The 70,854-nt window shown below is 36.9% G+C and overlaps 6 protein-coding genes and 1 long non-coding RNA gene across 16 annotated transcripts; 2 read left to right on the top strand and 5 right to left on the bottom strand.

Annotated features, from left to right (window-relative positions):
* Positions 1 to 19,073: 19,073 nt before the first annotated feature.
* Positions 19,074 to 20,945, bottom strand: LOC149649088 (uncharacterized). Of its 2 annotated transcripts, XR_016371666.1 has the most exons (5): positions 20,332 to 20,945; positions 20,124 to 20,225; positions 19,903 to 20,046; positions 19,521 to 19,829; positions 19,074 to 19,446 (listed from the first exon to the last, which is right to left on the bottom strand). It is a non-coding gene; the product is annotated as an uncharacterized LOC149649088 (long non-coding RNA). The 2 variants fall into 2 exon arrangements; XR_016371665.1 differs by having other exon boundaries at positions 19,903 to 20,225.
* Positions 20,946 to 34,345: 13,400 nt separating this feature from the next.
* LOC149649087 (steroid 17-alpha-hydroxylase/17,20 lyase-like) lies at positions 34,346 to 36,289 on the bottom strand. The gene is made up of 4 exons (XM_089849432.1): positions 36,286 to 36,289; positions 34,919 to 34,968; positions 34,665 to 34,854; positions 34,346 to 34,600 (listed from the first exon to the last, which is right to left on the bottom strand). The coding sequence occupies exons 1-4, from the start codon at positions 36,287 to 36,289 to the stop codon at positions 34,503 to 34,505; spliced, it is 342 nt and encodes a 113-aa protein (XP_089705558.1). The 3' UTR covers positions 34,346 to 34,502.
* A 912-nt stretch (positions 36,290 to 37,201) lies between these two features.
* Positions 37,202 to 38,532, bottom strand: LOC149649086 (steroid 17-alpha-hydroxylase/17,20 lyase-like). Its single transcript, XM_089849516.1, has 2 exons — positions 38,405 to 38,532; positions 37,202 to 37,818 (listed from the first exon to the last, which is right to left on the bottom strand). The coding sequence occupies exons 1-2, from the start codon at positions 38,517 to 38,519 to the stop codon at positions 37,343 to 37,345; spliced, it is 591 nt and encodes a 196-aa protein (XP_089705642.1). The 5' UTR covers positions 38,520 to 38,532; the 3' UTR covers positions 37,202 to 37,342.
* A 5,551-nt stretch (positions 38,533 to 44,083) lies between these two features.
* On the top strand, positions 44,084 to 44,786 carry LOC149649085 (uncharacterized). Its single transcript, XM_089849392.1, has 4 exons — positions 44,084 to 44,123; positions 44,190 to 44,429; positions 44,519 to 44,630; positions 44,713 to 44,786. The coding sequence occupies exons 1-4, from the start codon at positions 44,107 to 44,109 to the stop codon at positions 44,773 to 44,775; spliced, it is 432 nt and encodes a 143-aa protein (XP_089705518.1). The 5' UTR covers positions 44,084 to 44,106; the 3' UTR covers positions 44,776 to 44,786.
* Positions 44,787 to 49,451: 4,665 nt separating this feature from the next.
* On the top strand, positions 49,452 to 53,374 carry LOC149649084 (uncharacterized). 4 transcript variants are annotated; one of them, XM_089849508.1, is made up of 8 exons: positions 49,452 to 49,727; positions 49,815 to 49,842; positions 49,923 to 50,199; positions 50,274 to 50,330; positions 50,403 to 50,826; positions 50,902 to 52,610; positions 52,669 to 52,798; positions 52,857 to 53,374. In XM_089849508.1, exons 3-8 carry the CDS (start codon positions 49,939 to 49,941, stop codon positions 53,084 to 53,086), a joined length of 2,811 nt encoding a protein of 936 aa, XP_089705634.1. In that variant the 5' UTR covers positions 49,452 to 49,727; positions 49,815 to 49,842; positions 49,923 to 49,938; the 3' UTR covers positions 53,087 to 53,374. The 4 variants fall into 4 exon arrangements, with proteins under 4 accessions (XP_089705634.1, XP_089705633.1, XP_089705635.1 ...); XM_089849507.1 differs by having other exon boundaries at positions 50,403 to 52,610; XM_089849509.1 differs by having other exon boundaries at positions 50,403 to 52,610; positions 52,844 to 52,957.
* On the bottom strand, positions 53,058 to 55,203 carry LOC149649083 (uncharacterized). Of its 5 annotated transcripts, none has more exons than XM_089849514.1 (6): positions 54,992 to 55,203; positions 54,822 to 54,917; positions 54,589 to 54,744; positions 54,274 to 54,531; positions 54,047 to 54,199; positions 53,058 to 53,978 (listed from the first exon to the last, which is right to left on the bottom strand). In XM_089849514.1, the coding sequence occupies exons 2-5, from the start codon at positions 54,901 to 54,903 to the stop codon at positions 54,165 to 54,167; spliced, it is 531 nt and encodes a 176-aa protein (XP_089705640.1). In that variant the 5' UTR covers positions 54,904 to 54,917; positions 54,992 to 55,203; the 3' UTR covers positions 53,058 to 53,978; positions 54,047 to 54,164. The 5 variants fall into 5 exon arrangements, with proteins under 5 accessions (XP_089705640.1, XP_089705641.1, XP_089705637.1 ...); XM_089849515.1 differs by having other exon boundaries at positions 54,589 to 54,741; XM_089849511.1 differs by having other exon boundaries at positions 54,822 to 55,203.
* Positions 55,204 to 59,629: 4,426 nt separating this feature from the next.
* On the bottom strand, positions 59,630 to 62,069 carry LOC149649082 (uncharacterized). Of its 2 annotated transcripts, XM_089849391.1 has the most exons (3): positions 61,799 to 62,069; positions 60,065 to 60,256; positions 59,630 to 59,999 (listed from the first exon to the last, which is right to left on the bottom strand). In XM_089849391.1, the coding sequence occupies exons 1-3, from the start codon at positions 62,067 to 62,069 to the stop codon at positions 59,980 to 59,982; spliced, it is 483 nt and encodes a 160-aa protein (XP_089705517.1). In that variant the 3' UTR covers positions 59,630 to 59,979. The 2 variants fall into 2 exon arrangements, with proteins under 2 accessions (XP_089705517.1, XP_089705516.1); XM_089849390.1 differs by having other exon boundaries at positions 59,630 to 60,256.
* Between the last annotated feature and the right edge of the window lie 8,785 nt (positions 62,070 to 70,854).

The following is a 70,854-nucleotide window of genomic DNA, read 5'->3' as shown; positions in this document are numbered from 1 at the left end:
TTCCATTTTTCAAAATTAAAGGTACAATATTGGGATTTCTAATTAAATCTTCAATAGTGTTGAGAAACTCTGATATTGAAATCAAAACTTCGCTTTTCACCGAACCATGGTATGATTTTATGAGAATAAACGTGGCCAGAATCCACGATCCAACCAAAATCCTCGCTGGTAGTGTTCGCCCCAAAGAGGCCAGATTGCCTGCAATTTGGATGTTACAGTGGTTTCAAAGCCATGTTGTAAGCAATAAGAATGGCTTGTGTAGAGGGAGTTATCCGCATTCTTCCTGTTACCTATCATTTTACTAACTCACTTAACAGTCGGTGTTCAGTATACCAGATTAGACGATACCATCAAATGAGTGATTTTGTTTGGACAAGTTTAAGAATGTACATTGAAAAAATTAAATACTTAACAGTTTAATAAAAGATTTGATGAATAGCGCCACATCATCCGAAACAAACTGCTACAACATATTCTCTCATTCTTTAAACGGGTTCTTCATTCTTCCGAGATGGAGAAACATTCGCTATAGTCGTGTATCTCGACTACATTCTTATAGCCTCCGAGACATGGAAAGAGCAGAAGAACGCTCTGGAGTACGTAATGAACAAACTAAAAAACGCTGGCTTAACACTTCAGTTGAAGAAATGCCGCTTTGCCCAATCGGAAGCAGTCGTCCTCGGACATGTAATCAACGAAACAGGAATTTACATAGACCCTTCCAAGGTTGATGCAATCAAGAAATATCCTCAGCCAAAGACGCTAAAACAACTCCAAAGATTCCTTGGAATGGCCGGATCGCATCATAGATTCATACCTCATTACTCAAAGATAGCCACTCCACTCAATCAATGAAAGAAGAAAGGAGTCAAGTTCGCATGGGGTCCTGACCAAGTGGAATCTTTCCAGAAGATAAAAGACGCCATTTGCAGCTCACCATTATTGGCCGCGTATAAGCCGGATGCGCCAAGCATTTTGACAATAGATGCGTCAGATGCCGGCTTGGGTGCAGTGGTATCTCAGTTTCAAGACGAAATCGAAGTCAAAATCGCATACGCTTGTAGAAATCTTCGAAACGCTGAAGCAAAGTAGAGTACTTCCGAAAAGGAATGTCTAGCGATATATTGGGCCATTGGACATTTCCGCCCGTACCTGGAAAGTAAACCTTTTACAGTCGTATTCGACCATAAAGCTTTACAGTGGCTATTTAGACTCAAAGAACCAAACTCAAAACTCGTCAGATGGGCGATGTATCTACAGACGTTCGATTTCAATGTTCAACATAAGAATGGAGTCGAAAACGTCGTGGCCTACGCCCTTTCGCGAGCTCCAATAGGACTATTCGCCATGTCAATAGCATCCACCATGGAAGAGGAAAATCAAGACATATCATCTGAAGAGTCGAACGGACCATCAAATCATTCACACGTCGCGTATATTTTACCACCACATCCACACGCGAATTTTCATATCTTTGATCGCGATGATATAATTACCGCTCAAGGGGAACCCTTACAAAAATTGTTTGTCTGTTTTTTGGCTGCAATACAGCCAAAATTATAATGCTACAAATTGACTGCTTTAGGGTTGGAATTCGACTGAAAATGTTTCATTTTCAGCCAATTCAGCCTGGCTTTTCCAGCCTACATCCAGCTCCTATTCAGGGCTGTCAGTCCAGCCCATTACGGCCCATTTTCAGCACTAGTTCAGTCCAGCCCAATACAGACTATTTCCAGCGCTATTTCAGTGAATTGCTTTACAGTCCATTTCAAGCTCTGTTCCAGTCCATTCCAATACAGCGCTATTTCAGTCCAGCCCAATACAGCCGACATGCAGCACTATTTCAGTCTAGCCCAATACAGCCTACTTCCAGTGCTATTTCAGACCATCCCAGCCTACGCTTTTGGTAACAGCGTGTTAACAGCCACGAATTAGCCTACAGCAAAAGGCTATAATAATAATAATAATAATCTAGGCTTCTTCTACGAAGGGAAGTCCACGCTAAGCCTGTGGCTTGTTTACAGGTGGGTCCCTTTATATTGCATAGAGGGGTGATGGCTAGCCCCTATGCCACAGCTAACCTACAGCGACCTATACTAACTATTACCGTTAACCTCTGCAAGTTTTGATGGAAAGGAGAAACCGGGTTAGACCCCGGAGGGGAACTCCTTTTAACAAGCGGGGAGAGAACTTGGAAACTCTACGCTGAAGGATTTGTTCCCAGATTTTCACCCGGTGCCACAGTCCGAGATCGAACCCGAGATCCTCTTGCTGCGAGGCGAAAGCGCTAACCGCTACGCCACCCCATTTCAGCGTTGGCAGTTTCAGCTTTGGCAACCTAGGCTTTGGGCTTCGAAACAGAGACCTACCAGCCACGAATTAGCCTACAGCAAAAGGCTATAGTTTCAGCTTTGGCAGCCTAGGCTTTGGGCTACGAAACAGCGTCCTAACAGCCACGAATAAGCCTACAGCAAAAGGCTATAGTTTTCAGCTTTGGCAGCCTACGCTTTTGGGCTAAGAAACAGCGTCCCACCAGCCACGAATTAGCCTACAGCAAAAGGCTATAGTTTCAGCTTTGGCAGCCTACGCTTTTGGGCTTCGAAACAGCGACCTACCAGCCACGAATTAGCCTACAGCAAAAGGCTATAGTTTCAGCTTTGGCAGCCTACGCTTTTGGGCTAAGAAACAACGTCCCACCAGCCACGAATTAGCCTACAGCAAAAGGCTATAGTTTCAGCTTTGGCAGCCTACGCTTTTGGGCTTCGAAACAGCGACCTACCAGCCACGAATTAGCCTACAGCAAAAGGCTATAGTTTCAGCTTTGGCAGCCTACGCTTTTGGGATACGGAACAGCGTCCCAAAAGCCACGAATAAGCCTACAGCAAAGGGCTATAGTTTCATCTTTGGCAGCCTACTCTTTTGGGCTACAAAACAGCGTCCCACCAGCCACGAATTAGCCTACAGCAAAAGGCTATAGTTTCAGCTTTGGCAGCCTACGCTTTTGGGCTACAAAACAGCGTCCCACCAGCCACGAATTAGCCTACAGCAAAAGGCTATAGTTTCAGCTTTGGTAGCCTACGCTTTTGGGCTAAGAAACAGCGTCCCACCAGCCACGAATCAGCCTACAGCAAAAGGTTACTGTTGCAGCTTTTGCAGTCGGCTGCAATGCAAAGATATTACAGTCAAATACCAGCCGGCTTAATTTAAAAATAATTTGCAGGCTGTAACCCAGCTTAGTTTCAGCTACATTTACAGACAAATTTTTGCCCGATCAGCCTTTGTAGTCAAATTACAGAAAACAAAAAAGGCTGAATTTTGGCTGTAAATTGCTTGCAGCGCAATACAGTTCCCTAACAGCTTACTTCTAGCCAGGCAGCCTAAAAACAGCTCAGCTGCGTTTTAAAATCAGCCAATAATTTTTGTAAGGGAAGATCCAGTTATTCGCGAAATCTTTGAACAATTGAGACAAGATAACCCTCCAGACAATACAGAGTACGAGATGGTAAACAATCTCCTTTACCGAAAAGCGTCAGGAGTTCGTCCAGCGCGAATCTACCAACCTCAATCTCTCAGAAGAGAAGCTATGAGGCTCTTGCATGATCATCCTCTGTCCGCCCATAGAGGTAAATACAAGACGAGAGAGAAAGTAGGACATAGATACTGGTGGCCCTATCTCGACAAGGACGTCAGGCAATATGTCAAGGAGTGCGTCATATGCCAACAATACAAGATCAGTAACCGTAGGACACCTGGTCTTATGATATCTACAGTTCTGACTGGACCCTTCGACAAAATAGGTGTTGATATCATGGGCCCTTTCCAATCAGTAGAAGAGGATACAAATTCCTCGTCGTCTTTACGGATTACATGACAAAATTCGTCGAATAAAAACAGCCGACGCATGCGCCCTCGCACTGAAGAACTTCGTATGTCGATGGGGAGCACCGAAGCAAATACTAAGCGACAGAGGGACTCAGTTCGTGTCCTCCCTATGGCACAATACGTGCAAATTATTCAACATTGGACCCATTCACACTTCGCCGTATCACCCTGAGTCGAACATCACTGAGCGGGTAAACCGAGTCCTCGGAGAAACCATTTCCATCTATGTAGAGAATAATCACAGAACGTGGGGCGAAACCCTGAACGCTCTTGCGTTCGCAATAAACTCAGTTCCCTACGAAACGACTAAAAGATCTCCTTTCCACTTAAACATGAGACGAGAACCGAGACTCCCGTGGGACGTCGACATAGGGATGCCCATCGAGGAATTTGAAGATCTTTCGGAGACCTTGAAGATCTTGAAGGACCAGTGGAAATTAACCAAGACCTTCTCGAAACTGGCTCAGGCCAAACAGAAAAAATACTTTGATCTTACAAGAGAAGACCTAGAGTTCGACATTGGGACGATCGTTTGAAAATTGACTCATCCCCTATCCAACGCTATCTTGGGACGAATGGCGAAGCTATGTCCAAAATGAACGGGCCCCTATAAAATCATAGAGAACAGGAGTCCGTTCGTTTACGTCCTAGAAGACATGATCTCGGAACAAAAGACCGGCCCAATTAACATGTCACAACTCAAGTTGTACCACACCCCTGAAGTTCCGTTAGAGGAAAACGAAGAAACGGCTTCTCCCGAAGAAGAACCAGCGGAACTAGAAGAAGTCCACCACGAAGAAATCGTTCAGGAAAGGGAAAACACCATCCCGAAGGAACCTATTCCTCCAGAAAGAGTAACAAACACGCCACCTCCTGAAGGAACCTATTCCTCCAGAAAGAGTAACAAACACGCCACCTCCTGAAGGAACACCTCCCCAAGAAGTACCACAGGAAAGACCTCAACCTTCCTCAGAGTCTTTCGAGGAAGTTGTGGAAATGATCGGACCTTTCCGAATTGTGGACAAGATACCGAAAACGAGATCAAAAGAACCCGAAACGACTAACGCAGAAGTCCGACCAGCGGAAGAAATCCAACCGTAAAAGTGTCAAGAAAATCTTGTCAGTCCAGAAGTAACACATCCGGTCACCACGCCATTGACTCCTGAACCACAAGTTCCAATGGAATCTTCAAAACCTGAAACAGGAAAAAGAGATGACCCGACTACGACAACAACCGAAGGAATTCAACCCAAGAAAAAGGCTCTTCGGCAATTGAGCACCTCAACGGATGACGAGAGAATATCCGAGCCGGAACAGAAAACAGGAGGTCATCAGACCACTTCTTCCGCCTCTCCTAGAACGAGACGTACATCTGTAGGACACTTATCAAGTAGCAGTCTCTCGAGTGATGCGCCAGCAATCCACGATCTCCGCAAAAGACATCACCCTACCACCTCATCTTCTATTATTGGAAGACGAAAAAACCGCCACGGAAGGTATCGAGTAGCAGAAATACATCGATGAAAGAACCATCTATTCCTCATCGGCAAGGTAAAACCCGAAGAAAAGATCGCCCACATGATCAGCTTCGAGACCAACTAAGTTCCTCTTCGGAAGAGATAGACAGAAATGAAGACAGGCAACGGCGAAAAAAGCGAAGGAGAGCCACCACGACGACAAGCTCGTCAACAAAGCCCTTGAAAAAGACGCCAAGAGTTCATGCTCTATCAACTAGTCCTGAAGGAGAACCCCTTCTTCCGACAAATGGAACACGTTCGACGTCGCCAGAAGCTACGAACCTAAATCCCTTAGCTCCAATGAATGAACTGTCAGAGACCGCGAGTTCTGGAGAAGAAACCCACTATCCCTTAGCTACATCAATTGCAGATCAGTTTCCAACAAACTATGAGAAACCATTCAAGAACGGATGCGTTCGAGAGCTGTGTTATAGACACACTGTACAGCCAGGCAAAGTAGACCAGGATGTATACTATTATCCACCGGGAAGAAAAAGTCGCATGTTACGTTCAACAAAAGAGGTTTCTCAGTTCCTCCGAAAGAACGACATCAGGGACTAAGACCCCATAGATTTCTGTTTCAAGAGAGTACCCATTGCCAAACCACCTTGGGAAAGAGTTAGATTAGCCCACCCAAGACGGCTGGCGCCAACAGCCGTTTAACCGGAAACAACGTGTTAATACCATTGCTATCCGTCACGCTCGATCCCAATGGGAACACTTCCTACATCCCTATGGGACTCTTCTAATTCTCTTCCTTTTAAGATGGCTACTCCTCCTCTATATTAGACATTGGCCCCCAGGTAGCAACGCGGGAGGATGGTTACGATCGCTCCTGAAGACTATTTATTGAGACCGTCCCCAAGGGAACACCCTATTGTTTCTTTAACCGTGGCCCACTCACTTGGACCACTCTCCAGGGAGGAAGACACCACCCCCGAAGCGACAATCCATCCTCACAGAAACGCGGCACTGGCTCAGGAACCGGACGTGTTGATCCTGACAGAGGATAACGAGGATCTTGAGGGCGAACCTCCTGTAGACACCGTTCACCCAGAGGCATTGGGCTTAAACCTGACCCGCCAACGTCCCCATTGGGAACCAACGCAGGACGGAGGGCTGTCAATCTCAGACGAGAAGGAACGACCTCACGCGGCCATTGCCGAAGCAGCTCCACCGAGGTCCCTGGACGAATTTATGCTGGAGCTCGCTCGCCGTTATCCGGCCCCATGGCCAACAGCTCCGCACGTGGACCCCACGTCGCTCGTTCCGTTTACGAAACATTTACCCCAGGATGCCGCGACAGTTCCTCAGGTTCCCTCCGAGACATTTCCCCAGGATGCCGCCACACGAATCGCCACTCCGCAGCCAGCCGATCACCTCGGGGCAGAAGCAGCACCGCAGCAGCCAGACCCCAATGACGCCGTGCACGAACAATAGCCGAAACCTTTTCCACCCGGTTCGCAAGACTTTCGGGATTTCGAAGATTATGTTCCCCTTCCGATCCCCCAGGACAAACTTTACCAATTTTCGGACTACGACCGGCTATTCCTCGAGGATCTCCCGTACCTTCAAGAACCTACAAAGGACAGGGACCTTTTTCCCGTTGCGTGGGATGGGATGCCGCACAGCATGTCCGTCCGTCTCTACCCCATTTCCCTGGACAGGTATCCCGTCCTACACCGTCCAAGTACGGCGTATGAATGTAAAGCCTGCAACACGGTCGGGCGCCACTTTTCTTCTCTGTGCCCGCGGAAATTTATCCTTTGAGATCGGCGTCATGGCCGAATGACGACAACTGTTCAAAACGGTTGAACTTTGTGCATAACATTATTACACGTTACTTTTTCTTTCCTTGTTTCCACCCTCTAATCCTTCCTCCCTTCTATTTTCTTTCCATGCTTTTCTCCTACATCTTCTCCTTCTTTTCCGAGGGGGTGCATGCAGCGGCCTCACCCATGAAGCCATTGCAGTCTTGCAGACGATGACGGAGGGCAATTTTTCGTATATTTTTTACAGTTCCAGAAAATAAAGCAACAGTTTTGACGAATATTAAAAACGTATTAAGGACAATGTAAATAATTGTACTTTGTATTTTCATTTAACTTCTTTTTCTTTTTTTTGTGTGCGTAAATTCCAATTTGGAATTTTAAGTTCCCGTGTTCACGGAGTTTCAAAAAAAAAATTCTACAGGCCGGTAGGCCCTTGTAGATATGACATGACACCCTTCCGTAATGTTAAAGAAAAAGTCACACCTTTTAGGGTTAGCGTCCCATAGAAAAAGCATTAAAAATTTTTCGGTTTTTTAAGGCAATTGTGGCAGGCCATACGGAAAAAGTATAGCGAAGTTGGTTTTCGGAATACTTCTAAATTAACAAGCATTTATTAAATGGGAAACTTACCTGTTTCGATTTTTAATTAATGAATTCTAATTTTTGTATGTCAAAAAATTACTTTTGGGTCAGATGTCAGCCTAACCTTATAGCGCGCTTAAACCTATTTTCTTGAACTAGAAGGTCCTAGGTTTGTGGGTGCTAACAAGTTACGTTGACTAATTTTAAATGTTGGCTTTCTTGCTGATTTTCCGAATTTCTTAGCAGTAGACTCTATCAAATTACTTTGGTATTTCGTCCGAGCTTGAGCACCTTTATATGTATTTTCTAATTAACTGTAGCACCCTTAATAAGAAATAGGTCGTTATCAGGTCGAATTTTCGTCTAGAAAAGTACTTCAGTTAAATAGTTACAGTTAATAGAGGTTTTTATATCATTTAAAGTAAGCTTTTCGACGTTCTTTACGGCCAAGGCTTAAGTTTTAGTCTGTCTATGTAACATAGTGTTTATAGTGTCTTTCCTTTTAAAGATTATAAGAAAGCTAATTTCCAGCACTGTTTTGGATTGGAATTACAAAAATACGCAGTCTGCTTCGATTCATGCTACAAATCCTAACCCTAGGGCCTAGGTTTTCCGCTACTTAATACTGTACTCATCATGACTGTTTATTGGCGCTTCTAGTTTTAAGTAAAAAATGGCATATCTATCCAAATTATTATGGTTTAGAAATCAACGGTAGTGTTTTCACCCTGTTAATAATTCAACTTCAAAATATTACAGGAAAGATGACAAAATTTTCAATGTGTTTTCCCTACGGCAGTTAAAAGAGTGGTGTTTACGTTAGCGCAGTTATTTCAACATTCTCATTTGAGCACAGGTATAAACGGTTTCATTATTTGTTAATCTCACTAAAATGGTACTAATTGTGAAGGTGTGTGGTATAATTCCTAAAACTAAACCAATGTAGAGGACCAGATTATTCGTTAAAACAATTTTGATCCTAATGAATCAGTCATACTGTGATGTTACGTTATCATTTTATAAACTATTTGTTACCAACAGTGGATTGGTTAATTCATAAGTACCAGTGGTAATGGTTAATCCAGGAGGACAGTGTCGTTATATAATTTAATTAGTGAAATAATTTTCAGGTTTACATCACAGATTCTCTCAACGTAACCACGTTAGAAACGGAAGGTTACGTTGTTTGCTTTTTCCACATTCCACATTGCCGTTTGTTTATTGGTTTTAATTGTTATGAATTGTATAGGTAATTGATATAATTACTGGTATTCAAGCTAAACTATAGAATAACATCATTCATTAACATATTCTATAGATAATCTTTACCACAAACCTAGGACAGGATATGATAAAAATTGAACGCAATGTGTTGGAAATAATCAAAAACTCCTCTAAACATTAGAATTAAGGTGAATTAATTGTTGAACGCCATTTTATAAGCCAAATGAGCACTGACAACAAGTTAATTTCAACGTAATTAAGTGTAATTAACGTGAAATTAAACCCCAAATATACATTTTTTTGGATGAAAACTCAGATAACTCTTAAATGATGTTCTTGATTAAGATTGTATTTACCCAAGCTGTTAGTAAAGCCCCATGTTTTCTCTTTCACACTTAAGCTAATTTAAATTATCTCCAAAGTACCTTAATAGGCAAGAAATTCAAAAGTTTAGCGTAAAATAAAAATCGAAAACTCCTCTAAAAATGCAATTAAGGTGAAGTATATATTGAAATTCAATTTATAACCTAAATGTATACTGCCAAAACACAGTGTTACGTCAATTTTAACTCAATTTAATATAATTAACGTGAAATTAAACTAAAAATATACATTTTTTTGGATAAAAGCTCAAATAACTTTTAAATAAACTATTTAATTATGATAAGCCCAATGTTTTCTATTTCACGCTTAAGTTAATTTAAAAGTTTAGGGTAAAATATTGAATATGTGGCAAAAATATTTAACTGTACTAAACATTGCAATTTGGGTAAAAAATTCAAATAAATTTTACTTTTAAGCTTAATCCACTCTTTCGAACCACGCTCAAATTAAGATTACAACATCACAAGTTTTTCGTATAGCCACAGTAGTTTCCTATTTCACTCTCCAATTAATTTAAATGATCATTAAAATACATCATTTAAATTTTAGGGTAATTGCAATTAAAGTTAATGCTTTATTGAAACTTGTATTATAAACTAAATACACACTAGATAAATAAGATAAGCCGTTAAATTAAACTTAATCAAGTGAAATTAGCCCAAAACACGAATGTTTTGGGTAAATTCATGGATACCCAACAAAATTATATTAAACTACGCAAGTTTTTCTTTCAGCCTAAATCTTTTCCTATTTAACACTAAAATTAATTACATTATCACTATAATACATTAATTGGCTCCTAATACAAAGTTTTAGGGTAAGGAATGTGTCAAAATGTAACTTTTCCATGTAAATTTTAATATATCATTAACATAGTTCGCAAAATCACCAGCAACTATTTAGTCTGGTAACATTCAATGTAATAATGTTAAAAAACAAGGGCGTCTAGCGCATAACTAAGTCACCTCTCGCTATCCCTAATTCAATCAATTTTCTTCCTTTGAAATATCACCTAGCATGCCAGTCAAGTGGGGGGATCAACAGAAAATTCTAAAGCCCAGGCTTATTATTAGTCTTGCAATTTGGGCCTCAAATTAGAACATCCAATTCCAAACTTCACCATACTCTGATTTTTGTCCATCCCACTTGGACACCTGTCAGTACATACTGGCTTCTAAACACCACCATCTCCTGCTCTTTGTCCACCCCACATGGATACCAATCTGTCACATTGGCTTCTACTGCATCATCATCGCGGCGATCGGCTAGGGTTACGAGAAACGTTTAGCTTCCATCAAAGGTTCACGCAATTGTGCTGTTCTTATCCATAGCATAGATTCGAAACCATTATATACTACCCATTTGAGTAAGGCGAAACAACTGGCGTATGCCTCATTTAAAAAGTCAATATTAGTCAAGTCTCTCAAGGATGGTTAATTTATCTTTTTAAAACGATGTAACGCTCAATCAGGCGAACAACTAACGAAGAAAATATTTTATATTAATTATATTTATTTAAGTATTTAAGATAATCTCGTTTTTTAAATCAAAATTATTACAGAAAGAGTGAGACAGCTGTCTTTATGTGTCCGTCCGTTGTTATACTAGGTCGCCGCGTTAGCAGTACGCCTTGTGTTGATTTCTAAATCCTACAAAACCTTTATATTTTCTTTTTTCATAATATATAATGAATATATGGAAATGTTTTTCGTAATTTCGACACCATTAGTAGTTTTATAGCTATAAAATTCTGGTTCATTTTGATATTCCAAGATAATTTTTTCTATTATTATTTGAAATAATGGTTTATATATCACTGAAGCTATACTACATCTGTATATAGCATAAAAGTTTCTTTAGAGGCTGCAAGTAGAAGGCTTAGATTCTGTGGTTTAAATAAAGTTCTATCAGTTAAAAGGCCTAGTGAACCAAAACGTGAGGCCCGAAGTGAAATAAAATACAGGTTTTGTTTTTACCTCTCCGAGTGACGTATGTCACTCGGAGAGGTAAAAACAAAATATATACGACGAATATTGAAAATTGCGTATTAAGTCCATACACTGTATTTCATTACATAATTCACATAAAGCCAGTTATCAAGAATCTTTTCAAAGTTAATAGAGGTCAAGTTTTTATATCGTTAATAAAAACGGAATAGAGAAATCAATTTGGGATAAGTTTAAAGTGACTCTAAAATACGGTAGGGGTTAGGGACAAGTGGTATTTTACGTCTCAGGGTGACACATGCGGCTGAGATATTCTGTAATTCTGTACACCACAATCTTCTGATCTTTGTCTATCCTACATAGACGCCAGTCTGTACTTATTGGCGTCATTGTCTATCTTTTAAATGTTTTTGTGTCCGTAAAATTGCCTATCCGTTGATATACATCAATTATCCAGAAATGTTTTTGTTCATGTATTTTGATGTAATTTATTCAGCAAAAAAATATATTTTGTATAAAGCTATACATATTCAATGTGTATCATGAAATTAAAATTTCAATTTACAAATATTTAAGAACTGAAAGAAAATATTGAAATTCCAAGTCTGAATTGACTTACAAAAACAAAATAAAGGGGGAGATAACAAATCTTATAGAAATTTAAATTTGTTTAGTTGAAAAAGTCCTTATCAGATTCGGGTTGACTAGCATTTACTTCATTAACGGTATGCGGTAATATTTGGTCATCATAGTTTTCGTGGTTTTTTCTCGATTTACGTCAGTTTTATCAAGTTCAATTGTAGTAGGTGATCGAGGAGTAGTGTCTTTCGTGACTATAGGGACATTTATCTCTATTGAAAATATAAATATTACAAAACGTTTTTTGGTTATCATGCTTGAAAATTTATGAAATTAAATTTCATGTTAATCATGTTACTAGATTTTTAAATTTATCCACGGAAAGTTGCCTTTCTATTGTATCTAAAATTGATTCATCAAATTCTACGATGCCATCATCATTTTCCATGTGGTGTGAATATTTCTGCTGCGAAGAGCTTGTTGACTGAGACTGAGATTGACTTTGTTGAGTAGATGATGTTGACTCGGATTGACTTAGTGGATGAGATGGCGTTCTTTTTTTACTATATGGTGCAGTTCGATTTTCATGTCTTTTGCTGGAAGCAACATTTATTTTACATTTGGAGTTATAATGACCCCATTCTTTGCAAACGAAGCACTGCGGCCGCATTCTGCAGAAAAGTTAAACTCCTCCTTTTGCCCTAAGTTCGCTAGTTGGATCATCAACTATTGCCCTTGGACTTCTAATTGGCGGCGTCCATCGATGATGTTACATTTCTACAGTCATTGATTGGAGGTTCAGCTGGCAAAAATAAGCCTTAAAATTCAATTCAGTTAGCATTTCAAGTGGAACTGAGTATCAGTCAAAGGTCAGTGTACAGTGTAAATTTGTCGTTAAAGGTCAGTGCCGTAACCTTCAACCCCAAATTTAGTTATTAACACCACCTATCATATGAACTAAACAGTAATTTCGTGCCGGCTTACCGGGTATTTCAATTTAGTTATTCGTTGCTGTCTGCTTTATATTTGCTTTGTCTTTATTGAATCAATTCAACATATTGGAGACAGCCGCTTGTTAAGGTAATGTATGGTAACATGGTGTAATGTTGATGAATATATATATTTTCGTATAAAGAATGTGCTTCAAATATTTGTATGAAAACTAATTGTAATTGAATTACGTTTTAAAAGTCTAATCTTTCCACGTTGTTGGTCACCTTGATAATATAGAATTTTCCACGAACCACAACTAGCTAAGCTTAATGAAGCATAATTTATAGAGATGGGCCGACACAGATATACCGGTTTATCCGAGGATCAGTATCGGGTCATCTCTTATAATTATTACATGGTTTTTTTCTTCTCTTTTTATTTGTCGAGGTAGCACTACAATGGCCATACAACTTCAAATGATAATACTTATGTAATACAATGAATTGATAATAAAAATAAAATGAACCAGTACAGACTAGAACAGGAGATACGATTTACATCTGAGCCATGTTGAGAAATAAATTTTAGGACAATTAGACTAAATTTAAATGTGCAATTTGAATTTACTTCGAAATTGACAGGCAGAGTTTTTATTTGTCTTGTGAAGCAGTTATTTTCATTTTACTTTGGAATTGACAAGTTGTAATTAAATTTATATTGATATGTTTTAACGTTGTTAAGATTTATTTGTAACTATTGTACATAGTATGGCTAAAAAACTGAAAACGGCGCCATATACCCATGACGAGTTAGACACCTTATTAATTCAGTTGCAGTCTGCACGTTCCTTGGTAATGAATGACATTGGGAAGACGCCTGAAGAGAGGAGAAGTAGGTGGCAGGAAATAACCAATCAGGTTAATGAAGTCCACCGTCAAAACCGCACTCCTGAAGAAATTAAAAAAAAACTAGAGCTTCTTAAAGAGTGAGGTGGCCAAAAAGGTGGCAATTCTATCGAAGGAGTGCCGTAAAACTGGAGGTGGAGCAAACAATTCGGAGCCATTGACACCCATTGAGTCAAGGGCTGCTTCCTTAATTCCAATGGTGTCGATGGTAGGCATTCTTTATGCCTTCGATTTTGGTGCTTCCCAGTTTGGGGTATCTTTGGATAAGTTCATCTGAAATGTAAGTACTTATTCAGTCGTCATACAACAAATCCAAACGGATATGGGGCAAATTCTTCAACATTTTTAGTGAGTTATGATATGTGATAACTATCGCTAAAACAGTTTTAGTGAGTCAACACCCGATTTTATGTCAGGGCTTGGTCTAAATATCCAATTACTATGGGGTCTCATCAAACCTTGAGAGTTGTGTCGCGACTTCGTTCGTTCTTTTTTTTTAAAATAAAGATTGTCAAAGTAAACGTTTATCGGTTTTTCATTTTCACGACCCGATGTCGTGATAACTAAATACGGTAAAATTTAAATGGTTTTATCAGCACGAGCGGAATTGAGAGATTTGCAACACTAAGTTTGAGGACACATAAGTCTAATTGCCTATTTATGATGACTGTACCCCCTAAACTATTAGTAATCACTTGTAATAACTCGCTAAAAAAGTTACGAAATAGGCCCCATGGCCCGAGAAAGTATAGTGAACTATTATTACAAACTGCAGTGTGTGCAATTATATTTAAAACAATTGCAGCCTACCTTCTGAAGCCTATAATCCCCCACCTGATATGCAAGAATGTGAGGACCCTTTAACAGCAACTGATATTATAAAAAAACGTCTTGGTTTGGACCAAGGCCGAAAAAACAAACGATATGTGTGAGGTTTATCAATTGACTGAAGTTTCAGATATTGAAATTTTTTTCTAGTTATTTCTATCCACTCAATCCTTAATCAATATTTAATTCAATCAACTGATTTTACTGTTAATCGATCTAGTCCCTCTAAATTAATTGAAAAAATTACATATCTACGCTTTTTCAAAAACAATTACATTTTCCGAAAACATTTTATCATGAAATTAATTATTTTGAAGGGAGTACGTGTTGAGGGATTAGTATTGAATATTTGAAATGTTCTACTGGATGTCTAAAAAGAGCAAGCGAACTTTGGTATAACTCGAATGGAAAATGTAAATATTTAATAAACCAGGGTGTTGCGCGAATTTATACATTTAATTTCGTATATAGAAATTCTTCATTTCTATTGCCGCCTCTATGAAGGTAAAGTTGCACTGGAACTTCCATTTCCGTATACTTTAGAATTTCTTGGTCATAACTCAGTCTTCATTTGAAACGTCACCACCCCTTTCTACATTGTTGGCACCGGTTACGTATTACGCGTAATCATTTTAGCAAGCGCAAAGATCAGGGGCGAGGTGTATTCTCCCTCGCACCAAGGGTCATCGCCAGACGGTGCCAAAGTTCACTACGGGCAGGAGGCTAGTCAACTAGCACTGCCTATAGCGGTGTTTCTAAGCGAGCGAGAGAATGAGAGAAAACACCCCAATGGCGGGATCACACCTGTGTTTTAGTTTCTCTGTATGTAATTTCCAAAATGGTCTACTCACTTACAAATGTACACCGATTACACTGAGTGATCGGTCGTTCGGGCGCTAGCGAGTGTCAAGCCATAACCATAATCATTCATGTACACGAATATTTTATAGTGTTGGGTTAATAAGGTTGGTGGGCAAGTCCGGAGTGTCATGTACCGTTTACTAATGTGAAAAGGTTTCGATCTATTGGCTGAGTGTGTTGCGACGGCTCAGATGACCCATACACTGGAACCACTGGTTATTATAAAACGCCATATGTTGGGAAAATAGAGGAAGGGAAGGGGTGTCGGAGTTAAATGTGACCTTCTTGGCGTAACTAGTAATGAATGATGTGTTTAACCATATTATTTCCGCGGGAAATGAATATAACAAGTCATTGGTACTGAGAAGTATTTCTGTTTATGTGATCTTTACCCTTTACCACACAGGATAAACTTTGTTGCTTTGTCTTAAGTAGACGACATTCACTGTAAACGACAGTTATCAACAACTTAAAACAGATTTAAACTTCTTTTGGTGCAAACTTTAAAATTTGTCAAGCCAGCAACAATTAAATCTATGTCGGTCAAGGTGCTTACAAGTTAGTGAGCATCGACACGAAATCCCTTCAAAATAATTAATTTCATGATAAAATGTTTTCGGAAAATGTAATTGTTTTTGAAAAAGCGTAGATATGTAATTTTTTCAATTAATTTAGAGGGACTAGATCGATTAACAGTAAAATCAGTTGATTGAATTAAATATTGATTAAGGATTGAGTGGATAGAAATAACTAGAAAAAAATTTCAATATCTGAAACTTCAGTCAATTGATAAACCTCACACATATCGTTTGTTTTTTCGGCCTTGGTCCAAACCAAGACGTTTTTTTATAATATCTGTCACTTCAGTCTTAATGTAATTAAATTTTGAATAATTATGTTTGCTTTACCGTCATACCATTGCACTCTAAAATATAACGGTGCATTCAAACACCATTTATGCTGTTTTTTCCGGTGCCAAAAAAGACATCATTTATGATCAATTGACGCCATTTTCTAATATTATTTGCAAGTATTAAGGAAATATTAGGCATTTATGCACCATTTACAGTGGTTTTTAACATCTTTTTTAGGCAATCTGTTGGACTTCTAATATTACTTAGTTTAATGGTGTTAAAAGTAGGGAAAAAGTACGCTACCTATGTCACATTATTAAACCAAGTGAAGTGAAAAACTGTGAAATAGTTGTTAAATATTTATTTTTTCCATATTTAGCACCACGTTTATGGTGTAAAACAAACCCGTTATTACACCATTTCAAGTCCCTGTTTACCCATTTAAAGACCCTATTTCCCCCGTTTTAAGGCCCTATTGACCCATTTAGGTCTGATTAATTTATAAAGATTGAGTGGTTGTGTAAAATGAGCAAAAATCCCATCTATTTTGTAAAACATTAAGCAAAATTTATAGTTTAGAAGAATGAAATATTTTTAAGTCGCAGAAATGGACCGTTATAAAGCGATTCGCTTATTTTAATTTTTAAGTCAAATTACGTAACACTCGAGGGGCTACTCACTTCCCCAAAAAATGTACACCAGATTTCTTATTTCCAAATATTTCCGATTTATTTCTATTATTTTTGTATTTCTTTATTTCCCGATATTTCTCCTAAACTTTCCAATATTTTCACTATATTTCCCGATATTTCTCCTAAAATTTCCAATATTTTCACTATATTTCCCTTAAATTTCCAATATTTTCACTATATTTCCCTTAAATTTCCAATATTTCGATTATTCCTTCGTATTTCTAATATTTCTCAGTATTTCTATTATTTTTGTATTTTTTTATTTCCCGATATTTCTCCTAAAATTTCCAATATTTTCACTATATTTCCTTTAAATTTCCAATATTTCGATTATTCCTTCGTATTTCCAATATTTCCGATATTTCTCATTATTTCTTAATATTTCCGATATTTCTCATTATTTCCTAATATTTCCGATATTTCTCATTATTTCCTAATATTTCCGATATTTCTCATTATTTCCCAATATTTCTCATTATTTCCCAATATTTCCGATATTTCTCATTATTTCAGATATTTCCCTATATTTCCGATATTTCTCAATATTACGATATTTCTCGAAATATTGAAATATATTTCTTAAGGCTTGTACACCATATTTCGTAAGTGGCTAGCCCCTCGGTAACACTGTAACGAACTTAAACGAAGTTTGAACATAGAATGAGTTCCCAAAAATAATTTTCTAACGTAATATAGTGCCTATATTATTACATATTATTAAAAGCAAATATTTTTTTTTAAACGCTGTCAACGATAAAACGTTTGTTATTATTGAACAATTTTTTTATTAAATTTATAGCATTTATAGGATAAATACTTCTACTATTAAGAGGCACAATGCTTGAAATTTGTGTCTCAACGAAACGTAACCTAACTAACATATGCCTTACCTAACCCGACCTATAAAACAAGCAATATTTTCAACGTTTTTAGTTGAAGGACCTTGAAAAATAAACGATTTTTTTTGGAAAAGGCCCGCGTTGTTTAGTAATGACCTAATATTAAATCTCGGTTTGTAAAATAAAAATAAAATTTTTATGCCATGAAATATTTTCCAATAAGCAATAATTGAAAGCATGTATTTTTAAAAAATTGTGCATACAAAACTCAGAAAGGTTTTTAAGTGATGTTTTAAAAAGTAAAACATGCTCATTATTAAAACCAATCTGACTCCATTAGTTGTTGCCCAAAAGAGTTCATTTGGATAATTTTAAAGGCATTAACTTATAATCGTGTTCAATCAGGATTGATATAATAAGAAAGCCTTCAACGTGTACTTACACAATAGGAAAGGTAGTGAAGTCCCACTGAACACGACTATAAATATTCGTGTAAATCAGGCGTATGGTCCTGAAATGGGGTGAACAGGGGTTTGACATGAGATTAATAGGGGTTTTAATTTGGGACATGAAATTGGGGTAAATATGGACTTGAAATGGGGGTAAATATGGACTTGAAATGGGGGTAAATATGGACTTGAAATGGGGGTAAATATGGACTTGAAATGGGGTGAACAGGGGTTTGATATGAGATTAATAGGGGTTTTAATTTGGGACATGGAATGGGGGTAAATATGGACATGAAATGGGGGTAAATATGGACTTGAAATGGGGGTAAATATGGACTTGAAATGGGGGTAAATATGGACTTGAAATGGGGGTAAATATGGACTTGAAATGGGGGTAAATATGGACTTGAAATGGGGGTAAATATGGACTTGAAATGGGGGTAAATATGGACTTGAAATAGGGGTAAATATGGACTTGAAATGGGGGTAAATATGGACTTGAAATGGGGGTAAATATGGACTTGAAATGGGGGTAAATATGGACTTGAAATGGGGGTAAATATGGACTTGAAATGGGGGTAAATATTTAAAGGTATATCTCGATTAAGTTCAATTTTAAGGTATATCTCGATTAAATTCAATTTAAAGGTATATCTCGATTAAATTCAATTTAAAGGTATATCTCGATTAAGTTCAATTTAAAGGTATATCTCGATTAAATTCAATTTAAAGGTATATCTCGATTAAGTTCAATTTAAAGGTATATCTCGATTAAGTTCAATTTGAAGGTATATCTCGATTAAGTTTAATTTGAAGGTATATCTCGATTAAGTTTAATTTGAAGGTATATCTTGATTAAGTTTAATTTGAAGGTATAACTCGATTAAGTTTAATTTGAAGGTATATCTCGATTAAGTTTAATTTAAAGGTTTACCTTGATTAAGTTTAATTTAAAGGTTTACCTTGATTAAGTTTAATTTAAAGGTTTACCTTGATTAAGTTTAATTTAAAGGTTTTAGGCTTAATTGAGTTGAAATTAATGAAGGATTATGGTTTGGCAATATTGATTTAGCTTATAAATTCAGCTTGTTTAGATGAGTTTTTAATTAGTTCCAACACATAGCCCCGTGCTAAATTTGCGGTAACATGAAGATTAACAATAAAATATGTTGTAACGGGGAGCCCGTTACAAGGGATCACTACAAAGATTAAAATGTTAATGAATGATGTGATTCCATAGTTTCGCTTAAATACCAGTAATTAAATCAAATACCTAAACAATTCATAGCAATTCTGACAAATAAACAAATGGCAATGAGGACTGTGGAAATAGCGAACGTAACCCTCTGTTTCCCACATGGTTACGTTGAAAAAATCTCCACATGTAATTTATTTGACTAATTAAATTACGTAAAGACAATGTTCTCCTGGATTAACCAGCACCACTGTTAGTTATATTTCTGAATTAAACAATCCACTCTTGGTAACAAATAATTTATAAAACGAAATATCATATACGGAGTGTTGCAACAGGAAAAAATTGTTTTAACGAATGATGTCTTCCTCTACATTGGTTGAGTTTCTGGAATTATACCACATACCTTCACAATTAGTAGCATTTTAGTGAGATTAACAAATAATAAAACCCTGTATACCTCAAAGGAATGTTGAATTAACTGCTATAGAAACAGTTATTGTAACGGTTGCGGAGCTTCTGAAATTTTAATAATACTTCTAAAATAAAATAAAGATAAGTCCTTCAAGTAGCAGCTCTTTTTCTACAACATACTGTTACTATCCTAAAGAGTAAAGAGCAAGAAGCATCACTATTATTAAAATTATCCAAGTCTGTAAACCAAAAACGTTGCAACATAACCTTCAGCTTAAAAACACGAGAGCGTAAGCCAAACTAGACGACACTGGAGGCTCGGAAGCTGGCTAAGTGTAACGAGTGTAACTGGGTTCTCCCGACTCCCGACTCCGAGAATCAAGAATATATACAAATACAGTACATAAGAAACCTAAGCCTTGGTCTTAAAGAACATCCAAAAACCAATATCTTATAATATAATCAAATCAATTACCTTTAGTTTTATACCTGGATTGCTTTATTAAACAAAATTTCGACCTGATAGCAAAGTGTTTCTTAGCAAGAGTGTTACAGAAAATTTATAAAATGAAATAAATATTTTGAGCCGGTAAAATACTAAACAAGCGTCGACTGCTCAAAAACAAGTTCAACCATGGAGCCTGTATCTTTTTAAGATTAAGGCTCCATGGTTCAACTTCCACAGAATGAATCAAACTGAAAATGTCAACTTAACTTGTTATTAGGCACAAAGCTAGGCCCTCCCTTGTTCTCAATATGCTTGAAAATTGAAGAAATGGGTATCAGCGCGCTAACAGGTAAACCTGACGTTTAACTCAAGAGTTGTACTTCCGTAATTAACTAAAATTAACATACTTAGACTTAATTGTTTCTGATTAGACTAGCCGATCGCACACCCTGAATACTTAATTGTTAATTTAAGAGTATTCCGAAAAGTAACTTCGCTCTAGTTTTTCGGTTAGAGGTGGCTAAATATCACGAAAAACCCCATGTTAATCTCCATAGGAAAATTGGCAAAAGCATGTGAATTTTGCTTTAACGTTACAAAAGAGTATCAAGTCATATCTACAAGGGCCTACCGGCCCTGTAGAATAGGTTCGTGTTATGCAAATTTTGGTAAGTTTAAATTTTGCAAAGGTTTCGTAATGTATTTACCATGTCCATGTCATTATCATTATTTCTTTCAGAACCACATCCAGGAGGAAGCTGCTAGTACAGCGCTTCTCCCGTTTCCAGCGAAGATAGGGAAAAATTCCTATCATCACAAATATCTGATTTTTTTGCAGATTATGGTAAGATGAAATTTCACTAATAGGCCAGGACAGATAGGCCAAAAAAGGGCTTGACCTAGAACATTTGAACATAAAGATGAAAATTGGTAGATATGTTATTTTTGACCAAACAAAAAATATACTAAAAGTCCCCTGCTGTAGAGCGCGAGCTTTCGCCGCCATCTTGGAAAATGGCCGCCGGGAATTACAGCTACAATGTATTCCACGTTCTTCTTCAAAAATTATGAAAATTGGTACACCTTATGATTGGAACCACATAAACATCATGGCAAAATTTTACAGCTCTGTGTTCAATAGTTTGGTCGCCATATTGGAAAATGGCCGCCGTGAATGCTAGGTACAGTATATTTCACCATGTTGTTGGAAAATTATGAAAATTAATAGGTATTGTAATCAGAGCTGTGTGAATCTCATAGTAAAGTATTGAAGCCATTACTCAGATAGTTTGGCCGCCATGTTGCAAAATGGCCGCCATCAATGCCATTTAGATACAGTATATAATTCAAAATTTATGAAAATTGGTAATTATTATGTTGAAGACCGTCTAAAGTCTAAACATCATACTTGAATATTGAAGACGTGCTACTGATAGTTTGGGCGCCATCTTCGAAAATGACCGCTCCAAGTGCCAAATATATTACCGATATAAAAAATTTTTCGATATTTTTTTATTGAGTTGATGATTTTCATGAACGTATAAAACGGCATAAAAATAACTAATTTCGAGTCCAAATTATCGACTTATCTTCAAAATTGGTCCCTGAAATATTTCTATCCTAAAATCTCGAAAAATGAAAAGGAAAGCCATATAACTCAGATTTTGGTTAGGAAAAACCGTTTTATATGGGGTATATACATTTTAGTGTCGTTAAGGATTAGATTTAAGACAAATTTTTAATATTTCGTTCATCTTTCGTTCATATTTCTCGTCATCCTGAAGATTTTTTATTACGGCTAAGACCTTGAAAATGACCACACATTGCCCAGCAAGCTAAACCAGATCGTCGACATTCACAGTTCTTTATGCAAAATGTTCTGCAGACTGCAGGTACAAATAATGAGTGTTACAAAATCATCTGATGCCGGAAGGAGAATGGTGTGAATGGGATTAAATCGTTTCCTAGCTATTTTGGGCTTGAAGATACGCTTGGAAAAAATGTGGTTTTGCGGTGTCGGTTGTTGGATGAAGCTTAGCGAGATCAAATGAGGACTTGACAGTATATGTGGCAACGGTTCCATTATACGTGTAGTATCTACATAGTTGAAGCGTGAAGTGTCAATTATCACCCTATAAAAAACGAAAAGAAATCTCTCTTTGGCAGCAGCTATGCCTTCCTTAGATGCAATATGGTCATTAAAAAAACGCAACGTATTTGTAAGATGTTGATTATCTGTCATTACTTTAAACCACGCCTTATCATAACCACACCCAGTTACAGCACGTAAATGAAAGAAATGTACTCTTAACCTTTTTAACTTAAAGGACTTATCGTGGCGGAGGGGGCAAGAGTTCGGTGTGACGGTTCGGGAGTTCCTTGGGTTTGCCCATGGTTCAGACCGTTCCTTGCCCCATTCCATGAAGGTTATGCTGGGCCGCTTCGCTCCCGCCCAGGTGTTGCCACGGCTCGCCCCCGCTATTGGCAACCCTCTAGGGGTCGCGGATACACTATTTGTTTAGGCCGTATGGCACTGTTGTGCTTGGAGAGAACTCCCCTGTCCCCTCGAGTCTTCTGCTGCCTTAATCCTTCCCTGTCACCGACCACCTCCTGACTGGGCTCGCCGCTGACGGTGTCCAGCTTCTGTCACCTGCTCAAGTGGCGTTTGTCGGGCCCGCTGGCCGAGCCCGTGTGTCATGACGGCGGTTCCGCTGGTTCAATTTGGAATATGATGGGGAGGGGCGCTGATAAGGCCCCCAGCTAGGTGTAGCGCCTAATCAAGGGTTCTGACATGCAATTATTATGAAAAATCTTCAGGATGACGATGAATATGTATGAAATGCTAGAGATTTGTCTAAATTCTAATCTTAAACAACACTAGGATGTATAAACCCCATATGAAATCATATTTTCTAATCAACATGTTGAGAAAAACAGCTTAGAATAACTTTTCTTCCTTTCAGAATTTAGGGCAATGTTTTTCATGTGGCCATTTTTAAAGATGGCGTCGATAATTTCGACTTCGAGATATCCCTTTTTTGTTGTTTATTACGTTAATGAAAATCATCTATTCAAAAAAGGAATTTCAAAAAGATTTATATATTTGAAATATATTTAGCATTTCCAGCAGTCATTTTCGAAAATGACGCCCAAGCTATCAAGAGCACGTCTTCAATATTCAAGTATGATGATTAGACGGTCTTCAACATAGTTATTACCAATTTTCATAATTTTTGAACCATATACTGTATCTATATGACCTTGATGGCAGCCATTTTCCAACATGGCGGCCAAACTATCTGATTAATGGCTTCAATATTTTACTATGAGGTTTACACAGCTCTGATTGTAATGCCTATCAATTTTCATAATTTTCCAACAACATGGTGAAATATACTGTACCTAACATTAACGGCGGCCATTTTCCAACATGGCGACCAAACTATTGAACACAGAGCTGTAAAATCTGGCCATGATGTTCATGTGGTTTCATTCATAATGTGTACCAGTTTTCATAATTTTTGAAGAAGAACGTGGAATACATTGTAGCTGTAATTCATGGCGGCCATTTTCCAAGATGGCGGCGAAAGCTCGCACTCTACAGCAGGGGACTTTTAGTATATTTTTTGTTGGGTCAAAAAGAACACATGTACCAATTTTCATCTTTATGTTCAAATGTTCTAGGTCAAACCCTAAAAGTCCTGGGCTATAATGATTAGTTATGTATTTACCATGTCATTGACATTATTTCTACAGAACCAGGAAGCTGCTCAAACAGCGTTCCTACAGATTTCACTGAAGATCATTCAGAAACAGTTCCGCCTTCCGTTTTCGATGAAGATGCCTGTCATCCACCTGCTACTTGTAAGTATGACAAACATTGTTATATCAAGGGCTTATAAAAGGTAAAACAATGGTTTATAAAAGGTATATGTAAATAATCACAGCCCCTTTATTCGAATTAGGGTATAGTAGCGCGCTTTTGACGCATTAAATTTCGGCAAACTTTTGATATAGAGGGATGATGCAAAGTCTGGCGCCACAAAGACCTTTCTTTTCGTTTCTATCTTTTTAATGTGTTTCTTTAATTGTTTGTTTTAATTTCTTTGTTCTTTATTTCATCACTTCTTGCTATTGTTTCTGCATGCTTGGCCTTCCGTTTTTGTTGGATTTATCAATCGGGTAAACTTTCTTATAGCCGAGATCCTTCGTAGCAGGAAAAGACCCCTGCCAACAGCACAGAGAACACAAGAGGCCCTACGCATGTTCGCGTCTGCTTTGACAGAAATGACCCAAATTGAAAAGGTGAGAAATGAAAATGAAAGGGTCAGGAATAAAAATAAGAGCCAAAAATGATAAGGAACGGCTAAGGCTAGAAACTGAGAGAATTCAAGCTAATAACATGGCCGAAGCTTTGCGAAGGTTGGGAGAAAAATCTCAGCCAGAGAAAAATAAGGATTAGTTTTGTTTCTTATGACATGCATAGTCCACTTCCAGATATTTCCGGTAAACCAAAAAAATTAGATTTCAAGAAGCTGGATATTCCCGGTAAACTAAAAAAAAAATCAGGTTACAAAATCCCAGATATTCCCGGTAAACAAAAAAAATCAGGTTTCAAAACCGCAGATATGCCCAGTAAACCAAAAAATTACGCTTCAAAAACAGATTTATAGCAACCGTGGAAGAAACTGAAATCAAATACAACGCAAATGTACGAGCCTGTTCCTTTTTGAATTGTTTTGCCATAATAAAAATATTTAGCCTGTTCACCAGAAGCTTACCGTAGAAGATAAAGAACGTATAAGAAATATTCTAGTCTCAAGTGCGCTTCCATCTGCCTTGGGGTTGGATCGAAAAGGTAGACCTCGAGCTGCTAAAGCATTAAGCCCAAAACCAATGCTTGTTCCCAATCTCAAAGTATGCTTTCTGTGATTCTGGTTCAGAATGAGGAAATTCTGCTTTCCTATGCCCTTGAACTGAATGATGAGCTTAACAGCATAAGCGACATTACCACGACACAGATTAATATCCTTTATGTACAATGTTATCATGCATACGTTGGTGTCACAAAAGATGAAGCCGTTCCCTTATGTCATGAAACTTCGAAGCAAGGAAAAGAAACTGAAATCAAGAAATGGGCTTGGGAACGGACAAACAGGGTCAACTTGCTACGCGTTGTTTACGTATTCTGAGAAGGCTGACTGAGTGTCAAAAACCAAAAAAAAATATTTTAATTCTATCCTACTTAAAGGTTATAAAAACACTAAATATGGAAACGAAATGGAAGAATTTGGGGTAAAACTATATAGCGAAGTATATAGCTACAAAATTATTATGCTTGGTATCGTTGTAAATGCCCCAACCCCATGTTGTAATTTTTCAAGTCGGAAAACCAGCCCTACTTTTAGAAGTCAAATGTCCAGTAGAACACTGCAAAAAATAATGGTCTGAAAATGGTTTAAATATGGTTTGAAGTCTAAGAGTCACCCAACATATGACTTCGAATGGAACTAAAAGGGTTTTAAAGAAGATTAAAACCATTTTGTTTTTAAGACATATTTTAGATTAAACCATTAAGGGAATGTCTAAATGTTTTGATATAAAACCATATCCAAAAGGCTTTACAGTAAACCCTTTACGGAAACTAAATGGTTTGATGTTAGCCTTGTTTTTTATTTGCACATATGGAATTCACGAGACATCCGCCACTTTTCGTTCAAGGCTTGATGACACACATAAAAAATAGCCTATTTAGATCTGGCACTCTCGTAGAACACACGAGGTTGGCATCAACCCTTTAGACGATAGTTATCACTTGCGATAACTCGCTGAAAAAGTTAAGAGAATTGTCCCCAATGTGTGACTAGCATACTGAATTACATAAGATTTACCGTCCCTCTTTGCATCAAAACGGCACCAAGACCGGTGTTTGAGGCATCGCATTGGACAATAAAGGGGAGAGTAAAATCGGGAGCAGCTAGGATAGGTGCAGATGTTAGAGTAGTCTTGATAGTTTGAAAAGCATTTTCTTGGGTCTCTGCCCAAACCCACTCAACGTCTTTATGTAATAAAGATGTTAAAAGAGTTGCCAATGTTGCGAACCCTTTAATAAAGCGTCGGTAGTAGTTAGCTAAACCTAAAAATGAGCGCAACTTTTTAACAGTAGTTGGAGGTGGTAACTCACTCAGTGCGGTGGTTTTTGGCGTGGTCCACTTTAATACCATCCTGTCCTACAATGTGACCTAGGAGTGGAGCCTCTTTTAAACAAAACTTAGTCTTACTGGCTTTAACAGTAAGACCCGCATCTAAAAGGATTTTAAAAACCTTTTCTAGGGTAGCTAAATGCTTTACAAAACTTTCAGATATCATTACCAAATCGTCTAGGTAGGCACTAACACCTTCCTCTGAGGGGACCGAACAATCGGTCTATCATACGTTGGAATGTGGCGGGGGCGTTACACAAGCCAACGATAAGTACTTTCGAGCAAAATAAGCCTTTATAGGTAGCAAATGCGGCCTTGTCGCGACTAGAGGGGTCGAAGGGAGCCTGCCAGTATCCCGCCTTAAGATCGAGGGTGGTTATGAACTTCGGCATTTTAACTGATTCTAATATGTCATCAATTCTCGGAAGCGGATAAGAACCTTTAATAGTTGCAGAATTCAGCTTCCGGTAATCAATGCACATCCGATAACCACCATCTTTCTTTGTTACTAAGATACAAGGTGCGCTCCAAGGACTATTGCTGGGTTCTATCAAATCGTCCACAATCATCTCCTTAACTATTTTCTCCTTTTTCCAAGGGGAATAGCGGTAGGGGGCACACCCTATCGGGTTGTCATCGCCAGTGTCAATATAGTGGGAAGCGGTTTTTGTTCGACAAGGTACCGAAGCAAAAATTTCTTGGTAATTATAGACTAGATTTTCTAAAGCGTCTCACTTTTCCTCCGATACTTTGGCTACCTATAAGGCTTTCTTTAAATCGTCGCCGTCAATCTCCACGGAACCCATAGTAGGAGGACTCGGTAACTCTTTCAAAGGTGGGTAAGAGATAGCACTTTTTAAGAAGTCGTGTTTTACACCGGGCTCATTGTACCAGTAATACCGCATATCACGATAATTGACAACCATGCCACATTTTGGATAAAATCCATACCAATAATAACAGGATAAACTAAATTATTTAAAAAATATACAAGGGTGGATTCTGTTAAACCAGGAAGGGAGAATGAAACTTTCGCCGACCCAGCTGACGTCACGAGAGTTTTATAAGCTAATCTAACTGCTAAGCGATGCTGCTGACGAGTTTTAGATAGGGGGGTTATCTTTCCCTTAAAACTACTACTATTAACGTCACAGATGATCCTGGGTCGACCAGTGCGATTTTCTCCTGAACATTTACTTTATCTAGAATCCCAGCCAATTGGGGAAGAATTGATATTTTGATTGGTGATACTATCTGCGTCGGTTAAAATAACGGCAGCGAAATATATTATGTTGTTTTCAGAAAAACGCGTGTCGCTTCTCGTGGGAAAATCTCTATTTCCGATAAACTTCGGCTAACCTTTATTCAAACAAATGTAGCCAACCTATTACAAATATTGTTCTATTATTAACACCATGAAAGCCCATATATTCTCCATGTCGAACCATATATACATTCAGATTCAGGAAATACTTCCGAATGATTTTAAAATTCAAATTAGGTTCAGATTTTAAGGATAATTTTAAAGAAGATCCTCCGACCAATCGCGTAATGCCTTGCCTTTTTATTAACATATTTCTCGTGGCACGCACCATGTCTCGCGCCATGATTATCACGTCGCGCGCGAACTTTATCAAATCTCGTGATAAATTTAATTCAACACGTAACATGCCACGAGAATTTTGTTAATAAAAAGACAAGGCATTACTCGATTGGTCGGAGGTCCTTCTTTAAAATTATCCTTAAAATCTGAACCTAATTTGAATTTTAAAATCATTCGGAACTATTTCCTGGATGTTTGACTATGCAGACTGGTCTAATAATTAGTAGAAAAATCGATAAAAAATCACTTGATTTTCTACTTCACCCTCCCTTTAAACTGTAGACAATACGTTAAACATTATTTCGATTACAGCAGTCTATTGCATTACATATCTATTATTCACGTTATCAATCCTGCAACACAATATGGTAGGAAACATAGTATTTTCAGTGGAATAATACTATCCCATAGAAGCTATTGGCCACAAATACCGAAGCCACCCTGTATATACTTGCTCAAAATGTGCGTAAATGAAAGTCAATTTTGCTTATTTTATGAATATATTATAGCCAAAAAACTCCCAAACCTCAAACAAATAATAACGGCTTTAACAAATAGACCTGTAGTTTTAAAATAAGTTCCAGATGCGGCTCGTATAAAACGTTTGAAAAAAAAACAGACGTACGAGGAAATTTTTCGGGGTGTGTCAAAAGCATGAGAAATTACAGTAACCAAAGACGATGTAGATCTTTCAGGGCTAATTTTAAATATATTTGAAAGTTTCTTCAAATAAAGCTCCGTTAATTCAAGCGATTGGGTTTCAACAAGTAATTTAACTAATTGCTATCGACATATACCAACATAATAGACCGTGATTTTCTTCGCTTCATATTAACCTCAATTTTTGGAGTGAAAAAAATGAAAATAAATTTTTAATCTAATTATGTCCTTTGAAAGGGATTAAAAAATCAATTTATATTTAAATGGTAGATTATCCCTTTTCTCGCTATGACAAATTTAATTGGTTTGATTTAATGAGTTCTTTTTCGATCACGATATTATTATATTTTAGTATAACTTATTTTTTGTTTAAGTACGATAGAATTTAGTGCTAACAGTTCAATCATATTTTTCCTGATTTAAATAAAAAGAGTGTTAACTTAATCATTTGGGTTTGAAAAATATACTTCTACTTTTAAATGATTTTTTTGAAATATTATAATTCTTAATAAAATAAAGATTAAAAAAACTTGAACTCTATATCAAGGTTTCAAAAACATTTCATTATAAAAAAACACCTATAAAGTGTTGATGTTTAGCTTACTGTTAAGATTATTCTAGGTGCATCTCTTAAAAGTGAGAAAATAGGTGGTGTTTCTATTTGGAACACTATTCAATGATCCTTAGAAAAAAAGAGATGTAATTATACATCAACATTGAAACAATAAACATAACCTCACACCAAAGTTTAACTTTAAAAGACGTTTAGATGTTGAAATCATAAACAACTTTTTTCTGTACAATTTCCTGACCATTCGTTTTCCGATTTATTGCCTGTTCACTTTCGAATTTTCTAACGTTTACCAGCCGATTTCGTGTTCATACTATTTCCGATTTCGTGACCCTTTGCTGCTTATTTTCCTACCATTTGCTTTCAAATTTCGTGTCCATTCACTTACCAATTTTGTACCCGTTAAGTGCATTTTACAATCAACCGTAGTAAACGGGCGTATATACTGGGATAGCAAGACACATGAAGGGTACGGTCTTAGTTCACAAATCAGGTGATCCAAAAATACGTACGGCGAGTTAAATTTCAGTACTTTCCTCGCAGTTGATTTTTGTTGCAGGGGAAGGAACTGATACTTCATGCAATTAATTAAAAAAAAATTAATTTACAAGCTAAAATATATTGGGAGCTTTCAGTGGAGGATCGTGTAGCGGGCAGATTTTATCTTTTAACTATTGCAGTGGTTTTAATTATTCAGTATACCAAAGAAAGGGTTGTCGCCCGTTTCCGCACAGTTTTATTTTTCACACCTTAGAAACCTATAGCCCGTTTCCGCACACTTTTTCATAACCCATTTCCGCACAGTTTGCAAAAAAAAATTATTTTCTTGTTGCTTACATTTTAAAAACCTTAAACTTATGTTGCTGGCCCATTGGACCGAAAATAGCCAAAAATTGAGGTTTTATTATTCTACAGGGCCGGTAGGTAGATATGGCTTGACACTCTTTTGTAACGTTAAAGCAAAATTCACATGCTTTTACTAAATTTCCTACGGAGATTAACATGGGGTTTTTCGTGATTTACCCCTACCGCGAACTGAAAAACTACAGCGAAGTTACTTTTCGGAATACTCTTGAATTAACAATTAAGTATTCAAGGTGTGCTATCGGCTAGTTTAATTTAAATCAATTAACTCTAAGTATGTTAATTTTAATTAATTCTGAAAGTACGTCAAAAAATTACTTTTGGGTCAGTTTATCTAGCAGTAGACACTGACAAATTTCTTTACTATTTCATCCGAGCTTAAACACCTTTATAATTTTTTTCTAATTAACTGTAGCACCCCTAATAAGAAATACTTCGTTATCAGGTCGAAATTTCGTCTAGAAAAGTAATTCAGGTAAATAATTACAGTTAAGAGAGGTTTTTATATCATTTAAAGTAAGTTTTTGAACGTTCTTTACGGCCAAGGCTTAAGTTGTATTTTAGTTTGTCTATGTAATATAGTCTTTATAGTGTCTTTCCCCTTTAAAGATAAAAAAGCTCATTTCCAGCTCTGTATTACAAAAATACGCAGTCTGCTTCGTTTCCTGCTACAAACAAATATATGAGGTATACAGGGTTTCATTATTTGTTAATCTCACTAAAATGCTACTAATTGTGAAGATGTGTGATATATTTCCTTAATTTAAACCAATGTAGAGGAATTTCCATGTTTACATCTGCACAGATTCTCTCAACGTAACCACGTTGGAAACGGAGTGTTACGTATGAGGTATACAGGGTTTCATTATTTGTTAATCTCACTAAAATGGTACTAATTGTGAAGGTGTGTAATATATTTCCTTAAACTGAACCAATGTAGAGGAATTTCCTTTTTTACATCAGCACAGATTCTCTCAACGTAACCACGTTGAAAACGATTCGTTAAAACAATTTTTTTCCTTGTACCCTTGGTATGATCCGATGCTGCTAGAATTGAACTGCTCAAGTGAGCTGCTATTGGACCTTTTACCCAGAATTCCTCTCGTTTTCGGAAAGGCAAAGTTCACCTAATCCACTATTTGTTGGACTTAATAACGGCCAATGTTAGTGCTGGCATATGTTCAATTACAACAAGAAACAAATGATTGAATTAATTTTGGATAATTTAGGAATATTTTCAGCCGATTGAAAATCAATTATAAATAACGGAGTTGTTTTGGTGGTTTCCACTAACGGTTTGAGCGTTTATTATAATTAAATAAAATGAAGTAAAGTTTAAGATAATGTACCGTCAGTTGAAAGCAATATCTAATCACCTATAGCGGTGCTTCTAAGCGAGCGAGAAAATGAAAGAGAGAAAACACCCCAATGGCGGGATCACACCTGTGTTTTAGTTTCTCTGTATGTAATTTCCAAATTCACTTACAAATGTACTGTACACCGATTACACTGAGTGATCGGTCGTTCGGGCGCTAGCGAGTGTCAAGCCACAACCATAACCATTCATGTACACGAATGTTTTATAGTGTTAGGTTAATAAGGTTGGCGTGCAAGTCCGGAGTGTCATGTACCGTTTACTAATGTGAAAAGGTTTCGATCTATATGGTAATATAATATAGTGTGTTGCGACGGCTCAGATGACCCATACACTGGAACCACTGGTGATTATAAAATGCAATATTTTGGGAAAATAGAGGAAGGGAGGGGGTGTCGGAGTTAAATGTGACCTTCTTGGCATAACTAGTAATGAATGATGTGTTTAACCATATTATTTCCACGGGAAATGAATATAACAAGTCATTGGTACTGAGAAGTATTTCTGTTTATGTGATCTTTACCCTTAACCACGCAGGATAAACTTTGTTGCCTTGTCTTAAGTAGACGACATTCACTGTCTAATCAACAACTTAAAACAGATTTAAACTTCTTTTGGTGCAAACTTGAAAATTTGTCAAGCCAGCAACAATTAAAACTATGTTGGTCAAGATGCTTACAAGTTGTAGTTAGTGAGCATCGACACGAAATCCCTTCAAAAAAATTAATTTCATGATAAAATGTTTTCGGAAAATGTAATTGTTCTTGAAAAAGCGTAGATATGTAATTTTTTCAATTAATTTAGAGGGAATGGATCGATTAACAGTAAAATCAGTTGATTGAATTAAATATTGATTAAGGATTGAGTGTATAAAAAGAACTAGAAAAAAATTTCAATATCTGAAACTTCAGTCAATTGATAAACCTCACACATATCGTTTGTTTTTTCGGCCTTGGTCCAAACCAAGACCTTTTTATATAATACAATTAAGCGTTATTCCATTTATGCGTTATTCCATTTGTGCCTTATTGCCAGTATGCGTTATTCCGAATATACGTTATTCCGCGTATGCGTTATTCCCTCGCTCAGTATCGGGACGTACACGCGGGTTGATTGATACATTGCCGTCTTTGTGCACTCTCATGATACAAAAAGACCACAGTGCAGGCGCCAAAAGCGAGATGGAAGGCAAAGTTTTACCCGCGTGTCTTTCCCTTTTAGTTACATCGAAATGGTATATTACAGACCAGAAGTTTGTAATACTTCACTTCGAGAGAAGTGTTACAGTGTACCGCAGAGTGTGACTGATATAAGCGGTACAGTTTGTTCAGATTCGGTAATGAATCGTTACTGCGCATAAGGAACAAATACACAAACAAACCACTTGATTGAAGTAAACTAAAAACATTGCCAAATTCATATTTACTTGAAGGGAGAGAATGATATTAAATTTTTTCTCACCCTTACTTTGATTTGATACAATGCTACTATAACCATAACCAAAGTACCAAAACATAGTAATTTTTCCAAAAATGTATTTTATTAACTCCTGGGTACTACTTTGATTTCATAGTCGGCCGCTAAACTAACAAGAGGATTGTTTTCCATTACCATTTCGCCTCTGTTTCGCGGACCATGATAGACGATCCGCGCCTTTTGCATGACATTAGCAATAACGAGAAACAAGTCGTTGCGAGCCATTTTCTCGCCAATACACATTCTCTTTCCTTCGCCGAATGGAACGTAACCTGAAAATTTCTTTGTCGAATAATTGCCGGACGATTCCAGAAATCTTTCGAGTTTCAATTTACGCGGTTCTTCCCACAAATTCGGGTCAAAATGGGTAGCGTTGATGTCAAAGATGACCATGGTTCCTTTCGGAATTTTTCGCCCACCGAGTGAAGTGTCGACGTTAGCAGCGTGAGGAAGTAGCATCGGAACTGGCGGTGGCATCCTCAAGATCTCGGAGATAAAAGCCCAAGTGTAAGGACAGACATTTTTATATTCTTGCGTAGGGAAGTTGGTACCTGCAATATAAAACCGCCAATACGCGAAAAAGATACTCTTTCTGAAAAAATGTCAAATATATTAGGCTACTAATACCTATATTGTCGTCTATCTCCTTTCTAAGGCGTTCCTGGATATCGGGATAGGTTGCCAACGCCAAAAAGATCCAAGTTAAACTAACCTGCGTGGTATCCGTGCCAGCTGAAAACGCGGAGTATACTCGCAATTACGCGTAATAATTTACTTTTGCAAATAAATAAATACCCAAAAACAAATCGCCTAATATTTTCTCTAAATATTTGTCGGTCAAATATTCTTTGCTGGCAGATTCCTCTTTTTCCGCTTCTATTCCGGATGCGATGACTGAATCGGCGAAATGCCTTAAAGGCTCACCGAAAACGTATCCCTTTTTAATAACTCGTAATCTTTCACTTAAGAAGTTTCCAATTTCTTCGAGGCTAAGTCTGATTCTGTTTTCAAAACCGTGGAAGAAGGGAAAAAGTAGCGGGTAAAAGTCCCCTGGAGAAACGAGCATAGTTTCGTGGAATAAATCAGCGCTTTTCTTGAATAATTGCGTTTCGGCATCGGACAGTTTATTAAAACTGCGTAATACCATTATCAAACTTCATCCATAAAGCAGATCCATACTTAGAAGAGTTTTGTAGGGTTATGAATTTTGACATTTTGATAATACCCAAAAGCAGTTTGAGCTATGATGGGGAAAGTTGTTTTTTGCAGTTGTTACTGCGGGTTGAAAGGGCTCTTTTTAGACATCATATTTTGTAGCATTTCAGACCATTTCTTCAACGCTATCTTGTACAATGGTAGCCAGTACATCAGAATCGGCGAATTTTCTACGATAAAGGAGGTTTAATACTCTGTATTTAAAAATCCGCGAATCTATACAGTCTAGCTTTACGTAACGGCTGTGAATCCAACTTTTCGGCACACTTCCCATTGCTTGTTATTACTTTGAAACGCCATAGCGTCCGTGTGTTTCAAGGCGTGTTGCACTGAAATATATCAAAAGCGCTACCAATATATTTTACATTCGAAAATAAAGTTATCAAACCTTACGCGAATTGAATTCTGGTCTCGAAATGATGTCATTTCTTTTGGTTAGTAAGCCTTCTCTGGTCATCTCCCAGTCCGCCACAATAGCCATGGGAACAGAGCCAGCCCACAATGTGTATATTCCATTGTACCTCTTCCTTAACCTTTCCAAAAGGTCCTGCACGTTATTCTTATTTCGAACTTCGAAGAAATACTGCGACAAAAAATAATAATTAGTATATCAAGAATAATGACTGATTTAATAAGATCTATCTTACGTAACACGTTCCCGAGTAAGGGAATTGGCAAAGGTCTGGGTGGAAGACATCTAATTTCGATCCAATATTTAACGATATAAAATGTTATCAACCCGATGGCTAGAGCCGGAAACCACGACCAATCCACGTACAACATTTCCATGTAATAAAACCCTTTAAATTACTTCTTCAAAATTTATCCTCGGCTAATAAAACGACCTTCAAAATCATAATGATTCAAGGAGACTTATATAAGATGCTTTTATTTTGTAGAGATAAGTTGATTAATTTTATTTAGTCTATAATTTTCAAACAGATAATGGTATCGAAAGATGAATTTCAATTTCATCTAAGAATAATGGAAGGACAAAATTGTTCAATAACGTTTGCAAAATACGTTCCATAAATAAAGTAAGTTTTCGTATTTATTTCAGTAATTATTGCTTTGAGATTTTATCTTTGCTATAAAATCAGGTCTTGAGAGAGAGCGTGAACGTTGTTTTGATCTTGAGAGAATGAACGTTATTCTTTTCGCGCTCGAGGAAGGATTGTTTTCAAGGTCCTTACTATACGTCAGATTTAAACTACAATCAGGCACAAATAGAAATAATATAAAGTAGTAAACTTTAAGGTCTCGTTCACTGGTCGAAAAATCTGCGTTCTACTTTAATATTATCATAAGTTTATCATGCCTCTAAGTACACAAATATGGGTTACAACTGGGCATCTTCTGCAGGCTACTGTTACGTCAGAACTCGTATAGCGCTAAGATCCAAAGAGAGAAAATTTTGAAATTCCTGTCGCGGTGCAGTCACCAAACGGACGAGACGATTACTAAATGGCTCACATGAAAAAAATCATCCATTGGAATAAAGGAGATTTTTGCGTTTCGTATAGGCAGGCATTGGGAGGGGGACGAATTTTACTTAAGCAACCCCCAAAATCCCACCAAAGAGGAGGGAAATAGGGAGAGATAATCGCATAGGCAGCCGTGATCCATCCGTATTGAGAAGAGAGGAAAATCTGTGATACGCGGCGGCTCTTAACGCGCAACTTATTCGCGCACAGTTGACGTTATTGGTTCTCCTCTTTCGGGCTACTACGTCACCAAAATTGCTCGGAAAGGTTTAAACGTTGTTAAAACGTACGCTTTAAAAATAAAAAGTCGAGGCTTAAGTGAAATGTTCAGACAAGTGGGCTTTTTTAAGCAAAGAGTTATTTATTTATCAGTGGTAATTTAGATAAGATTCGAGCCGTGTAATGTTTCAGGAAAATATTCAAAATATCTTACTTGTAAACATATAACACCAAATCCTGCTAATGGATCACTATCACCATTAGAAAAATGGCTTGAGCACACGAACCCACGAAATGATGTTTTTAATTACACATTGTTGATGTTTGTTTATAGGTTTTCGAAATGGTTTAAAAGTTATACCGTTCATTTTTGGATTACTTGAATACCGCGTATTGCTACTACAATTGAAGTAGTAGGATTTTTTTGTGGTAAACCATTTTAAATTACCTCTGATAAATAAATAACTCTTTGCTTAAAAAAGCCCACTTGGCTGATCATTTCACTTAAGCCTCGGCTTTTTATTTTTTTAAAGCGTACGTTTTAACAACGTTTAAACCTTTCCGAGCAATTTTGGTGAGGTAGTAGCCCGAAAGAGGAGAACCAATAACGTCAACTGTGCGCGAATAAGTTGCGCGTTAAGAGCCGCCGCGTATCACAGATTTTCCTCTCTTCTCAATACGGATGGATCACGGCTGCCTATGCGATTATCTCTCCCTATTTCCCTCCTCTTTGATCCCACTCTCTCTCGTGAGATAGAGGCGGTTTCAGTACAGAAACATTTTAAAAGGGTTAAAAGAAATGCTAGACTAGGAAGTACAATTTTGTTTTGAAGTTGAGGTAATAAATGATACGGAGAGAGTATAGGGTTTCACTAAAGAGAGCCAGACAAACACAATTTCCATAGGAGTAGCAGCCATATCTCAACTTAGAGGCATGATAAACTTATGCTTTCTGATATCTGTATTCATCTTTGGTATAATTCGTAAATATTTTGATAAACCCTTTGCTTGTTGAATGATTCTCGTCGTTTTCGATAAAAAGTTGAAAGGTTCAAGAGCTTTTAGATAACAGCAACAGTGACGGATTTGATATGTTTAAAAGTGTATTCTAGGAGTCCCTTGTCGGGTTTAACATTATATATTACCATAACGTTGATAACTGAAAGACAGTTGCCTACTTAATTAGTTAGCCACGAGAAATCCACGAGCCACATTTTTATGAAAAAATGTTCCTTTAATCAGTCGATTACAAAAGGTCAGTAATATTAAACATTATACCATCAATATTCAGATAAAATACACCACCTTGAACTCTTGAATATTTGTAAGTAATTAGGGTAGTATCTAATTTAAAAGATGGAACTTGTTTTATCTAGGTAAGACATTAATCTCAAAATCCGCGGGCAAATTAAAGAAGGCGTTGTTTTCACTCTGCATTTTATTGGCGTTTCTGCTCGCCACAATGCGAACTTTGCGCGTGACATTTGCAATGATGAGAAATAGATCATTTCGAGCTAATTTCTCACCAATGCACATTCGCTTTCCTTCGCCGAATGGAAGATAACCGGGTATTTTCTTGGACGCGTAGTTACCATCCGAGTCCAAGAACCGTTCCGGCTTAAATTTCAACGGTTCTTCCCACAAATTCGGATCAAGGTGTGTAGCGGTAATATCGAAAAACACGATTGTCCCGTAGGGAATTTTCTTGCCGCCAATTGACGTGTTGACGTTGGTGGCGTGAGGAACGAGTACGGATAAGGGCGGTTTGTACCTCAAACATTCCGAGATGAAGGCCCAAGTGTAGGGACAATCTTTCCTGCGGTCCACGGTTGGTAAACCGGAACCTAATTGTAATTAAATTGCATTTCGGTATAGGTAATATCGGGATAAACATACAAACGACGTAGGTAATTCTAATGGTGCTTGTTCCGAGCTTAAAGGCCGACTTCCAGCGAAAAGGGCTCTAGCGAACTGACAACCGAGCATCGAGACTAACAGTGGAGCGACGGTGCCGATTTTCGAATCCCCGCTGGGGCAAAAGTTGGAAGGCTTCTAGCTAACTGAAAACCGTGCAATGTGGTTCTAGCGAACTGAAGATACGCAATAGAGAATTTCCTTCCGAGGAAAGCAAAATTCGAGAGGAAAAATGATTAAAAGGATTTCTGTTGTTCATCTTCAGTTCTCTAGAACCACATTGCACGACTTTCATTTAGAGAGAACCCTTCCATCTTTTACCCCAGCGGGGATTCGAAAATCGGCACGGTCACTACATTGTTAGTCTCGATGCTCGGTTTTCAGTTCGCTAGAACCCTCTTCTTTGGAAGTTGGCCTTTAAGTTTCATCCTAACATAAGACCGTTAAGACGGGAGAGGAGAATAATTCCCCGCGACCCATCTATTGAATCCTACGCAATTAAGAAAATGTTTGTACCTATGTTGTCGTCTATTTCTTCACGAATTTTTTCCTGAATTTCAGGAAAGGCAGCTAAAGCTTCGAATACCCACGTGATGGCAGTTGTAGTTGCGTCGGTACCAGCTGAAAACATAAGTATATCTTGATGTCGCGTTTCCCCGGAGGTGGATAGGTCGAGGCGGAACTGTTGCGTGGCCAGCAAGACCTCCCGATCTCAACCCATGCGATTTTTTTCTTTGGGGCCATCTCAAGGACTTGGTATACCGAAGTGAAGTTCGCATTACGACAAAGGATAATTGATGGATGTGATAGCATCCGTACGCGCGCAAGTTTGCTTAAACGTTGATGGTGCCCATTTTGAAAATTTTTTGTAGAACAATGTAATTGGGTTTCATTCGAATTATTTTAAAAGTAATGGGGTTCGATTCGAATTATTGTAAAAGTAATGGGGTTCGATTCGAATTATTGTAAAAGTAATGGGGTTCGATTCGAATTATTGTAAAAGTAATGGGGTTCGATTCGAATTATTGTAAAAGTAATGGGGTTCATAAGAATTATTGTAAAAGTAATGGGGTTTGATTCGAATTATTGTAAATGTAATGGGGTTCATTCGAATTAATGTAAATGTAATGGGTTCAATTCGAATTATTGTAAACGTAATGGGTTCAATTCGAATTATTGTAAACGTAATGGGTTCGATTCGAATTATTGTAAAATGAATGGATTCGATTCAAATTATTGTAAAATTAATGGGTTCGATTCGATTTATTGTGAAATTTAAGGGGTTCATTCGAATTATTGTAAAACTTAAGGGGTTCATTCGAATTATTGCAAAATTTAACGGGTTCATTCGAATTATTGTAAAGGTTAAGGGGTTCATTCGAATTGTAAAAGTAATGGTGTTCATTCGAATTGTAAAAGTAATGGGGCTCATTCGAATTATTGTAAAAGTAACGTGTCTAATTGAAATAAAGAATTAAAGACTGGCCAGTTACTAGTACATCTGAACAAACAAGCAACCGATATCTGAGCTACTTTCCTTGCCTTTAATTACAATCATTAATAAAAACCAAGGGATTAACGCTTTTGGCCGTTTAACACGTTCATGGTCTTCCACTAGGTTTGAACTTATTTCGATCATTGCCTTATGCTCAATAATCGAAAACAATTGGGTCAAAACCACAATACTAGTGCTATAATTCTGCAAAATCTTGTTTTTCGGCCTACTTTTGAGAGCCCATAACGTCGCAACGGAGCGCTTTACCCCAAAACGTCATAGGACCTTTCGGACTCCTTTTGACCCAAGGAACATGCCTGTTAATTTGTGCCAGACTTTTCAGAAACACCCTGTATATTCACCTATTCCAATCCGACCGGAACCAAAATTGGGAGGTTCCATTCGACCGAACTCCAGCACTTTGGGCGGTTTTCGCAAAGTGGAAAATAGCCTCAATATACTGCACTTAACGAAATAGGCCAGGACAGATAGACTAAAAATGGGCTTGACCTAGAACATTTTAACATAAAGATGAAAATTGGTACATGTGTTGTTTTTGACCCAACAAAAAATAAACTAAAAGTCCCCTGCTGTAGAGCGCGAGCTTTCGCAGCCATTTTGGAAAATGGCCTCCGGGAATGCCAGCTTCAATGTATTCCACATTCTTCTTCAACAATTCTGAAAATTGGTGCATATTTGGATTGTAGCCACCGGATCATCATTGTAAAATTTTAAAGCTCTGTGTTCGATATTTTGGTCGCCATATTGGAAAATGGCCGCCGTGAATGGTGGGTGCACAATATTTCACCATGTTGTTAGAAAATTATGAACATTTATAGATTTTATAATCAGAGCTGTGTGAACCTCATTGTAAAATATTGAAGCCATTCATAAGATAGTTTGGCCGCCATGTTGGAAAATGGCCGCCAAGAATATCATTTAGATACAGTATATTTTTCAAAAATTATGAAAATTTGTGAATATATTGTTGCAGACCGTCTAAACATCGTACTTAAATATTGAAGAAGTACTAAATATAGCTTGGGCGCCATATTGGAAAATGACTGCGGGAAATACCAAATATATTACGGATATATAAATTTTTTTGATATATCTATTTTTGAGTATATGATTTTCATGAACGCATTAAACACTATATAAATAACTATTTCCAAGTCTTAGTTATCGACCCCATCTTTAAAAATGGTCGCTGAAAGATTACTATTCTAAAATCTGAAACAAAGAAAAGCAAAGCTATATTACTCAGATGTTGATTAGGGAATATCGTTTAATATGGGGTTTATATAATATAGTGTCCTTAAGAATTGGATTTAAGACACGTTTTGAACATTTCGTTCATATTTATCGTCATCCTGTAGATTTTTTTTTATTTTAACATCAGGAAGGAGAGTTGTGTGAATGGGTCTTCGACTTTCGCGATCGCGAACCCATACCCACTGTTCGGGATTAAATCGTTTCCTAGCTATTGTTGACTAAATATTGTCATTAAAAACTCTCAACGTACTTGTAAGATGTTGATTATCTGTCATTACTTCAAACCCCGCCTTATCATAACCACATGCAGTTAAAGCATGTAAATGAAAGTGTTCTCGGAACCTTTTTTTTCTCAAATGTCTCGATTTGAGATCTCTTCTTGGTGTGGTTTTGGTTTCAGATTTAAGAATGAAGACGTTCCAATTCGGGTGTGATGGTCTAGTAAAAGAACCAAGATATTCCGCTACTACAATGGCTAGGAAACGATTTAAACCCAGAAGAATGGGGATGGGTTCGCAATCCCGAATGCTAAGACCCATTCACACCACTCAAGACCAACTTTTATTACTAATTATCTTTAAGTGCGGAACCTCTTGTGTAAAGAACTGTGAATGTAGACGATCCGAATTATTTTGCTCAGCAATGCGTGGAAATTGTCGCGGTACTAGCTGTGACGGAGCAGAGCAAAAGGACTTGTCGTGGCTGAGGGCGCCCGAGTTCGGGGTGCCGGTTCGGGAGTTGCTTGGGTTCGCCCTAGGTTTGGATCGTTCCCTAAAGGTTTCGCTCGGCCGTTTCGCCCCGCCCAGTTGTTGCCTTTGGCTCTCCCCGCTATTGGCAGAAGCCGGTTAGGCTTTACACATGAAGTACGTAACATGTGCCTGGTGGATCTACACGATACTCTCTAAGCTCCTAGGAAAGAACCTCCCCTTACGCGGAGGGAAATAATTCAGTAACGCGACTCTTTCGGATCCATCCGATCCTTCCGCCTAAAGAACCGATTTACCACGTACCTAAATTCGAGAACTACTATAAAGACTGAGTAGGGTGTCTAAAATATTCTAGAGATAAAACTATTCACAATACCAAAGATTATTTGGGAGTAAGTCGTTAAAATGTTATAAAACTGGGTAGTTTTTGCTTGGACTATTTAAGACGCCGTGCATCTGTTTTTTAACGAGGTATTTTTCTGTTCTCGCCATTACGGCGGCTCGAGACGTCACATGTTTTCGAAAACGGAGTTGGGGAAACGTCTTACCCTCAAAGTGCAAATGGCTCTTTTCAATTATTTACCAGCTCGCAAATAATGAAATTTTTTAAGAAACTTATGTCTATTTGAACGGTAGAAGTAGTTTTGTAAAGAAAAGTGTAGGAATAGCATTATTGGAATTTAAATTTTAAATCCCGCGCCAAATTTTCGTCTGTCAAGTGTTCAGCAATCAAGCGCTACGTCACGCCATCAAAAAAGCCATATCGATTAGATGATTTTTTGATGGGCAAGCGTTGAGCATCATGACGTCAAAACCGGAAACGCGAAAAAGCGTACAGTAGGGAAAATCTGACATCGCTTAGTAAGCGCTGTCGTCAAAGAGGGTCAGGGTACGTTCAGTAACCCTCTTTGATGACAGCGCTTACTCAGCGATGTCAGATTTTCCCTACTGTACGCTTTTTTGCGTTTCTGGTTTTGACGTCATGATGTTCAGCGCTTGCCCATCAAAAAAAACCATATCGATTAGATGGTTTTTTTTGATGGCGTGACGTAGCGCTTGACTGTTGAACACTTGACAGACGAAAAGTTGGCGCGGGATTTAAAAATTAAATTCCAATAATTCTATTCCTACAGTAATTGTATTCGTTTTCTTCCAAAACTACTTCTACCATTTAAATGGACATAATTTTCTTAAACAATTTCATTATTTGCAAGCTTATTAATAATTGCAAAGAGCCACTTGTGCTTCGTAATGATTTGAGGGCTAGTAAGACGTTCCCCCAACTCCATTTTCGAAAACATCGCTAACTTCAAAATGTCACTTTTCCGTTCAAAACCTTTTACGTCACTATGACGTCTCGAGCCCATCAACCAAACATCAAGAAAAAAGCGATTTCTTTGAGATTTTCGTTACTGAACGTACCCTGAACGTACCCATTAACTCTTCAATTCAAATAGACATAATTTTCTTAAAAAAATTGATTTTTTGCGAGGTCGTTTTTATAATTGAATAGCGCCATTTGTGCTTCGTGACGTTTTGAGCAATGAGATAGATAGAGTTACAATTCAAATCGGCTTAATTGTTTTTATCAAGCACGTTTATCAAAACATGACAGCGCCACCTGTCAGCCCCTAGCGGAACTAATTACAACTTTTACTCGCTTATTTGCAATCAGAAACATCGTTATGATTTTTATTTCATCTATTTATTAGATTAAAAAGGACTAGTTTTTTTATTATTTAACTCGCGTATTTTATTTAGCACGTTTAAAAAACTATCTTGACAGCTTGTTACACAGATTATAGCAGCAGACGGTAATAAAAGATTCATGCTCGACAAAAGGTGTATCGCGAAACGTCGATCTCTAGATCTCACGTTGTGACTCTAGGTTTAATTTATATATTCTATCTCATTCTAAACAACAAAGCAAAGAATAGACCTAAATCGTAATCAGACGAAAGGTCACGAGAAATGTGATGCTGTTAGCAATCTGCCACCATGGAGCAATATTACCATAGACGTAAGTACATTTAAGTCAATTTTAATAGAAATGTCATTATCACTCCACAAAAAAACTACTCCATGGATAATGCCAACCGAAAACGGCAAAAAAATGTAAGCCTATTAAGGGCCAGCGCCGATTGGATGGCCAACTATATGACGGTGATTGGCTTGATCACTGAGTTGTATTTAAAGCGCGAAAAACCGTTGTTGTTTGTGACACGCTTTTGGTGTTTGATGCTAGAGAGTGCTTATATTTAGTTTAAATCTTTTAAATGTCAAATTTCGCGCACGACTTATTAAGTTTAGTTTTATTTTCACGTCGCTAGATCGCAACCAATTTATTTCAATGCCACCCAAGAGTTAAAAACATCTAAACCCAAGAAAGTACTGATACTGAGTACAAATTGTTACGTGAAAACATCGAGGCGCAATGCCAAAGCGAAATTACTAGACTTAATAGTAATTTCGAAGCCAAAATAAAAAACATGACTGCCGAGTTTCAACTAGCGCTAACGCAGATACCAGCGGTAAGATTGTAACTAATCAAAACGGTAAAAATTTGTATAAGAGACGTAACACGTTACACTGTGTCATTGTAGGAACTAAGACAGATGAAAATGGGCGATGTCTTAAAATTAGGTAGTAGATTATTAACTTTCCTCGCGTTGTTCTAGTTACTGGTAATTACTAATATATATATATATATATATGCTGTGGATGATGATGATGTTAGTGAGATGGAGATATCCATCGAGTAAGTTTTAGGCTTAACCCCCAAGTTACTAATATATTAATAGTGGGGATTAAATTTTATTTCCAGACAAACCCACAAGCAGAGGTTGAGGTGTAAGTCGGCTGACTCTGCTGTCAAGGCCAAATCAACACGAAGCATTGTGAAGGCACCTTCATTGAAGAAGGCTGAAAGTACTGGCTGCTTAACGGAAAAATCTAGAAAGCCAAGAAAGAAAGCCTCCATAGATGTTAAACAAAGTGAAGTTTACTACACACATCTGGGTGGAAAGAAAAAAATCACCAAAATTATACCCAAAGTTGATCTGAGGTATAATTTGGAGGGGGGGGGGAATAATTGTTATATGTTAAGTAGATGTCCATTATTTTATTAACAATTCCAAATATTTCTCTTTATAGCAAACCTCTTGCGCGTTCATCAATGAGGAAACCACTTCCTGGTGAATTACTGTTTTCCTTGGCTGGAAGTCCGGTTGATTTCAGTTCACTAATTGAAAGTAAAAATACTAAGGTGAAAATTGATAAGGATATAAGTTTTAATCATTGCGTTAAAAATAATTAAAAGCATTATAATCATCTTCTTCTTTTCCTAGCCCACTACAGTTGCTGATTTGCAAAGCGCGGCAGAAATGCTGAAAAAAACCCTCCCAAAATAGTTTAATTAATTTTATAATTTGTTTTTCTGTTTAATTAATTTTTATAATTTGTTTTTCTGTTTAATTAACTACCATGTCTAAATTTAATTTGCCTTATTTTTTCTTTTAAATTAATTTTGTAAATAAATATTTGTTCATATCTAAAATGTCTAATGTTGATATTAACAAATTGTTTATGTATTTTCTACAATAAAGAATGCTGGCTAAAACCAATGAGATAGATAGAGTTACAATTCAAATCGGCTTGCCGCGAAACACGTTGTTTTTATCAAGCACGTTTATCAAAACATGACAGCGGCATCTGTGAGCCTCTAGCGGAACTAATTAAAACTTTTACTTGCTTATTTGCAATCAGAAACATCGTTATGATTTTTATTTCATATATTTATTAGATTAAAAAGGACTAGTTTTTATATCCCGAATCCTAAGACCCATTCACACCACTCAAGACCAACTTTTAATACTAATTATCTTTAAGTGCGGAACCTCTTGTGTAAAGAACTGTGAAATATACTGCACCCAGCATTCACGGCGACCATTTTCCAATATGGCAACCAAACTATCGTAAACAGCTGTAAAATTTTACTATGATGTTCATGTGGCTCTTATCATAATGTGCACCAATTTTCATAATTTTTGAAGAAGAATGTGGAAAACATTGAAGCTTGCATTCCGGGCGGCCATTTTCCATGATGGCGGCGAAAGCTCGCGCTCTACAGCAGGGGAATTTTAGTATATTTTTTGTTGGGTCAAAAATAACACATGTACCAATTTTCATCTTTATGTTCAAATGTTCTAGGTCAAACCCTAAAAGTCCTTGGCTAATACTGTTCATTGATCAGTTCGCCCGATAATAACTGAGTAGCAAAAAGTTACATTTTCAAACGATTTGAAGGCTTATCGTAATCCGTAACATTTCTTTCTATATTATTCAGTGGCGCCGCCAGGGGGGAGGCTGGGTAGGCTCCAGCCTACCCGTAAATTTCAGAGGGGCCCCGAAATGAGGTAACCATAATTCTAAAATACCATTTATACAATATTTTGACCTACAAGATAATTTACGTTAGACAAAGTTTCACAAGTATGATGACGCTTTTAGCATTTGATTTTTACAATATTCTACAAAATGGGAAATGGGTTAACACTCGTGGTAAAAGTTTTTGACTAGCCTGATAGCCCCAGTAGCACATGGGCTCCACAGTACAGTCTTTTAACAGTCCGTGTGTTCGCTAGGTGTCCTAAAACCTCGGGACTGATAATACACGTAAACACAAGCCGAAAAGCAATAATGTAAACAGTCCATTATTATTACTAATTTTATAAGTCGGTTAACAGTCTTCCGAATGCTCTAAATTTGGCCTGTTTTTCTTACTCTAGATTATATTAAATCAGGCGCGACCAAGTTTTAGTCTTGTTTTGAAACATTCCGCCGGCTTGACTATATTAAGTCTCGGATTTTCAGTGTTAGTCTGGTTATGAGACAGTCCGCTGGCTTCTCAATTTTAACTCTGGCAAGATAAAGTTTTAATCTTGATATGGGACAGTCCGCCGGCTTGACTATATTATGTCTCGCATTTTCAGGTTTATTCTAGTTATGAGACAGTCCGCTGGCTTCTCTGTATTAAGAGTTGCATTTTCATTTTTAGTCTGGTTATGAGACAGTCCGCTGGCTTCTCCATTTTAACTCTGGGACGATCAAGTTTTAATCTTGTTATGTGACAGTCAGCCGACTTTTCTAAATTAAGCCTCGCATTTTCAGTTTTAGTCTTGTTATGAGACAGTCCGCCGGCTTCTCTAAATTAAGCCTCGCATTTTCAGTTTTAGTCTGTTTATGAGACAGTCCGCCGTCTTCTCTAAATTAAGCCTCGCATTTTCAGTTTTAGTCTGTTTATGAGACAGTCCGCCGGCTTCTCTAAATTAAGCCTCGCATTTTCAGTTTTAGTCTGTTTATGAGACAGTCCGCTGGTTTTACTATATCAAATCTCGCCTTTTCAGTTTAAGTTTGGTTATGAGACAGTCCGCCGGCTTGACTATGCTAAGTCTCGCATTTTCAGTTTTAGTCTGGTTATGAGACAGTCCGCCGGCTTCTCTATATTAAGCCTCGCATTTTCAGTTTTTGTTTGTTTATGAGACTCCGCTGGTTTTACTATATCAAGTCTCGCATTTTCGCTTTTAGTCTGGTTATGAGACAGTCCGCAGGCTTCTCTGTATTAAGAGTGGCGCGTTCAAGTTATACTCATGTTTTGAGACAGTGCGCCAGCTTTTCTATATTAAGTCCCGCTCATTCAAGTATTAGTCTTGTTATGAGACAGTCCGCCGGTTTCTCTAAGTCTCGCACGTTTAACTATGCAAGAGTATAACTTGAACGCGCCACACTTAATTCAAAGTAGCAGGCGGACTGTCACATAACCAGACTAAAACTTAAAGTTCGAGACTTGATATAGAGAAGCCGGCGGACTGTCTCATAACCAGACTAAAACTGAAAGTGCGAAACTTAATATAGAGAAGCCGGCGGACTGTCTCATAACCAGACTGAAACTGAAAATGCGAGACTTAATATAGAGAAGCCGGCGGACTGTCTCATAACAAGACTAAAACTGAAAGTGCGAGACTTAGTATAGAGAAGCCGGCGGACTGTCTCATAACCAGACTGAAACTAAAATGCGAGATATAATATAGAGAAGCCGGCGGACTGTCTCATAATCAGACTGAAACTGAAAATGCGACACTTAATATAGAGAAGCCGGCGCACTCTCTCATGACGATCGTCATGAGACAGTCCGCCGGCTTCTCTACATTTCAGTATCTGATATTCATTATTAGTATTGTTATTAGATGTTTTAGGTGTCATTTGTTTTTATTTTATTCCTTATTTCAGTCCCTGACTTCCTTGGTTTTATCTTGTAATGAGACATTCCCCTGGCTCTCCCATAATAAGTCTATGACTTCCTTATTTCAGAACTCTAATCAGACAGTCCAATAGTTACGATATATTAAGCTTCGCGCGTGCTAAATTTAGACTTGTAATGGAACAATATGCCGGCTGCTCTTTTTTTGAGTTTCCAACGTCGTCGAGCTTGTTGGAATTTATCTGAATTGTATCTATATCATGTCAACGTTTGACTTCTTGAATTTGTTCCGTTTTTCATTCTAAACTTCTGTTATTTTATTTAAATGATAATAGTTTATGGAAATGTGTGGTTTCCTTTAATGCCAATGGATAGCGGCATGCTCGTCAAGTGATCACGACTCCTACACTCTACGTGAACGGCCCAAAGTGTAGGATTTCGGTTGAAATAAAGGTTTAGAAAATCCAAATAATAACGAAACCTATTCTCCACTAAAGTTCCACGATTCTGCTGATGTAAATTTGAACTATAAGCAAAACTTCATTTAAAAATCCATTATATCTCAACAACTAACTGTAACATGTTAATTTACCCAGATTGAAATATAAATTTGTCTTTATAAGCATGATTTTACAATAATATCAAAGAAAATGTTACGGAATATGGCTAATTTCATCTTTCCCTTATATTTAGATAAGCCTTCAAATCGTTCTAAAACATATATCTTTGCTCCTCTATTAGTATCGGAGATGAAATAGCAATGAACACTTTCGTTAAGTGCAGTCATTTGAAGCTATTTACCACTTTACGAAAGTCGCCAAAAGTGCGGGAGTTCGGTCGAATGGGGCCTCCGAATCAATTTTTCAATCGAATGGTTTGAAACCGTCCATTTACCAGCCGATATCGTGTCCATTCGCCAGCCGATATCGTGTCCATTTTGCCAGCCAATATCGTGTCCATTTCCCCAGCCGATATCGTGTCCATTTTGCCCGCCAATATCGTGTCCATTTCCCCAGCCGATATCGTGTCCATTTTGCCAGCCAATATCGTGTCCATTTCCCCAGAAAATATCGTGTCCATTTTGCCAGCCAATATCGTGTCCATTTCCCCAGCCGATATCGTGTCCATTTCCCCAGCCTATATCGTGTCCATTTCCCCAGCCTATATCGTGTCCATTCGCCAGCCGATATTGTGTCCATTCGCCAGCCGATATTGTGTCCATTCGCCAGCCGATATCGTGTCCATTCGCCAGCCGATATCGTGTCCATTCACCAGCCGATATCGTGTCCATTCGCCAGCCGATATCGTGTCCATTCGCCAGCCGATATCGTGTTCATTAGCCAGCCGTTATGTTGTCCATCCGCAAGCCGATTTTGCGTCTATTCACCTTGGGATTTCATAACCTTTTACCAGTTGATTTCGTGTCCATCCGCTTGCCGATTTTCTGACCGTTTGCTTGCAAATTTCGTGTCCTCTAGACTACCAATTTCGTGTCCACTAGACTACCAATTTTGAGTCCATTCGCCAGCTGATTTTCAGACCGTTTGATTGCAAATTTCTTGTCCATTCGCTTACCGATTTTGTATCCATAAAGTGCATTTTGCAATCAACCGTAGTAAACGTTGGGATAGCAAGACACTTATCTGGGCGGACATTTCGCACTATAGGGTAGGGTCTAAAGTCACAAATCAGGCGATCCAAAAAACCGTCCAGCTAGTTAAAATTCGTACTGTCCCCGCAGTTGATTTTTGTTGCAGGGGAGGTTATCTCGCTTTTTGATTTTTAGCATAATCGTATGATGAACATTTTTCGTACGTCATTTGAAGCATGGATTAACTAACGCTAGGGATAGTCCACTAACCGCGTTTCCCATGTATTTCCATCGCCAACTACATGTTCCGAAGTAGTCATTGATTCCCCCCTTCATTCCCCCAATTTATTGGACCAAACCGGATGTAGATATTGCGCCATCTCTAGGCAAAATAAATAGTTTCGCGGATTTTAAAGATGGCGGCGCCCAATTGAGGCGGGATTTGTATTGTGAGACATTTTGTGATTAAAAACTTAATTAATGCTTAATAAGAGAGGAGAAATCGTTAATTGGTGAGTAAATATTAAAAACCTCATAAGTATTCATAGGTTGTGCAGTACTAATTATGTTATTTCTGCAATTACGAACCTGTTCTGAAGTTTGAATATATTCGACAATTGTGGATTGGTAAGTGTTTGGTGTTAATAACGATATTAATTAATTTGAGAGTGTAAATCTTTCTAATTATGCATTTAATATCCTTATAGATATATTATTTGTAAAATGAGGAAGAAACGGTGTGTTTATAACGGTTGTGTTAGCAATTCCCAGTATAATCATAAACCACACATGAAGGGTGTATTTTTCGTGAACTTCCCAAAACCAAAGAGACAATATGACAAATGTAAGAAGTGGATCGATTGGCTTGCAAGGGAAGACTACCCAATCGAACGGGTTAGTGGGGACACATACTTATGCTCCAAGCATTTTGTCGGTGGAAAAGGGCCGACAGAACTGTTTCCTGATCCCATTCATGAAGTCAAAGTAATATACTCATAAATATGGTAACTTAATTATTAGGATAACCACAATTAATCTAAGTTTTTTAACTCTTCCAGGGGTTGTTATCTATATTGAAACCCAAAAGTTCAATATTAATCTGTGAAGACTCCGCAGTTAGTGTTCTTGAGTTGCAATTAACTCTTATGGTTCTGATGTGGTGATTAAAATTTTACTTATTATATCAGGAAATGCAAATGGATTCTACAAATGATGCACCAGTGAACTCTACAAACGTAGCACCAGTGAACTCTACAAACGTAGCACCAGTGAACTCTACAAACGTAGCACCAGTGAACTCTACAAACGTAGCACCAGTGAACTCTACAAACGTAGCACCAGTGAACTCTACAAACGTAGCACCAGTGAACTCTACAAACGTAGCACCAGTGAACTGTACAAACGAAGCACCAGTGAACTCTGCAAACGATGCACTAGTGAACTCTGCAAATGATGCACTAGTGAACTCTGCAAACGAAGCACCAGTGGACTCTAAATATGAAGATAATGATCCTCCGAACTTGCGGAAAATGGTTCATCAATTTCCTATACTATTAGGTTGGTCACAGACATTGCTTGAGAATAACTTTACTGTTAGAAAAATCCATGAAGGTACTGGCTTAACTGTAATAGGTGTTACTATTAATGAAAAGTTACAAGCTTCTTACAAGATAAATAATCATGCAGTGAGTGATGCCTCAATTTTAGCAATATTGCCTGAAAGCATTCAAACACAAGAAGAACTACAGAAAACCATTGCCCTTATGTCAGAGTTAAGAATATGTATTGGAAACGGCGAAGAAAAGTACAAACAAATTTTCAAAACCCGCATGCAACCCTTGGGATTTGAAGACTACTTGGGTGCCATTCACAGTCAAAGGTGCTGCCTAGCTCTATTAAAACAAAAAACTAGACGATGTTTCTATTGTATAAAGCAACGAGACAGTTTTAGAATTACGGCAAAAAGATCGAAAAATAATAACCAAAAAACATTAACTCCTTACCGCAATTTGTCAAAAGATGAACTTATTAGTCAGCTGAGAGAGAAAACGAACAGTGCATTAAATTTAAAGGCTAAAATTAAACGTCAGAAGATTAAACTTGAAAGACATATCAAGAAGCGAGGGGAGACAGTGGATGATGATAAGCACGCTTTTCTGTTAAACATTCTTGAATCAAATTTAAGCCAGAAGCCTCATGAAGATGGCCATTTGAAGGATAAAAGACAGAATTCAGAGAAGCCTGGGAGCTCCTGGAACAAGAACCAAAATGAATTCTCAACCATGTTCTTGAAGAGCCAACTGGCTGTGGCAAAGTCCAAGCCCAGTGCCAGACGTTGGCATCCCCTTGTAGTTCAATGGTGCCTCTTTATGTACGAAAAGTCTCCTGGACTCTATAAGGCATTAAATGATTCTGGAATTTTACAATTACCTTCCAATAGTACCCTACGTCGTCATTCTTCAGATTTTGGAACAAAAACTGGATTTCATCCAGAGATATTCACAAAAATGAAGAATGATATAAAGGAGTTACAAAAGTTTGAACACCAGAAATATTTCTGCCTAGTTTTAGATGAAATAAAAATCCAGGAGGATTTAGTTTATAGGGTTGATACTGGGGATATTTGTGGTTATACTGAATTAAATGATGTGACAGAACGTTTGGCACAATGCAAATTAGAATTGTACAAAGAAAAGCCTTTAGCTACTCACATACTTCAGTTAATGCTAAGAGGTCTAACGTCAGGATACATTTACCCATTTGCGTATTTTGCAACCGCTTCTCTTACTGCAGAGAAGCTTGACAGTATAATATGGGAAGCAGTTAGGAAACTGGAACTGGCTGGCTTCAAAATTATCTGTGTTGTAGGTGATGGCGCTGCAACCAATAGAAAGTGTTTCCGCATGAATGCAATGTCTGAACAAGATTACTACAAGGCAAAAAACCCCTACTCTGGTGCCGATGACCGCTGGATTTATTTCTTATTTGACTCTCCACATTTAATAAAAACTGTCCGTAATTGTTTAGCCAACAGCACTGAAAACTGCAAATACAGGCTAATGCAGATCAATGGTGAAAATTTAACTTGGAACAAGATCAAGGAACTATATCATAAAGATCTTAATTCAAGTGGCAACTTAAGAAAACTGCATAAATTGACTTCTGACCACATTAACTTACAGAATCGAATGAAAGTTCGATATGCCACACAAGTGCTCAGTCAATCAGTAGCTAACGCCATGAAACTGGAGTTCGGGGAATCATCGCGAGAACTAATTCGATTTATTGAAATATTCAATAAATGGTTCGACATCATGAACGTTGGACATTTAGTTGATCATTCCAGAAACCCAAATATTCGCCCTTTTACGTCGAAAAACGATTCTCGACTTAAGGTAAATTGGTTGCTATAATATGTGATATTTGACCCTTACTTAAATTTATTTGTTTTAGTGGCTGAAAGATGTATTCCTTGTTTATTTGGAAGAGTGGGAACAGTACGTTGCTGAAAAACCCATGAAACGATCCGAAAAAAACAAAATGTTGCTTAGCCAGGAAACTTTGTCGGGTTTGCGGCAAACAAGTAATAGTTACTTTTCCTAGATATTTAAACCTTATTTCTAATTAGTTATGAATTTTAGCTAATTGCCTTTTGGAACTAGTGCCGTTTCTATTGGATAAAGGAGCAAAGTTTGTTCTAACAGACCATTTTAATCAAGACCCGCTAGAGCAATACTTTAGTAAGCAACGCCAAGCTTGTAAAGCTGGTTCAATGCCAACCTTGTACAAATATTCCCGTAGTGCACCAAAATTACAATGTCTAAAAGAGGGTCGTGTAAAAATTAAGATTGGTGGTGGCAACACAGTTTAATACTACAGTTTATTACAATTTTGTCATAGTATCGTCATTGACAAATTAAAGGAACATTTAACCGAAATTACAATTTATACCAATCATATCACAGTTTATTACGATTTTACCATTGTATCGTCATTGCCAAATAAAAAGGAACATTTCACCGAAATTAAAATTTGTGCCAATCATATCACAGCACCGTCATTGACAAATAAAAGGAACATTTAAACGAAATTACAATTTGTACCACATCATATCACAGCATTGTCATTAATGAGGAAATAAAGTAATATTCAACTGAAATGACGATGTTTATCATATCGTGTCATAGTACCATTATTGATTTAATTCAAAATTGGACGCATAAACTTGGGTTAACTGTTAAGCGTTAGTTAATCCATGGCATAAAATTCATTCCAAATCAGTCTCCGAGAATTTTGTAATATATGTTCAATTAAATAATAACGTGATCGCACTATAATTATTGAGATCATACGAATACTACAATACTATTTTGTGCTTGTAACTCAACTGCTTCTTCACCTCTTCAATAATTTTAAGCTTGTTTTTTTCTTTGGTTTTGAATTTAGTTTGAAGTTGTTTTTTCCTGGTCTCTTCTTTTTTGTAGTTTCTTAATTTGTTAGTATGCCCCTTCCCAATTGTATTAATGTATTTTCGAATAAACATGCATTTAACACTGTTTATAAAGTCTTCGGAAACACCAGCTTGTATAGCTATACTGGCCCATTTGTCGGTTATGGCTTTATCGTTTTGAATCAGTTCTGTAGCCTTTCTAGCCTTGTCCGTTTGGTAAATTTCATTGTAGACGCTACCAACGTGACGCTGGATATTTTCGAAGACTTCTATGGCTTCTGCTGTTGCATATTTGAGGGCTCCACGGTCCTGCCTTTCAACCCATTTGCGAAACTTAATTGGAACCTTTTCAAAATCATTTTCTATTAAAATATTTCCCACCTTCTTTGCTTCGCTGGAACTCTTGTGATTGAGAAGCTTATTTATAATGTATCCAATAACATAATATAGATTGTCTTTCTCTTCTTTTAGTGGAGGATATGAATCATTTTTAGGTGAACTACTTTCGTAACACTTTCCAATAGAGTACAAATGCTGCAACAATACATGCAATCCTTTCAGCATTTCAAGGTCTGGTATTGTACTTTTGTAAGTAGTACGAATGTTACTTATTAAAGTATGAAAATCCAGCTTTAGTGCGTCTTTGAATGTAGTATGCACAAACTCTTCTTTGGTGTTGGTAAATAACGTGGCCAGTAATTTCTTCAATGCCGAGTACAAATCTCCATTTACTTGCATTGAACAAATAAAATCTTTCAACATTTCATTGACAGGATTCTCCTCATCAGCGTATGTTTCAAACTCGTTATTTACTGCAGTTAAGCTCTTTTGCCATGTTTTTTCAAACATTAAATCATACTCGTTTTCTAGTAATGCAGGTTATGATATAATGAAACTGGTAATAAGTTTATAGTATTGCTTACGCTCGACAATTTGGGCACGGCCCTTTGGTTTGGGTGTGCATCTCCTTTTCTTCGTATTTGGTACGGCATTAACTATGTTTGTTAATGGAGGTGTTGGTTCATTAGAAATTTCCTTAACCTCAAAATCCCGTGATACTGCTTCTAAGTCCTCGTCTGCTGTAATGACAATCAATGAAACATGAATGAAACGTGCATTTAATTTAAATTGTTGCTACTTTACCAACACTACTTACCGGAGGAACTTTCTCCATAACTTAATGTTGTAGTTATTGGACGAGAAATACCGAGTAATTCATATGTATGGTTCGAGAACATATTTTGGTAAACAACTAAACAAATGAATATCTTGAAAGACTTATATTTATATTTCATGACAACAAAAGTAATGATTTATAACTCCCACTGTTGCTTCAGCTTTTCATTTTAAAAATATGTTTCAAAGCAGACGACAGGCTGGTCTTTAAATTTTGACGTCATAGGACACGTGATATTTGGTCCAATTTTCTAATGACTTCCTGTTAGGGATAGTACCTGCTGCTAGGGGGCGTTTGGAACAAGCATATTTCATCTTTTAGTTGGAACGAACAATCCCTAGCGTTAGTTAATCCATGTTTGAAGGGAGAGTGAATGGGAGAGGAATGTGATGAGGTGCTATTTTTCTTTTGTCATTGAAGTGAGACTGAATAGGAGAGGATTAAGCATTGCATTTAATTGTACTAGTGAGGTTAAGCATTGTGAATTGTGTTTTACATTTGCTCGATGTATTTAAGGCGAGAGATAGGATTATGGTATTGCCTTGATTTAAATGGGAGGTTTCCTACTTCGACAATAAGGATTTCACGCTTTCAATCCCGCTTCCCTATTTCAAAATTCAAAGAAATCGAGGGAACTTTTAAAAGCAAAAGGAACTATATACTGATGTTATTTTTAGAATGGTCTTAAGACGGTGTTTATTACTGGAAGTTACGTCTATTTCTCCAGAAATCGAGAAAAAATTTAAAATCAAAGGAAAATATATACTAGTAGCAGGAGTTCATAACAATCCCCTTCGGGGTTATTATGAACTCCTGATACTAGATTGTGGACTCGGGATAGTACAATTATAACATAATTACAGTTATTGAAATAACGCTTACGACCAATCATTTTACCACTGCTTAAAGAATTTTAAAAACTTAATCAAGAATGTTACGCTTTCAAGCGCAACGAGAGGCTAATCACACATTGGGAAAGGAATTTAGCACTGTGAAACAGTGAAAGATAGGTCATGGTGAGGCTAATCACTCAAATGTTTTGTTCCTCTATGAAGTCAGAATTACGGGTAATCATTTTAGCACAGTCAATGGTAGAGAATCGAGGGGCTATTCATTAAAATTTTCTGTACGCCTGTTTAGTACAGTACGATGTGGCTACTATTACGAGCCCTTGGGTCGTCTTGTTTCACGCTCTTTACCTAACCTTCTTCTCTCCCATTCCTTCTGTTCCCAAATAACTTCTAGGTCAGACTCCTTTTGGTAAACCGAGTTCCCCTTTCCTCACCACATCGACAGTGCACAATGACCTCACAGGGGGCTTAACTGAAAATCCCCTCACCGCCCCCCCCTCTCTCTCCGGCTCCGTATTTTTATTATTTTCGCAAACTATAGTTTATATAATCAAGGATAGATTTAATTTTAGAAGTAGGAATGGATAACGGCTAGTATTTGCTTCACTCCGACTTATAGCCCAGTAAAGAGCCCCTCCCTCCAACACGTAACCAAAATTTAAATTATCTTATTGGCTCACTTAAACTACGTTTCAATGACGTTGCTGACTGTGACGGCGAAAAATCCGTCATTCCTTTTTACCTCTGTTGCTATGACCCGCCTCTTCTTTCATACTCCCCCCTTCCCGGGAAGGGGTTCCGGGACTTTGACGCGCGCCCAGATTACTCTGTTCTCCATTCCTACTTCTAAAATTAAATCTATCCCTAATATAATAATATAAATTGTCTATTTTCTGAAAATACTGAACTTTAATACATTATGATACAATATGATAAAAATAGTTGTAAATATAATATTATCGACGCTGTGGAACTAGATTTTTCTCTTGAAATTTTAAAAAAGGGGCCCCCAAATCTTCCTTAGCCTATCGGCAAAAAAATCCTGGCGGTGCCACTGATATTATTGTAAATAATGCTTCTAAAGTTAAATTTATATTTAAATCAGGGTAAATAGACATGTTGCAGTAAATTGTTGGATTTAAAAAGAAAATGTTTTTAGTTGAATTTTTAAGCAGCAGAATCAAGCAATTTTAGAGCAGAATGTTCTTTTCGTTCTGATTGCTGTTTTTATTCTTATGAGGAAATTTGTAAAACACTTTTCATGGGTATGAATAAATTAGTTTTCCAGGGATAGATGTAATTTTAGAAGCAGTAATGGAGAACAGTGTAATGTGGGCGCGCGCCAAAGTCCCGGACCCCTTCCACGGGATGGGGAGGGGGGTATGAAAGAAGAGGCGGGGTCATAGCAACAGAGGTAAAAAGGAATTACTTATTTTTCGCCGTCCCCGTCAGCAACGTCATCAAAACGAAGTTTAACTGAGCCAATAAGATAATTTAAAATTTTCTTTACGTGTTGAAGGGTTGGGCTCTATGCCGGGCTATGAGTCGGACTGAAGTAAATACTAACCGTTCTCCATTCCAGCTTCTAAAATTACATCTATCCCTGGGTTTACTTAGCGTGATGTTGAAATAACTAGTTGATAAATGTTTAATAGTTTAAATTTTGCAGATAACTCATGGATAATACTAAATTCTAGTGGAATTTTTGTAGAAATGAGTCTTATGACCTTATTGGTGACGAATTTATACGTGCCCTTGAATCGTACAAATAGCCAACGGGCACATTTTGTGACCACTGCTTCTTCTAACTCATAAAAATCTTAAACTGTATAATTTTTTAGCATTTTGCTGTATTTCATTACAATTCTATTAAAAAACTATTTAAAATCTGTTGAGGTGAAATGAGGTAAATGTCATGAGATCCATATGAATCTGAGTTGATCTTATAAAAATAGTAATTTCGAAGTATGTTTAAAATTGATGTGCCAATTATGTATAGAATTTCTATTGAAATTTGATACGGAAAAATAATTTATGATCCCCCGTAAGAAAATATCACTAACGACAGAATCACTTCAAAGACGAAAATGAATGCAGCCATAATGTTTCCTACAATCCAGACTCGGAAAACCGAAGTGAGAAAGATCAAGTTCATTGGCTCTCCCAATATCAAAGCGCCAGACTCCACTAGGTATTTTTGAGCGTAAAAATTTGCAGAAAATCTGTGGGTAGACAGTAGACTAGTTTCAAATATTCGTTGGCAACTGTTTAAAAAAAAATAATAATAAAATTAATTATAGAATAACACATCGACTGTAATTCAACGTAAAACCTCGAGAATTATCCAGGAACTTAGTTATACCGCTGCCTACGTTAATCAAGGCCTGTGCGCGGTAGTTTCGAAGGGGGCGACTTTTAAGAAACGCCACTTCTTATTTTTCCTCTATTTTACCGCGAGATGGCATTGCGCGCAAAATCTAATATTTTAAAATTCCAAGCGCGCGAAAATGAACATTTCAAATTCCTTGAAGGGAGGGTGAAGTGGAAAATCAAGTGCTTTTTATCGATTCTTCTAGTTATTATAAGAACAGTCTGCATAGTGAAACATCCAGGAAATACTTCTGAATGATTTTAAAACTAGGCACCGATACTCAGGGTTTCCCGATAGTATCGGATCGGTTGGTTTAATATGATACTAAACCAATACTCGTTTAATATGCTACTAAACCGATACTCGTTTAAAATATTTTAAATGGCGCTACGTGACATTTTTAGGTCTTTCAGTAATGTATTGATAATATTTCATTTCTTTGAATGTCAATCGTGATGATTTCTCATTTATATAAAAAAATAATATTATTTTGGAAATACCTCTAAACAGTGTAGTTAGAAGTATAATTCATGAAATTACACTTTAAATTAAATTATTTCCTTGATCCGTAAATGGCACTGTCCTACTAAAAATATTGGCATCGGTCGAAGAATCGAGTTTTTGGATCATAGTGAGTAAATATCGGTATCGGTTCCTGTTTGCACCGGCAACGATCGGTATCGGGTTAAGCCGGGTATCGGTCATCTCTAATTTTCGTCCAAAATACTTACAGATAGTTGACATTCTCAAGGATTTCTCGATGAATTCTTTTGTTGAAAAACATATGAGCGAATATGGGCTCGTAAGTTTTCTTTCCGACATAAATCCGTCTTTTCTTTTCATCCAATTGATTCCACAGGTTAAACAAATGTCCGCGACCAGGATCCCAAAACATTTGCGTTTGATCAATGATAACCGATTTGCCATTCGCCAATTGGTCCGTTACATTTGGATCATTGAGGAAATGAAATAGTCTCCCTCCTTTTTTCCTCAAACCGGGATACGCAATTTCGTTTTGCTGAAAAATTAACGCGTGCAACTGTATCACGAATTAGCCCCGAGACAAGTGTTTTTGTCGACTTAGATTTATTTACTGTTACCAGGGATTCATGTAATTTTAGAAGCAGGAATAGAGAGCAGGGTGTATTGGGCGCACGTCAAAGTCCACGACCCCCTTCCCGGGGGGGGGCATGAAAGAAGAGACGGGTCATAGCGACAGAGGTAAAAAGGATTAACGTATTTTTCGCCGTCTCCGTCAGCAACGTCATCAAAAGGGAGATTTTGTGGGAATAGCTAGACTCATCATTATGTATGACGAAATTTATGATGCGAATAATCCATCTCGCTGCCTAGCTGTTGCATCGACCATTGAAATGACAGTTAGTTAATCGTGACGGGAAGTGTTCAAGCTCAGCCCACAAATCCCTCATAGAAATTAATGACGGATATGGGGCTGTATGTATTCCTTAGAGATGTGAAATTACCGCAATTTAATTCTTAAAGATGGTAATTTATCGGGTAAAGTACCGATTAAAATTTAGTTAATTTACCGATAAAATTACCACTCTAAACTTAAGGTAAGATATAATTCGGTAGTTTTCGCGTATTTTGTAAATTACCGGTAATTTTAAAAGCATTACTGGTTCCTGCACAGACCGATTTTTTAAATGACATTTAATAATAAAAAGATGGCCTTGGGAAATATTACAGTTTTGGGCGGCCAAATTGGTCACAAAATAATTGGGAAAAAAGGGGGGAAAACTAAAAAAGACTATCAAAAAAGCACGCACCACATATTGCTTTAATCAAGAACGAATGTTTTAATCTAATTCTTATTATAAAATTTTCTGGAACATCTTATGGGTTTCGAGCAGCTTTGTGATCACTAGTCGATAAAAAACTTCAAACTGAGAGATTAACATACTCCAGAAGAAACTAAATAGGTTTTAACATAAGTTTATAATATATGGAACATACCGTTATTAAATTGTATATTTTACAATTCTTGGACATGAGAGTCAAAACTTTTGGATTTGCAATCAAATCTTCGATAGTGTCAAATTTTTGGGACTTGCCAGTCATTAGTGTGCCAGTTAAATTTCCCGACCACGCATACGCCAGCACCAAAGTTCCGAAAATCCAAATAGCGCGCAACCATTTCTTCACTCCACGTTCCTCCAATGATGCTACAGCTAAAAGCATTAAATATACATCATTATATGGTTTCTGAAAAACAAATTACTGATATTTCAAACGAAAATTCTAGAAGCGCAATTGTGTAGCTACACATTTTGTAACTTCGCCCCTCAAATTATTTCCTAAACGTAATTTTAGCAACATCAAGTTTCAATTATTTTTTCTTTAGTTAAACTAAGAAGTGATATCTAGTTTATTAGGGAGAAGGTGTAAATTCGCCGCATTTCCAGCTTTATCTCCAGTTCAAACGTAGGTCCGGAGTTAATCTCCGCCTCTAAATTACAACCAGCATCTCATTGGTTCTAGAAAACTGACGTTAGCGCGACGCGAAAAACGAAAATTACGTATTCTCCGACTAAGGAGAGGCGAAATACTTCGGCCTCCTTTTACGTCCCCTCTTTGTATTTTTGAAGAGGGACTGGGACTATGGCGCGCGAATACTTAGGCATCTAAATTAGGACTGTTCGCGAGCCGAGCTGAGCGAGCTTTTTAAAAGCTCGGCAAGCTGGCTCGAGCTCGTGAACAGTCCTAGGCATCTTATACCTTCTTCCTAATAAACTATATATCGCTTCTTGGTTAAACCAGGAAGTGATTTATATTTGAAGGCATAAAAAGGCGTTCGGTGCTCGCGTTATAGCCGACAATTCCCCTTCATTGGTGGGGGGGGGGAGGATTGTAAACGGAGGTGGGGGCTTAATATTTTATCTTACTTTATGTTTTTCACTATCTATCTCTTTTACCTTTGCGTTAAGCCTCGGTTTGGTTTTTGGAACTCACGAAATCATTAGTACACTTGATTCGATTTAGAAATAATTGTAGAACAATTTTCACGTAGAGTTACATATTCAACTCCACCAATTTACGTTCAAAACCTTTAACTAGCTAGTTAATGGCAATTGAAAACAACTGGCGTACCTATTCAGCACCGCGGGCAGCCACCATTTTCTGTTTAATTTGCTCTAGTTATGTTTTTTCTAGTCGAAATACGTCATCCTGGAGTGGGGTGGCGAAGCGGTTAGCGCGTTCGTCTCGCAGCAAGAGGATCCCGGGTTCGATCCCGGACTGTGGCACCGGGTGAAAATCCGGGAACAAATCCTTCCGCGTAGAGTTTGCAAGTTCTCTCCCCGCTTGATAAAAGGAGTTTTCCTCCGCGGTCTAACCCGGTTTCTCCTTTCCATCAAAACTTGCAGAGGTTAACGGTAATAGTTAGTATAGGGCGCTGTAGGTTAGCTGTGGCATAGGGGCTAGCCACCACCCCTCTATGCATTGCAAAGGGACCCACCTGTAAACTAGCCACAGGTTTAGTGTGGAAATCCCTTCATAGACAAAGCCTAGATTATTATTATTATATTATTATTCGCGTCTGTATGACCTATCCCCACGGGATCCAATAGGAAAACGCAGAGCAATGACGGACATGAAAGGGGTGGGGCTTACTTGTCAACTGATACCGGCGCAAAATCTAGCGAATTATTCTTATTGTATATTCCTTCTTGCCATGGTTTAACTATTTAATTAAATCGGTCTAATTTACTTACGATTTTGCAATAAATCAGCAAAGTATATCCAGATGCACTTTGAAAAAGTCCAACAATTCTTTTTCCATAATTTCATTTGTTTACAGGTAGCTAGAAGTGTCACTAGCGACACTAATATCAGGGAGAAAGCGTTCAACGTCCAAACTGTGTTATCGTGTCCTTTGATGGTGAGATTCTTTTGTGAACGCTCGTTCTTAATGGGCATGCTTGAAAATATGGAGAATGAATCGAAGTAACTAATCGGAGATACATGATGTAACATCGTGTCCATTTCACCGGCGAAATATTGCAGTACAACAGTGTCTAGAATCTTTAAAAATATATATATTGTGAACTAAAATTTAACAAGCAAAAATATGAAATTTAGGATTTAAGGTTTGCGTTTGTGATAAGTGGAGGAATCTCTGCAAAAGTGAAAGGAACATGCAGAAGCTTAAATCGAGGGTCCAGGGCAAACAAACTAATTAAATAATGTTCATAAAAAATTTTTTATTGTATTTATTTTCCGAATTATTGTTAAATTAATACTAAAATTTTAAAAATGAATAAACTTTATTTGAAAAATGTATTTATATTTATTATTTTTCATATGTTAATAAATTCTAGGAAATAAAATCCTTTAGTATCGCTTTCATCAACGCCAAGTTCCCGGATAGCAAATAAGATAGGTTTATTAATTGCTCGGACCAGTTTCAGTTTATTCCAAAATCTGGGCTCAGTGCTCCCTGCAGGGACCACTTTATTAATTATTATAGTCTTCGGAAAAAATAGACGGTGGGCTTCCTTATTAGAATTTTTCAAGCTCAACTGTCCCAAAATCCTTCAAATCTCGTCGTTGAGTTTTATTTTAAAGCATTATATTCTATTACAGAAAATGGTACCTTTGACCTCGGTTTTATCCCCTTAAGCCAATGATGTGTGGGGTGTGATTATCCCTTTTTTGGAATTGGGTCAAGATTCACAGACAGCGATGACGCTTCAAGAAAAGGCGGCCAACCCGGTACATCGAAGCCGAAGCCTAAACAAAGCAGGAGACCTTGGACAGAGGACGAGGAAGATCTTTTGTTCATTGGTGTACAAAATTATGCTCGCTGCTGGACTAAAATAGCCCAAGAATACGGGATTAAAAGAACGGCTCAACAACTTTGTGATAAGTGGAGGAATCTCTGCAAAAGTGAAAGGAACATGCAGAAGCTTAAATCGAGGGTCCAGGGCAAACAAACTAATTAAATAATGTTCATAAAAAATTTTTTATTGTATTTATTTTCCGAATTATTGTTAAATTAATATTAAAATTTTAAAAATGAATAAACTTTATTTGAAAAATGTATTTATATTTATTATTTTTCATATGTTAATAAATTCTAGGAAATAAAATCCTTTAGTATCGCTTTCATCAACGCCAAGTTCCCGGATAGGAAATAAGATAGGTTTATTAATTGCTCGGACCAGTTTCAGTTTATTCCAAAATCTGGGCTCAGTGCTCCCTGCAGGGACCACTTTATTAATTATTATAGTCTTCGGAAAAAATAGACGGTGGGCTTCCTTATTAGAATTTTTCAAGCTCAACTGTCCCAAAATCCTTCAAATCTCGTCGTTGAGTTTTTTTTAAAGCATTATATTCTATTACAGAAAATGGTACCTTTGACCTCGGTTTTATCCCCTTAAGCCAATGATGTGTGGGGTGTGATTATCCCTTTTTTGGAATTGGGTCAAGATTCACAGACAGCGATGACGCTTCAAGAAAAGGCGGCCAACCCGGTACATCGAAGCCGAAGCCTAAACAAAGCAGGAGACCTTGGACAGAGGACGAGGAAGATCTTTTGTTCATTGGTGTACAAAATTATGGTCGCTGCTGGACTAAAATAGCCCAAGAATACGGGATTAAAAGAACGGCTCAACAACTTTGTGATAAGTGGAGGAATCTCTGCAAAAGTGAAAGGAACATGCAGAAGCTTAAATCGAGGGTCCAGGGCAAACAAACTAATTAAATAATGTTCATAAAAAATTTTTTATTGTATTTATTTTCCGAATTATTGTTAAATTAATATTAAAATTTTAAAAATGAATAAACTTTATTTGAAAAATGTATTTATATTTATTATTTTTCATATGTTAATAAATTCTAGGAAATAAAATCCTTTAGTATCGCTTTCATCAACGCCAAGTTCCCGGATAGGAAATAAGATAGGTTTATTAATTGCTCGGACCAGTTTCAGTTTATTCCAAAATCTGGGCTCAGTGCTCCGTGCCCCTGACTTTATTAATTATTATAGTCTTCGGAAAAAATAGACGGTGGGCTTCCTTATTAGAATTTTTCAAGCTCAACTGTCCCAAAATCCTTCAAATCTCGTCGTTGAGTTTTTTTTAAAGCATTATATTCTATTACAGAAAATGGTACCTTTGACCTCGGTTTTATCCCCTTAAGCCAATGATGTGTGGGGTGTGATTATCCCTTTTTTGGAATTGGGTCAAGATTCACAGACAGCGATGACGCTTCAAGAAAAGGCGGCCAACCCGGTACATCGAAGCCGAAGCCTAAACAAAGCAGGAGACCTTGGACAGAGGACGAGGAAGATCTTTTGTTCATTGGTGTACAAAATTATGCTCGCTGCTGGACTAAAATAGCCCAAGAATACGGGATTAAAAGAACGGCTCAACAACTTTGTGATAAGTGGAGGAATCTCTGCAAAAGTGAAAGGAACATGCAGAAGATTAAATCGAGGGTCCAGGGCAAACAAACTAATTAAATAATGTTCACAAAAAAATTTTTATTGTATTTATTTTCCGAATTATTGTTAAATTAATACTAAAATTTTAAAAATGAATAAACTTTATTTGAAAAATGTATTTATATTTATTATTTTTCATATGTTAATAAATTCTAGGAAATAAAATCCTTTAGTATCGCTTTCATCAACGCCAAGTTCCCGGATAGGAAATAAGATAGGTTTATTAATTGCTCGGACCAGTTTCAGTTTATTCCAAAATCTGGGCTCAGTGCTCCGTGTCCCTGACTTTATTAATTATTATAGTCTTCGGAAAAAATAGACGGTGGGCTTCCTTATCAGAGCTTTTGCTAATTAATTAGTTAGCTAATTGAATTTCTAATTAATTAGCAACATTTACTAATTGAAAATGGTAATTGAATTTTAATTACCTTAGTGCTAATTGAGAAGTAATTCTAATTAATTAGTATTAATCGGAAAGGTAATTATCTAATTAAAATTTAATTAGATTTAGGATTAACTAATTAGCCAATTGGATTTTCAATTAATCTTTTACGCCAATTTGTTGTAAAAAAATCGAGGAAATAACTCATGATTCATCTATTTGAATAAGAAAAAGCCTTATTATATCAATGAGGAAGCCTTAGTGCTACTCTAAATTTTTCAGCTCCTCAAATATGAGAGAATACTAGTACTAATAGAATATTTCGTAGTTCGCAACTGCCGCATTTCGAAATATCGACTGCTTTACCTACTCGAATTAAAAGCAGTGCGCATGTACTTATTACTCAGGAGTCCATTATAGGAACTGTGGCAAGAAAATGAAGAAATGAGACAAATTTTAACATGACGGAAGGCTCGAGGCTTGTCTCATTTTTCGAGAATAATTCTTGGCTTCCGTACCCGTTTTTCAATGGCATTGAAAGATTAAACTTTGCATTGCCAAAGTACTAAATCCATGGGCACTTTTAAACTTTTATGTTTACTTATGGTTTCTTTTTTACCTTAATTAGAAAATAGTAATTCTAATTAATTAGTTTGATAAATAAATGTCTAATTTCTAATTGAATTGAATTAGTTTCTATGTCTAATTGCTAATTGGTATTTAATTAGTTCATAAATATTTCCCTAATTGCTAATTGGCTAATTAATTAGTTCAAAAATATTTCCCAAATTGCTAATTCTAATTCAATTAGTTGTCAGCTAATTAGCACAGCTCTGTTCCTTATTAGAATTTTTCAAGCTCAACTGTCCCAAAATCCTTCAAATCTCGTCGTTGAGTTTTTTTTTTAAAGCATTATATTCTATTACAGAAAATGGTACCTTTGACCTCGGTTTTATCCCCTTAAGCCAATGATGTGTGGGGTGTGATTATCCCTTTTTTGGAATTGGGTCAAGATTCACAGACAGCGATGACGCTTCAAGAAAAGGCGGCCAACCCGGTACATCGAAGCCTAAGCCTAAACAAAGCAGGAGACCTTGGACAGAGGACGAGGAAGATCTTTTGTTCATTGGTGTACAAAATTATGCTCGCTGCTGGACAAAAATAGCCCAAGAATACGGGATTAAAAGAACGGCTCAACAACTTTGTGATAAGTGGAGAAATCTCTGCAAAAGTGAAAGGAACATGCAGAAGCTTAAATCGAGGGTCAGGGCAAACAAACTAATTAAATAATGTTCATAAAAAAATTTTTATTGTATTTATTTTCCGAATTATTGTTAAATTAATATTAAAATTTTAAAAATGAATAAACTTTATTTGAAAAATGTATTTATATTTATTATTTTTCATATGTTAATAAATTCTAGGAAATAAAATCCTTTAGTATCGCTTTCATCAACGCCAAGTTCCCGGATAGGAAATAAGATAGGTTTATTAATTGCTCGGACCAGTTTCAGTTTATTCCAAAATCTGGGCTCAGTGCTCCGTGCCCCTGACTTTATTAATTATTATAGTCTTCGGGAAAAATAGACGGTGGGCTTCCTTATTAGAATTTTTCAAGCTCAACTGTCCCAAAATCCTTCAAATCTCGTCGTTGAGTTTTTTTTAAAGCATTATATTCTATTACAGAAAATGGTACCTTTGACCTCGGTTTTATCCCCTTAAGCCAATGATGTGTGGGGTGTGATTATCCCTTTTTTGGAATTGGGTCAAGATTCACAGACAGCGATGACGCTTCAAGAAAAGGCGGCCAACCCGGTACATCGAAGCCGAAGCCTAAACAAAGCAGGAGACCTTGGACAGAGGACGAGGAAAGTCTTTTGTTCATTGGTGTACAAAATTATGCTCGCTGCTGGACTAAAATAGCCCAAGAATACGGGATTAAAAGAACGGCTCAACAACTTTGTGATAAGTGGAGGAATCTCTGCAAAAGTGAAAGGAACATGCAGAAGCTTAAATTGAGGGTCCAGGGCAAACAAACTAATTAAATAATGTTCATAAAAAATTTTTTATTGTATTTATTTTCCGAATTATTGTTAAATTAATATTAAAATTTTAAAAATGAATAAACTTTATTTGAAAAATGTATTTATATTTATTATTTTTCATATGTTAATAAATTCTAGGAAATAAAATCCTTTAGTATCGCTTTCATCAACGCCAAGTTCCCGGATAGGAAATAAGATAGGTTTATTAATTGCTCGGACCAGTTTCAGTTTATTCCAAAATCTGGGCTAAGTGCTCCCTGCAGGGACCACTTTATTAATTATTATAGTCTTCGGAAAAAATAGACGGTGGGCTTCCTTATTAGAATTTTTCAAGCTCAACTGTCCCAAAATCCTTCAAATCTCGTCGTTGAGTTTTTTTTTAAAGCATTATATTCTATTACAGAAAATGGTACCTTTGAGCTCGGTTTTATCCCCTTAAGCCAATGATGTGTGGGGTGTGATTATCCCTTTTTTGGAATTGGGTCAAGATTCACAGACAGCGATGACGCTTCAAGAAAAGGCGGCCAACCCGGTACATCGAAGCCGAAGCCTAAACAAAGCAGGAGACCTTGGACAGAGGACGAGGAAGATCTTTTGTTCATTGGTGTACAAAATTATGCTCGCTGCTGGACTAAAATAGCCCAAGAATACGGGATTAAAAGAACGGCTCAACAACTTTGTGATAAGTGGAGGAATCTCTGCAAAAGTGAAAGGAACATGCAGAAGCTTAAATCGAGGGTCCAGGGCAAACAAACTAATTAAATAATGTTCATAAAAAATTTTTTATTGTATTTATTTTCCGAATTATTGTTAAATTAATATTAAAATTTTAAAAATGAATAAACTTTATTTGAAAAATGTATTTATATTTATTATTTTTCATATGTTAATAAATTCTAGGAAATAAAATCCTTTAGTATCGCTTTCATCAACGTTCCTAAATGTGCATAAATGTACCTTAATGTGCATTAATGTACCAAAATGTACATAAATGTACCTAAATGTACATAAATGTACCTAAATGTACCTAAATGTGCATAAATGTACATAAATGTACCTAAATGTAATTGTACCTAAATGTGCATAAATGTACCTAAGTGTACATAAATGTACATAAATGTACAAAAAATGTACATAAATGTACATAAATCTACCTAAATGTACCTAAATGTACATAAATGAAGATAAATGTACATAAATGTACATAAATGTACCTAAATGTACATAAATGTACCTAAATGTACATAAATGTGCCTTATTGTACCTAAATGTACATAAATGCACCTAAATGTACCTAAATGTGCATAAATGTACCTTAATGTGCATTAATGTACCAAAATGTACATAAATGTACCTAAATGTACATAAATGTACCTAAATGTACCTAAATGTGCATAAATGTACATAAATGTACCTAAATGTAATTGTACCTAAATGTGCATAAATGTACCTAAGTGTACATAAATGTACATAAATGTACAAAAAATGTACATAAATGTACATAAATCTACCTAAATGTACCTAAATGTACATAAATGAAGATAAATGTACATAAATGTACATAAATCTACCTAAATGTACCTAAATATGCATAATTGTACCAAAATGTGCATAAATGTACCAAAATGTACATGAATGGACCTAAATGTACATAAATGCACCTAAATGTACCTAAATGTGCATAAATGTACATAAATGTACATAAATGTGCATTAATGTACCAAAATGTACATAAATGTACCTAAATGTACATAAATGTACCTAAATGTACATAAATGAAGATAAATGTACATAAATGTACATAAATGTACATAAATGTACATAAATGTACCTAAATGTACATAAATGTACCTAAATGTACATAAATGTGCCTTATTGTACCTAAATGTACATAAATGCACCTAAATGTACCTAAATGTGCATAAATGTACATAAATGTACCTAAATGTAATTGTACCTAAATGTACATAAATGTACCTAAATGTGCATTAATGTACCAAAATGTACATAAATGTACCTAAATGTACATAAATGTACCTAAATGTACCTAAATGTGCATAAATGTACATAAATGTACCTAAATGTGCATAAATGTACCTAAGTGTACATAAATGTACATAAATGTACCTAAATATGCATAAATGTACATAAATTTACCTAAATGTACCTAAATATGCATAAATGTACCAAAATGTACATAAATGTACCTAAATGTACACGAATGTACCTAAATGTACCTAAATGTGCATTAATGTTTCAAAATGTACATAAATGTACCTAAATGTTCCAAAATGTACATAAATGTACCTAAATGTAATTGTACCTAAATGTACATAAATGTACATAAATGTTCCTAAATGTGCATTAATGTTTCAAAATGTACATAAATGTACCTAAATGTTCCAAAATGTACATAAATGTACCTAAATGTACATAAATGTACCTAAGTACAACATTATATGCTTATCGAAATCAATGTTTTTGAATATAAGTTAAATGTAATTAACGATACTTAAGTACTTCTTTAAGCAATTAGAAATAGATCAACCCCAAATGTATGACGGTAAAGCAAAAATAAATTTGTTCAAATTTTAATTACATTAAGTCTGAAGTGACAGATATTATAAAAAACGTCTTGGTTGAGACCAAGGCCGAAAAAACAAACGATATGTGTGAGGTTTATCAATTGGCTGAAGTTCAGATATTGTAATTTTTTTAGTTATTTTCATCCATTTAATCCTTAATCAATATTAAATTCAATCAACTGATTTTACTGTTAATCGATCCATTCCCTCTAAATTAATTTTAAAAATTACATATCTGGGTGCACTACCAGCAATCCTTTACCCGAAACATTTCAGCCTCATTTTCACCCCCTCGTAACTCGGTACTGGGGAATAGTACACCACTCATATTTGCACCTCAAGGGCACAGTGTTAATCCTAGGAAGTCCTCCAACTTCCAGCTTTCTAACTCATTTGGTTTCTGTGATAATCCTATGTGAAAATGACACATTATGAGACTGACTGACTGACTGACTGACACATCATCAAAATCTCTAGGGCATTTCCGGTGGTGCTAGAATGATGAAATTTGGCATACTTGTACCACTAAGCATACAAGCAAAGGGAAAAGTCCCAAAAGCGGGAGTTTTCCCCTTTTAGCCCCTGAAATGGGGGTTTAGAATTAGAGTCATCATCTAAACCTCTAGGGCACTTTCGGTGTTGCGGGAATGATAAAATTTGGCATACAAGTAGGACTTAGCATACAAAGAAAGGAAAAAGTCCCAAAAGTGGGAATTTTCCCCTGTTAGCCCCTGAAATGGGGGATTTATAATTTAGATCCCCTCGTAATAGGACATTATAATTTAATTTTTTCGTTTTTTAATATTAATATTTTTTACTAATATGATTCTTTCGTATTGTAAAATTTATGTTTTTTACTTAATGTTTTAGTAAATAAATTTTTTACTCATTTCCTTTTCATTTCGTCTGAAATGGTTCTAAGCGTGTTTTGATTCGTACAAATGTTTGTTTCACTTCATAATCCTACTTCTATAAATCTACAAGAACATGCACGTACAAAAAGGAGTGAAATCCCAACAAAAACATCTCTGTAAAAATATGCCAAGTTGTTTGGCCGCAAAAAGAAGTGAGATCTAAAAATGAATGATTACGGTTGTGGCTTGACACTCGCTAGCACCTGAAGGACCGATCACTCAGTTTTATCGGTGTACATTGTAAGTGAGTGGACCATTTTGGAAATTACATACAGATAATGAAAACACAGGGGTGATGCCACCATTGAGGTCTTCTCTCTCTCTCTCTTGCCTAGAAGCCCCGCTAAAGGCAGTGAGAGTTGACTAGCCTCTTGCCTGTAGTGAACTTTGGCACAGTC

The sequence above is a fragment of the Phalangium opilio genome, unplaced genomic scaffold (genome assembly GCF_054372755.1).
Source record: "Phalangium opilio isolate 3A_F unplaced genomic scaffold, DU_Popi_V2 ptg000088l_1, whole genome shotgun sequence".
In the NCBI taxonomy this organism is placed as follows: Eukaryota; Metazoa; Arthropoda; class Arachnida; order Opiliones; family Phalangiidae; genus Phalangium; species Phalangium opilio.
The sequence above is the reverse complement of the archived record's forward strand: the minus strand, read 5'-3'. Positions and strand labels throughout refer to the sequence as shown.

Coding starts and splice junctions, on each gene's coding strand:
- LOC149649087 (XM_089849432.1), bottom strand. Junction 34,855..34,918: donor CTTACTCGGGAACGTGTTAC/GTAAGATAGATC, acceptor TTTTTGTCGCAG/TATTTCTTCGAAGTTCGAAA. Junction 34,601..34,664: donor GAGACCAGAATTCAATTCGC/GTAAGGTTTGAT, acceptor GATATATTTCAG/TGCAACACGCCTTGAAACAC.
- LOC149649086 (XM_089849516.1), bottom strand. CDS start 38,519: ATGTTTTCAGCTGGTACCGACGCAACTACAACTGCCATCACGTGGGTA. Junction 37,819..38,404: donor AGAAATAGACGACAACATAG/GTACAAACATTT, acceptor AATTACAATTAG/GTTCCGGTTTACCAACCGTG.
- LOC149649085 (XM_089849392.1), top strand. Junction 44,430..44,518: donor ATACCCAAAGTTGATCTGAG/GTATAATTTGGA, acceptor TTCTCTTTATAG/CAAACCTCTTGCGCGTTCAT. Junction 44,631..44,712: donor TTGAAAGTAAAAATACTAAG/GTGAAAATTGAT, acceptor TTCTTTTCCTAG/CCCACTACAGTTGCTGATTT.
- LOC149649084 (XM_089849507.1), top strand. CDS start 49,939: ATGAGGAAGAAACGGTGTGTTTATAACGGTTGTGTTAGCAATTCCCAG. Junction 50,331..50,402: donor TAATCTGTGAAGACTCCGCA/GTTAGTGTTCTT, acceptor TTATTATATCAG/GAAATGCAAATGGATTCTAC. Junction 52,799..52,856: donor GTCGGGTTTGCGGCAAACAA/GTAATAGTTACT, acceptor TATGAATTTTAG/CTAATTGCCTTTTGGAACTA.
- LOC149649083 (XM_089849512.1), bottom strand. CDS start 54,960: ATGAAATATAAATATAAGTCTTTCAAGATATTCATTTGTTTAGTTGTT. Junction 54,745..54,821: donor TTATGGAGAAAGTTCCTCCG/GTAAGTAGTGTT, acceptor TTGTCATTACAG/CAGACGAGGACTTAGAAGCA. Junction 54,532..54,588: donor CCGTGCCCAAATTGTCGAGC/GTAAGCAATACT, acceptor CTGCATTACTAG/AAAACGAGTATGATTTAATG.
- LOC149649082 (XM_089849390.1), bottom strand. CDS start 62,069: ATGGACACGATGTTACATCATGTATCTCCGATTAGTTACTTCGATTCA. Junction 60,257..61,798: donor TGCTGATTTATTGCAAAATC/GTAAGTAAATTA, acceptor TAATGCTTTTAG/CTGTAGCATCATTGGAGGAA.